Raw genomic sequence first — 72,089 nt, 5'->3', positions numbered from 1 at the left:
TCTTGACTACTAGCCTCGTTCATCTTCGTATTAACTCTTGAGTATCATCCCAATAGCTTCCATTAAGCTCTATTTAGCTCCATTAAGCACCAACACCTATAATAGTAAGGGATCTCAAAGTAACCGTGTTCGATATTTATAAATAGCTAAACACACGATATTAGACATTAAAAACATATTCTTTTACCCACTCATCAATTGCCCCAATTTGTAGCTCATTACGCATAGTCTAATGGGATATGAAATTATTATTACTAAAGCATCTAATACATGAGTCATTGTATCCCTATCCACGACTCGTTGCATTTTTCTATTGAGTTCATACCCCAACACAATGTCTTACTAGATTGTTCTTTTCTTAATTTCAATTTAGTGTAAAAGGTACGATCTCATAAATCACTAGAAGAAAGCTTTACGTTTAAGTGATACACTACCAAGCTTTTATGTATGCAGTATGCAACATAGTTTTTCTTATCTCTTGATTAGATTACATATCTTTTTTTTTTCTTTCTTTTTTTTATTTAAAATGGTGTTACAATACATTTGTTAATTTGGTAGAGTACGTGACGTGCCACAATGCGTTAATTTGATAGTAATATGACATGACATATATGCACATCTTAACTACATAGCTTATGACCTTAACTTTGGGGGTTTTTTGGGTTGCTTATTTTTACCAACTTATAATTTATTAACTTCTTGAAAAGTAATAAGGTGTTTGTGATTACTTTTGATGTAAGACGGAAAAATTAATAAGTTACACTTTTGTAACTTATTAACTTTATGAAAAATCATAAGAAGGTAAAATAAGAAATTCTAAACACCCCATTAAAAATTACACATAAAATTGACCTTGAATATCTTAGTACAATCTTGAATGAGTGATACATATAATAAATATATTTTATATAATGATAATATGTTAAGGGTCTTACTGGGGACACCCTCTATATACGGGGCGTATAAGGGTGCTTGGTGTCCCTATAAAACCCCTATGTTAGAGCATTCTCAGCTCGTCTCCCATCCTCATCTCTATATACTAAAAAACACTACATTTTACTCTCTTGTTCAATTAAATAATACTTTTTTATATCTTTATCATTACAGTTTTTTCTCTTCACCCTATAATTTACAAAAAAATCACTACATTTACTCTCTTCACCCTATAATTTACACTCACAACTACTCACAATCCCACCTTATACTTTACAAACTCTCCTCACCTAATTTATGGGGATGGGTTAGGAATGCTTATTGTTTAAATTTAAAGATCTTGAAAGTCCACAAAAGAATTTGTCGGTGTCCTTTAAGTTATAAGTATTTTGCATAAAGCGTAGACATTGTTTTGTACATCCAAGGCACCCCTTTGTTGAATTTGGGGCTCCTTTTTATTCAACTTGATTTATTGCTTTAATTATTGGGATTGGGACTATTGGCTTTTGATTTTCTTTATAATTTTACAATATGGGACGCGTTTTTAGGGTCTCGATCCGTTTTGGGATGTAGTAAAAACACTTGTGATACAAAATTGTAATGCCTAGGGCTGTAAGCGAACCAACAATTCGTTCGGCGAAAATTCGTTTATGTTCGTCCGTTTAATAAATGAATCGGACATGAACATAAAAAAGGTGTTCGGTAAGCTTAACGAGCTAATACGGAGAGAGTCCGCGTTTGTTCAATAATTTTCGTGAATGTCCGGTAACGTTCGTCCGTTAATGTGTAGTATTTTGTAATTAATATGTTTTTATACCAGATTACCCTAGTATATAAACCAAGTGAAAAATAGAACAAATCCTACTATGTTACGTGTTAAGTATTTTTTGATATAATATTGTGTAACTTCGAGTTCGTGGGTGAATTTTTGTGGATTTATGATTATTCATTTTGAATTAATATGTAATCATTTATGCTTGTTTGTTCGTTAAAGTCGTTTATGTTTGTTTGTTAATTAATATTCATTAGTGTTTGTTTGCCCATTAGTGTTCGTTCGTTCATTAATGTTCGTTTGTCCATTAGTATATATGTTAGCGCCTGTTTACAATACTAACGAACGAACACGAACAAGCTTAATTCCTTAATGAACGGACACAGACACGAATTCGTTCGGTAGAGTGTTCGTGAACAGTCGATTTGTCCGACAAAAGTTTAACTGACGAACATAGACAAGCCGACAAGGTCTCGTCCGGTCTGCTTACAGCCCTAGTAATCAATGTTTGCTTATTTGTTTTTTTTTTGTTATTAATGGATTCATACGTTTTATATATTTATGTACAACTTTTATAATTTAGAATACACTAGGTTATTGACCTGTGTGCGACACGGGTGGAAATATAGACAACGTTAATTAAACACATATATATTTGTGTGTATTATTATATTTTAGACCAATAAGAAGAAGCCATATGTCCATAAACTCAATTGATTTAATGGTATAGGAAGATTTTTATATGTTGTACCGCTTTTCATAAAGTGTAGCAAAGCTGTTTATATAACTTATATCACATGTTAAAATAAGATTTAAATTTACAAATTTTGATATAAGAAACCGATTTGTTAAATGCGGTTCTAAGAGCATTTCTAACCCATTTCTCATCCTATATCCATATATATCATATAATTACATTAAAAATCACTGTTTTCTCTCTCTCCTGTTTAATTAAATAATAGTTTTTATACCTTTATCATTGTCTTTTCTCTTTCTTCCACTCACAACCACTTTTAGAAAATATTAAAAAATTATACGCTTTGAACAGTGAAACCCCAAATTTAACTTTCCCCGAAAACATTTTCTCTCTTCTTTACTCACAACCACTCATAACCATACCATATAATTTACAAATCATCCTCACGTATTTTAAGGGAATGGGCTGAGAATGCTCTAAATACTTACATTCAAGATATTAAAGGGAAAATTCTCAAAATAAACATTTATGAAAACAAATTTCTAGTTTTAGGTATCATTTGGAAAAAAATCTAGAAATAGGTATTATAAACAAGTCGTGATGAGTAGTTTGTAGAACCAATTAAAACTTGCCGTGTGTCCTTAAACTAACCGTAACGAGCACGTTCACTAATCATTTACTCGTTATGACTAAATAAGTTTCATGCCTTGTAATCAACGTCTACGAGTAATTTATAAGCCATTTATTCTCGACGACTAGTTTACCCGGTTTACATTGCCTACATGAGTAGTTTATTAATAGTTAACTCGTCGCGACTGGTTTAACCTTATAATCTACTAGTCGCAATTAAAGGAATTATGAATTACCCGTGGGCGTTGATTACGAGGCATGCAACTTATTTAGTCGTAACGAGTAAATAATTAGTGAACGTGCTCATTACGGTTAGTTTAAGGACACGCGGCAAGTTTTAATTGGTTCTACCAACTGCTCATCACGACTAGTTTATAATACCTATTTCTAAAATTTTTTACAAATTATATCTAAAACTAGAAATTTGTTTTCATACATGCTTATTTCAGGGATTTTCCCAAATATTAAATGAAGTGTGTTAGTGTAAAATCGTAGTAAAAAATCATGTAATTTCGGTGATAGTATTTGTATGGCTAAGGCCTACAATGGTTATGCATAAAAGTGCAAATTACATCAAAACCTTTTTTTTTCTTTTCACTTAAAGCGTTCAAAGGGGTCTATATGGCCTCACGTCTTATTGAATAAGCATTTGTGTCATAATGTAGGAAATACTTGATCCTCTGAACGTAAATAACCTAACCTAATTCTTGTGTGTGTATATCTTTTACACGTATTTATATGTGTATATCTTTTACACATACTTATATATGTGCATGTTGTTGGAAAATATATTTATTATGAGAAAAATCCCAAACTAGCCCTTTTTTACAGAGAGAGAATTCAAAATAACGCAATTTTTTTAAAAATCCGGAAATAGCCCTCTAAATCTCGTCTGGGGTGTCGCATTGGGAATTGTTCCGACGAGATTTAAAATCTCGTCCGTCCAAATTTTAAATAATCCCGTCTTCCTCGGCCAAATTTTAGGAAATCCTGTCTGCTTCGTCCATTTTTAAGGAATTGTTTTAAATCTCGTCCGTCCAAATTTTAAATAATCCCGTCTTCCTCGGCCAAATTTTAGGAAATCCTGTCTGCTTCGTCCAGTTTTAAGGAATTGTTTTTTAATCCTTTTCTATAACACAATTTATCTCTCTTTTCACCTCTCTCTTCCCAATTCCTCTCCATCATCTTCATTTTCCTTAAAAAAACCTCTAACCATGTAAACTAGATTGGGCTCTGGGGACGTTTAAACTGTTTCCAGCGAGCACAAATCAAAGCCAATGAACGGAGTTATCGGGCTTTGATTTGTGCTCGCTGGATCGGTTCAAATGTCCACCGAGCCCAATTCGGTTTACATGGTTGAATTTTTTTTAAGGAAGATGATGAAGAGAAATTGGAAAGAGAGAGGTGAGAGGAGAGAAATAATGTTAAAGAAAATAACAAAATTCTTTTCCCTTAAAAATAGAAAAGGCAGACGAGATTTTTTAAAATTTGGCCTGGGAGACGAGATTACCTAAAATTTGGATGGAGTCGACGAGATTCAAAATTTCAAATTATTTTGAATCTCGTCGGATCGATTCCCAATGTGACACCCTATACGAGATTTGGAAGGCTATTTCCGAATTTTAATAAAAAAATAGGTCATTTTTTATTTCTCTCTCTTAAAAAAGGTCATTTTAAGAAATTTTCCTTTATTAAGCCGTTAGAAAAGAACAAAGCTTGCAAAAATAATTAACATATCTAAAACAGGGGGATGAAGGAGAAAAAAAGTAAAAATGTTTTTTTTTTCATTTATTAGAAACTATTTAATATGATTCATACATTTTTTTTTGTCATTTATTATCTTTTATTATTATAATTTTTAAAACACTTATTTTCTATTTTCTTAAAAATAATTTTTTATTTTCTTAAATTAACAAAAAAACATTTTTCTAATTTAAAATAAACATTTTTTTATTTAGCTTGACCCAAAGAAACAAGAGATGGGTACGTTTAACACATCCCATTTCTAACACAAGTTATAATTTTATTGATTCTCCCTTTTGAAAACAAAATTAAAACGCCATTAAAAACAAAATTGAAATTGTGTTACTTTTGCCCTCATGTCTTCTAAATAATCAAGTCCGTTGAATGTTACATCTGCCATTTATAAATCTAAGCTTACAAACTGAAAAACGATACTTTTTTCACATCTGTATTCTATTGTTTAATATAATACTATCACTTTAAGAATGCTCAATTAATTAAAAAATTAGAAAAACGTTCTAGATTCTGCATATTAGTTTTTAAAAATATATTATTTCAAAGAAAACACACTTGAAAAAGTCTTTTGTATCAAATTCAAATCTTTTCTAGTTTTCTATACATACACACATTTCAGCTGAAAATGAGATAATCTGTAGCAATTTTAGATTTAGCATTTCAAACCACATGGGGCCAAAAAGAAACACAAGTAAATGCAATAAGTCTTTGTCTATTTATTAATTATCGTGTAAATTTTATTTTATATTTTTGAATGACGAATTATCACATTTCTATTACCTAGACTTAAACTTAAAACTTTTTAATCTTTGGTGTTTTAAAGGCATTGTTTTTGTATATTTTTTCTTTTCCAGAAATAATATTTTCAACATAATAAGTATGTCAGTACAAAGATTCTTCATTTTTTTCGTCTATCACTGCATATAAATCTGATGTTTTTATAGATAAATTTAGATGTCAGATATTTGTATACAACACAAAAAATATGCATCTGTTTTTATATTTACTAAATATTTGGAATTTAAAATCTATTCTGTTTAAAAATTTATTGCAAATCCAAAACATAAATCCAAAATCCAATTACCTTTAAATTGAACCGGGACCCGTGGTCCACTGAAGAAACACTAATCGACCCCGGCAGATTACGGATAATCTGGGGGTTAAATAGATGTTTCCCACGAGGGTTAGGTCCGGCAAAGATGGTTATTCTTCTGATGACCTGCAAAACAGACACCGTGAGCTCGTCACTGAGAAGGGGGGTACCTCCTTGTGACCACCCTCCGGCGTGAGAATCAGACTAGATTGCTCTTGAATATAAGTGTATATTAAGAGAAATAGCTAGAGAGAAGATGATGATACCGTTCCAAGGTTTTGGAGTATTTATAATCAGTATTTATATTTCGAAGGTAGGTGTCCAAGAAGATACAGCCAGCTGTATTATATTCCTTTTCTACCAACTGTGGGCTACGCACGTACCGTGCTGGTGGTTGGTGGGTAGGCAGCGGCTGATAGTGACATGGCCGGCTGTGTACTATTCCTTTTCCACCAACTGCAGGCTATGCACGTGCCACGACAAGGGTTGGTGAGTATGCAGCGGCTGATAGTGACATTAAGTACTAGAGCGTGCTGCTCGTTGTACTGTTGTCAGTGAGCTGTCGTAGCTTTGGTCAGATCTTTTGTCCATACCTTGGCAGGTATAGTACAAAAGGTCCTCCAGTAGCGTACGGACTGGCTCATTTGGGCGGGAGAATTCCCGGATTTGGGCGGGAGTATTCCCGGCTTGCTCATTCCCTCTTCAGGTGACATTACTGAATTATTTGAGAGTTAGTGCCTTGTGCGTGTAGCCTTGCTGTGCGGGTAGCCTTCCCTGATGGCTAGTATCCGTAGCTGCGGGAACAGGCGGAGCACGTCACCATTGGGAGGCTTTTCCTGCAGGAACAGCTTGCGTACTGCGCGTAAGGACGTCACGTCTCTGAGCATGGTTGGTCCTGCGGATCCAGTTGGTCTTTGCGCAGACGTCCCTCTTTAAGGTGAGTCTTGCGAGTTCAACTGCGCAGACGTCCCTGTTTAAGGTGAGTCTTGCGAGGTCCAACTGCGCAGACGCCCCTGTTTAAGGTGAGTCTTGCGGGTCCAACCGCGCAGACGTTCCTGTTCAAGCCCCCCCAGTCCAATGTTCTTCTCATGAATTGTTAATAAGTGAGGTGAACTTTTGGACTTAAGCAAAGGGTTTTGAAAAGGGTTTAGTTTTAAGGTCTCCGCGGGGATTCTTCCCGCGGGTTTCCTAATGTCACGTGCAGAATTTCCCACTGTTCTGCTTGATCTTTGGGTATGATGCGGGTAGGTGTGTAACCTCCTCGCAAGTCGGGAGCGTTGAGTTTCACTTGTGTAGATTCTCCACAGGGTTTTGGTAGTTTTAAACATAGTGATCAATTATGTTAAACAACCAATTCCATCTTGGAGCTTCCAACAATCTAGTTCTCAATGTTCCCGCTATGCGGGGATGTTATTTCCCTTTCCGCAAGCATGGCCCAGAAGATCCTTCTTGGTTTCAATTCCCTGCGGAGTGCTAAGTATGTGAAGGGTTTTGCCTTGACACTATACCCGCACTCGTCTTATAGTTACTTTACTTCCAAGGTATTCCTAGCGTCAATTCCCTGCAGGTGCTAAGTATGTGAAGGGTTTTGCCTTGACACTATACCCGCACCCGTCTTATAGTTACTTGGTTGCCGAGGTATTCTTGGCTTCAATTCCCTGCAGGTGCTAAGTATGTGAAGGGCAAAGCCTTGACACTGTACCCGCACCTGTCTTATAGTTACTTGGTTGCCAAGGTAAGGGGTTAAAGTCCCGCTTACTTTTGAATCTTTTTGAATCTTTTTGAAATTCGAAGAGTTGGTGAAAGGATAAGAACAGTCCAATTGTTGAAGGGACGTCAGCGTGGTCTGACGGTTTCTTCTGACAGTTTCAGGACGTGCATGAAGTTATGGCGACGTGACAGTATATGGTCATTCCAGACGCTTTTTCAGGCGCGTGGGCGCGAGTTTACGGGCGCGTGGCCGCGAAGTTTACGGCGCGCGTCCTGTCGACAGTTGTTGCCAGCTTGCATATTCCACGTGTCATAGTTTCATTTGCACCTGCGCTTTTCCGTCTCCCCCGCATTAAATTCATCGCATTTATTGCGATGGGTATATAAAGGGGGGAGAGAATGCATCTCAACTCACAGTTTCACTTCTTCTAAGCGATTTCCGGCGAATACTCGAACTTTTGTCGAGCATTATCCTGAAATCGTTCTTCTTTCCATCTTCCAAAACATGTCTTCCATTCGTGATCCTGAGGCTATTGCCGGGGAGTCCGAAGTGCACACCGAGAATCCGATGTCCGCGTCTGATAAGGATGATAAGAGTACTGCTGGCGAGTGCCAGTGTGCTCTTTCCGTCAACCTGTACCAGTACATCGTCAAGAAGTTCATGCTCGAGCCTTTCGAGCCTGAGTTTCCTGAGTCTCACCAGACGGTGTATGATGCCCCCAAGGGCAAGATAGGGGTGTATGCTGCATTCTTCGTCTATGGGAATCTGAGGTTCCCATTGACGAAGTTTGTGTACCGTGTTTTGGAGAAACACGGTGTACACTTGACGGAGGTGCACCCGATGGCGATCGCAAAGGTTCGCCACTTTGAATGGGTGTGCCACATTCTGGGCGTTGAGCCCCGCATCGACCGCCTGATGACCTTCTACTCCTGGAGGTGCATCCAGGGCTGGTATACCTTGGTCAATCGGATCAAGGGTTTGAAGATCTGCGCTACCGAGCGCAGTCTTCGTTCTTGGAAGCGGGAGTTTTTCTATGTCTCCGCTCGCGTCGCTCCCATTGCGATGACGTTCAAGAACGGGAGGGCGCTCCCTAGCCTTCACGCCTCCAATTACCAAGAGGCGGAATGGTTCGCCAAGATATCTCAGATCCAGACTTCGGTTTACCGCTTTGCGGAGTCTGGGATGGTGATGCTTGGGATGAGCCGGGTATGGAAGGGTGCTGGGGCAGAGGCGCCACAGATTCCCATCGTCCTTGAATACGGTTTGAACTCTATCCCTTACGGTATGCTTCATATCTTTTTGCTGATTTAGGGTTTTTCTTCTAACTGCTTTTCTGTTTATTTTCAGAGGGGAACAATTTGCAGTCGCTTCTGCAACCGCGTGAGAGCGGTGGTCCCGCTCGGCTGGGTGCTCGTGCTCTCGACGAGAACGAGTTGCCCATCTTGGAACAAACGGCGGATAGGTTCGTGGAGGTCTACCCGCCGGGCCACGAGATTTTGAGCGCCACGCGGCCAGGTAAGGGTTTCTTTAACCCCCGTCCTCTCTATGCTCAAACCTCTGCTGGAATTCCTCTAATTTTGTCATCTTCTGATGAGGAATCCGCAGACGGTCCTTTCTTCGTGAGGAAGAAGAAGGCAGCTGGCGCGAAGGGCAAGGCGAAGGCTGCCTCCACCGCCGATCAGGGGAACCGGTCTGACTCGGAGACCGAAAGTGAGGAGGTGGCGGGGAACCCTGGTGGTGGTGAGACAACTGTCCCGGAGGTTGAGACAGCTGTCACCTCCGATCCGCCCAGTACGACGACGGTGACCGGCGTGAAGAGGCCGGCTCCATCGGGTTCGTCCCCGCCTGTCAGAACCTTCAAGCTCAAGAAAACTCGTAAGTGTAAATTAATCTTACCCGCAATTATTTCCGCCATTGTTTTTAATATCGTCTTCATGCAGGCGTGGATGTAACCGCATTCCAAAGTGATGCGGGAAGGAGCAGTTCTGGACCCACGACGGTAGGTTTGGTCAACCTACCCGAGGCGATGACCCAGGCAGCTGCGCCTGTTTGCAGCATTGGTTCAGTTGCTCATCCCGTTGAGGCAACTGTTCCAACTGTAACGTCCTCTCCGCCGGCTGTCAGTGCCATATTCACTGCATCATTCACTGAGCCGGTGGTGATTGTTTCTGCGGGCTCCTCCGCAGCGGCGGCCACGGTTGTGAGTTCACCTCCAGTGAGTTCATCTCCGATGGTCTCTACCACGGCGGCTTCAACCGTGCCTCCGGCACCGGCGACTACCTCGTCCCCGGCCGGTTCAGCAGGTATGTTCAGGGTTGGGGCTTCTAGCCAATCTCTGCCTCCTTCCCATCTGCCTGACCTCTTGGATGGATATCCCTTAGGTTTGGGTGATGGGTTCGGTGGCTACCAGCCTGTTGTCGACCCTACAGGTGCGTAGGGTTATTTTGGCCATTTTATTATATATATATATATATATTTTATCATCTTTTCCTAACTGCTTTTTGTTTTTGCAGTTTCGGATTCCAATGAGGTGTATGTTCCACGGTGGAACATCCGCCGGGGGAACAACCCTTCGGACGGCTGTAGATTGCGTCGAGTGGGCGCGTCACGCGGCCCCAAGTGGCGCGTTGGGGGAAGCCATGTCTAGCTACCAGGAGGGTAGGCTGACAAATGAGCTTCGGATTCTCCTTGCCCGGATGCAGCCGCGCGTCGAGTTGCTTTGTCATGAAAACGACAAGTTAAAGGCGACGCGTATCCAAGAAGTGGCTCAGGCGCGGGCCATCCGGGAGGAAAACAGGAAACTTTCCGCCGTCCCACGGATGGCGCCAATGAAGAAACACTAATCGACCCCGGCAGATTACGGATAATCTGGGGGTTAAATAGATGTTTCCCACGAGGGTTAGGTCCGGCAAAGATGGTTATTCTTCTGATGACCTGCAAAATAGACACCGTGAGCTCGTCACTGAGAAGGGGGGGGTACCTTCTTGTGACCACCCTCCGGCGTGAGAATCAGACTAGATTGCTCTTGAATATAAGTGTATATTAAGAGAAATAGCTAGAGAGAAGATGATGATACCGTTCCAAGGTGTTGGAGTATTTATAGCCGAAGGTAGGTGTCCAAGAAGGTACAGCCGGCTGTATTATATTCCTCTTCTACCAACTGTGGGCTACGCACGTGCCGTGCTAGTGGTTGGTGGGTAGGCAGCGGCTGATAGTGACATGGCCGGCTGTGTACTATTCCTTTTCCACCAACTGAAGGCTATGCACGTGCCACGACAAGGGTTGGTGAGTAGGCAGCGGCTGATAGTGACATTAAGTACTAGAGCGTGCTGCTCGTCGTACTGTTGTCAGTGAGCTGTCGCAGCTTTGGTCAGATCTTTTGTCCATACCTTGGCAGGTATAGTACAAAAGGTCCTCCAGTAGCGTACGGACTGGCTCATTTGGGCGGGAGAATTCCCGGCTTTGGGCGGGAGTATTCCCGGCTTGCTCATTCCCTCTTCAGGTGACATTACTGAATTATTTGAGAGTTAGTGCCTTGTGCGTGTAGCCTTGCTGTGCGGGTAGCCTTCCCTGATGGCTAGTATCCGTAGCTGCAGGAACAGGCGGAGTACGTCACCATTGGGAGGCTTTTCCTGCGGGAACAGCTTGCGTACTGCGCGTAAGGACGTCACGTCTCTGAGCATGGTTGGTCCTGCGGATCCAGTTGGTCTTTGCGCAGACGTCCCTCTTTAAGGTGAGTCTTGCGAGTTCAACTGCGCAGACGTCTCTCTTCGAGGTGAGTCTTGCGGGTCCAACTGCGCGGACGTCCCTGTTTAAGGTGAGTCTTGCGGGTCCAACCGCGCAGACGTCCCTGTTCAAGGTGAGTCTTGCGGGTCCAACTGGGCTCTGCTGGGACCTACCTCTTCATCAACCCACTTGATTTTGCTTCATGAGTAAACAAATTAATATACCGATGAAAAGTAGCTTTCTAGGATAAATAAGTGATTTTTTTAATCGTTATTTTTATATCTACTCCAAGCACGCTCCAATTACCACCGTTACCTTAGTTGTTTTAACATCTTCAATGAATGTTCAGTTTTGATAATTCTAGTCTCTAGTTAAGCAGACTTATAAAGACAGTTAAACAAGCGTGTAGTCAAATAAGCTAGCTTTAACTTTTGGGTTTCACATTTTGAACGACTGTATGCATATGTAAATAGATGTTTAACTTTTGGGTTTCATACTTTTAAGAGGCGATCTAACATCAAACAAGTAGTCGGTTTTGGACTCAAACCGAGCCGTAAACAAAAATTTTGAGGTTTCTTTAATATTGTTCGGGTTGGTTTTGGTTTCAAATTTTACCATGAGCTTGAAATTTTGAACCAAATGGTCCAATTAATGAATTCGAGGGCTTTTTTTTTTCTTTTTGTTAAATAATGATTAATTTACAAAAAAGGCTTTGATCTATTGGCATCAATGTGTATAAAATTGTGTTCCTTCATGTAAGGTTGATGATTTGAATCATGTGGTGGGTATTGGTATGTATATTTAGTAGTAGAATTAAAGGGTTTGCGTGCTTGAAAAAAAAAATAATAATGAATTTGATTATTACATACATGAACATAAATTTTAGTTTAAACCATTTATTAGTACTTAAAAACGGGTTTTCCACTTTGATTCAATTCCAGCCAGTTCAACGTTTGGTGGCCGCAAAATGGACACCGAACCAATAAATCATTCTAAAAACCGTCAAAACCAAACCGTAATTTATTTAATTTTATTAGGTTCAGTTATTTCGGTTTCATACCCTCAAACGTTAATATATTTAGTAGCACGATAATAAAACATTTTGTTGAGAGAGAAATAAGTCAGAAGAACATACAAGACAATAAACCAATTATTAGTTTGTCGTTACTCCCATTTCAACAAATCACACACCTGTAGTAGTGGGTGTGTCCATTACTCTTGCTACATTCCTTCAAAGTTCAAACCCTTCCCTCATTTCTTCGTCACTTTCTCAAGTACTCAAATTCTCCCAGTTTCAACTCTTACTTCTCAAAAATAAAAGCATTTATGATCTGGGGTTTCCTTATTTTGCAGATTTGAGTTAGCCGGAGATGGCCGGAGGAAAGTCCGACGAGCCGACACCACACCCACCAAAAGATCAGCTGTTTGGTGTTACTTACTGCATCACTAGTCCACCCCCTTGGCGTAAGTTTTGTTTCTTGTGACACAAGTAATTTAGATATTCTTTATATGGAATGTTGTTTGTAAGATAATGTTTAATGTACATGGTACCAGTTTATTCTGATTCTTGTACAATGGTTTCATGATTCTTGTTTCACATGTACTTTTGTTAGTTATATTATGAGGAATTAAGGTTGTTTTTGGTTGGATTGTTGTGGAATTTGATTTTGGGTTGTGACAATTTGAATTAATCTAGTTGGTATTTAATTGTTTTGGTTTAATCTTGATGATGGATATGAACTTAATTTTATGCAAAGTGTTTTTGACAAAATCAAACATTACTTTTTACCAATTTACCTTTTGAATTTTTCATGCAACTAAAAAAATCCCTTTACTTAAAAGCAACTACTTTTGTAAAGGTCCAAGATCCTAGTTGATTTGTTTTTGATATTATGAATCTATTGTAAATATATTGTATCTTGAATATTCCCATCTTTTTGTTGCATTTAAGAATAAACCCTAAAAGAAGAGTTGCTTTTCCTTTTCCAAACATACAAGTTTTCGTGGTGTTTTATAAACGTGTGAATTTATAAACGAAAGTTATGCATGTTTTAAGTTGGGCCCGTTTCTAGCCCACTTGATTTTACCCTGGTCCAAATACGAGTCTGCTGATTCTTGTAATGCATGTAAACGAAACGAACGTTCAGTGGACAGTTCGTGTACCCTTCGGCCAGAAGTTTGTCTGATTAGTAAAAGAACAAAGCATGAACAAAAAGTTTTGTTCACTTAGTTAAATGAATGAACATGAACACATGTGTCATTCATTCATTTACGTTTGTGAGTGTTCATTCATTTACTTTCGTTTATGTTCGCCCGTTTGCGTTCGTTAATGTATTTATTAAAGATCTTTTGATTACAACTTAGTCTAGCTGTAATAACTTTTTCACATTACTTTTTTTAAGTGGTTTTAGCTCAGTTGTGTTCGTTCGTTTATGTCCGTGAGCCATTCGTTTATACTGTTAACGAACGGACATAAACAAACACGGACACATGTTCATCTTCTTAACGAGCATAAACAAGAAAACCCCATTAGTTTTGTCCATGTTCAATCTTTTGTTTGGTTAAAGTTAAACGAATGTTTATTATATCAAAATTCTAGTCTTAATTTCATTAATTATTTTATTTAAAAGCTTAACTTCTCTTGCAGCCGAGGCTATTCTACTTGGTTTTCAACATTACTTGGTAATGCTCGGGACAGCGGTTATCATTCCGACCGCACTTGTACCTCAAATGGGTGGAGGAAATGTAAGACATTAAAGTTGAAACATATGTTTAAAAGATTGGGTTTTGCAATTCAAAAAGGGGTAGCGGCGCAGCTTGTTGCCCGCTTACCTTCTGTTTCGATGTAATCTAAACATTTATATGGATATGCCATTAACGGTGAATCTTTTATAAATTCTTGAAATGTGAATATAATTCTGTTTTAATGATTTTTTATAATTAGGTGGAGAAAGCAGAAGTTATTCAAACTCTACTTTTCGTGGCGGGTTGGAACACTTTGTTACAATCTTTGTTTGGTACTAGGTTACCTGCAGTGATTGGCGGTTCATATACTTTTGTTGCAGCCACAATTTCAATCATCTTGAATAATAGATGGGATGATCCGGATCCTATTATGGTTGCTCAATTTAGATATTTAATCTTTATTTTATGTTGAGTAGTTTGTGAAAAAGAAAATGAATTTTGTAAAATAATGTATTAAATTTCTGTGTTGATTTTTTTGTTGTTTTTATTAGAAATTTAAGAAGACGATGCGGGCGATCCAAGGAGCTATGATTGTTGCATCAACGCTTCAAATCGTACTAGGGTTTAGTGGTTTATGGAGAAATGTTTCAAGGTTGGTCAACTCTTAGATTAATGGGCTAAACGAGTCGTGTTCGGGTAAAACTTACTTTTCCTTTTCTTATGTTATTATAGATTCTTGAGCCCCCTTTTGGCTACTCCTTTGGTCGCTCTTGCTGGTTTTGGGCTCTATGAATTTGGATTCCCCGGGGTAAGCATAATCTTACACACACACACACACACACACACAAAAGACTAACTTATTGCAAGAACAAAAAGAAAATAATCTAATGCGTTTTGCTTTTTCTATTGATATTTTTTTTATGAATTTTTACTTCTTAAATATGTCAATTTTACTTCTTACATAATACATGTAACCTACACATGTAGATTCTATAAATAAATGAATTGTGTTTATGCATTTTTTTTATAATGCCAAAAGAGATGAATTAACATTGCATTTTAACAATTTTCTTGTATTTTAAAATTTTTTAAAATTGATAAAATGAAATGATTAATTTTGTTCTTTCGGTTTTCCCAAAAACTATATTATAAAAAATCATACATTCTCATGACTAATGTGATTTAACTTGTTATTTTAGGTTGCAAGATGCGTTGAAATTGGGCTGCCTCAGCTCATCATTGTAGTTATCTTGTCTCAGGTAATATAAATTTGTGATATATAAAAAATGTCAAATCTTATATAAATTTACATATTAATTTCAAGATTTTGGTTTCTTTGATCATCTGCAGTATGTATCCCATATGATACATTCAGGCAAACCGATTTTTGAGAAATTTTCTGTTTTGATGTCGATTGCAATCGTTTGGATTTACGCTCATTTGCTTACCGTTGGTGGAGCCTATGATCATAAGCCCCCGAAAACACAAACAAGTTGTCGTACTGATCGTGCTGGATTGGTTGAGGGTGCACCATGGTTAGTAGATCAACCTTTAATATTGGTTGATTAATATTTTTTATTACATCTGAATAATTATACTAACAAATTTTAATTCTTTTCTTTTTTAGGATAAGAGTTCCGTATCCGTTTCAATGGGGAGCGCCTTCATTTGATGCGGGTGAAGCGTTTGCAATGATGATGACATCTTTTGTTGCTCTTGTGGAGGTTCGTTTTTGTATTGGTCAACTGTTGACTAGATTAGTAAATGTTAATCTGGTTAGCCATCAAGAATTCCGTTTAATTTGTTGTTGGGTTATAAGTTTATTCTAAAATGTTTTTACATGTTTTAATTTATAATGTCAGTCAACCGGTGGCTTCATGGCGGTCTCGAGATATGCAAGTGCCACCCCCTTGCCTCCATCGGTTCTAAGCCGTGGTGTTGGTTGGCAGGTAATTAACGTTGTTTAACACTTGTATTTAAATGTAAATCGAAAATGTGGTTAATTACCGTTTTACCCTTTACTTGCTAGACCAATACATATAATTAATAAAAGTGTTTTGACTGTAGTCGAATCTCTTGTGGACCAAAGTTAATATTGTTATTATTTTGTATTACAACGGCCTAATAGGTGAAACTTAGCTTGAAATTTTGCCAGCTTAATTAAGACATCCCAAAATTAAATTGTTGCACTTATTAAATATTATATAGGGTTTACTCCATAAAATAGTAACCAAGTTTCTTTAAAACTTGGTTATTATTCAATGGAGTAAACCCTATTATATATATTCTTTTATTAGGGAATTGGCATCTTGCTGTCCGGCATGTTTGGAACTGTGAATGGATGTTCGGTGTCTATGTGAGTAACAAATTTTTACATTTTTTTGGCTTAACATTACCGATTTTTTTTTAAATAAACCTTGTTTAATATTGAGTCACTTATATATATGTTGGCAGTGAGAATGCTGGTCTTTTAGCCGTGACACGTGTCGGTAGTCGAAGAGTCGTGCAAATCTCTGCAGGGTGGATGATTTTCTTCTCGGTTCTTGGTACGTTTGTTTTTATATATTTTCTTTTTAGTTATTCTTAATACTTATCGGTATTGGTTCTCGGTCAAACGGGTTGAGTTGACCGAAAACACTTTCTAGTCCATAACGATCTCATTTCTTTTTTTTCCTTAGCTATTAGTTTTGACTTTACTCCTTTGACCCTATTGCGATATAACTATAACTTGAGTCCTGAATCGCCTCGTTTATTAACAAAGGGTTGGGTTGACCGGAAACACTTTTTTGCTCATAAGTCCATAACAATCTTATTTCTTTTCCCTCTTAGCTTTTTAGTTTTGACTTTACGCCCTTTGACCTGTTTGAGATACAACCATAAGTCCATAACTTAAACGCTGAAGCAACCCGTTTATCAAACGGGTCAAAATTGAAAATTATAATTTCAAATTTTTATGCAGGTAAATTTGGTGCGATTTTTGCTTCAATCCCTGCACCAATTGTTTCTGCTTTGTACTGTCTTTTCTTCGCTTTCGTTGGTAAGTTAGTAAATTCAGATTTGATCCGTTTGTGTTATGTAATGAATGTTTTTAGTCATTTTCTGTTTTCATAAGGACTTGATTGTTATTTCTGTAACTTCAAGGGCCATTGTGTCATTGTTCAATTGTTGCTTTTCGTTTACGTTTTATAACTGTAACAGAATTTGGGAAGGTTATGAAAAAATAGAAAATTGTCTCTCTCTCTCTCAAGTTTCTCTTATTTTTCCCTCTCTTGGTTGTACGCTCATCAGTGGTATCAGAGCCACTGACCTCGTCGGAGCTCAACCACGTACTCATGGCATCTACGCGAAATCAGGAAGTTGATAAAACAGATAAAACACTAAAGGATCATGATAAAGCAATCACTGATATCAAATCGATACTCGAAACATTAGCCAAGCAACAAGACCAAATGATTTCGAGTATAAACACTCCGGTAATCAATCAATCGGATCCTTCGAGTTCGAACGCGGATCGAGCGAATACAGTGTTTGGTGCTGATTCGAGGAATTCGTTCAGATCTACTCGAATTGGCACTGAACAGATCTGGAGGGTTGGATTTATAAGTGCGAGCATTTTTTCAGTTTGGATGAAACTCCAGAGAACTCGAAGCTCCGCTGTGCAGTCATCAATCTCGAAGGTGACGCTCTCCAGTGGCATCAATCGTACATGAAAACCAGAGGAATGACCGTTGCAGAACTACCGTGGCCGGAGTATGTCCGTGCAATCACTAATCGTTTCTCCGCTGACATGTTCGAAGATGCTATGGAAGAAATTGCTTCAATAGCTCATACTGATGAGCTGAATGACTACTGTAATAAGTTTGATAGACTGCTTAATAAGGTGAGTATCACAGAGTCACAGGCTGTTAGTCTATTTCTCAAAGGATTAAAGGAAGAGGTGAAAGGGCCGGTGAAGTTGTTTAAACCTAGAACTCTTCACGAGGCGTATAGGCTGGCAAGGACGCAAAACGTCAACAACGCTAGATTGCGGTTGACACAGAGTTCCTATAATTCTAAGGGATCTATGTTTTACTCCCGGAGTTATAATGAACCGGCTAAGGTATTGCCTCCTACTAATGCACATAAACTGCCTCTCTTACCTGCTCCACCTGTTAGGAAAGCATTACCAGCTCCTGCTCCACTTAGTTCCGTTAATATTAATCCAAAACGACTATCTAGTAAGGAACTAGAATTAAAGAGGTCTAAGGGAGAATGCTTCTGGTGTACTGAGAAGTTTGTGCCTGGTCATAAGTGTGCTAGAAACCAATTATATTTGATTGAAGTGGATGATGAAGGATTTATGGCAGATGAGTTACAAGAAGAACATGAACCTGTAATTTCAATTAATGCCTTCTTGGATTACACTCTTACTCTACCATGAAGGTACAGGGTAGTGTTGGGAGTAGGCGTTTGTATATTCTAATAGACTCTGGTTCCACTCACAACTTTGTGGATATTAGAGTGGCTAAAAAATTACAGTGTGTAGTAAAGGATGTTAAGCCTTTGACTATTAGTGTGGCTGATGGTAAGCAAATGGTCTGCAGTCAAGTTTGCTCTCACTTCCAATGGTGTATGAATGGTAAGTGGTTCACAGATGAGGTATTCCTTATTCCTTTGCAAAATTATGATATGATTTTAGGAGTACAATGGCTGATGCATTTGAATGACATTTTATGGAATTTTAAGAATATGATTATGAGTTTTACCATAGACGGAACCATTTGTGAATTAAAGGGGGTAGAGAATAATAAGGTTTCAGTTTGTTCTTTAGAGAAGATGGATACTCTTTTGCAGAAACAATCTTGTGTAATGTCATCTCAGTTGTTTAGTTTACAGCTAGCTGCAATTGATAGTGAGAGTCACTATGAATCTTAGATTCTTCATAGTGAAACTACTGTTTCACTACAGCAATTGTTGCAGGAGTATGATGATGTTTTTCAAACTCCTAAGACTTTGCCTCCCCCTAGAGTTTTTGACCATAAGATTTTTTTAAAGGAGGGTAGTGAACCTATCAATCAAAAACCTTACAAATACCCAATGGTTCAAAAGGATATTATTGAAAAAATGACCAGAGAGTTGATGGAATCAGGGTAATTCGGGAAAGTTGCAGCGATTTTGCTGCACCAGTTGTGTTAGTAAAGAAAAAAGATGGACAGTGGAGGATGTGTATGGATTACAGAAAACTTAATGATGCAACCATCAAAAATAAATTTCCTATACCTTTAATAGAGGAGTTATTGGATGAATTGGGTCAAGCTACAGTGTTTTCTAAGTTGGACTTGAGGTCCGGCTATCATCAGGTTAGGATGTGCCCGAGTGATATTCCTAAAACAGCCTTCAGAACTCACGAGGGGCACTATGAATTTTTAGTGATTCCCTTTGGGCTTACCAATGCACCAGCTACCTTCCAGGCCCTTATGAACCATGTGTTTAAGCCACTACTCAGGAAGTGCGTGTTAGTGTTTTTTGATGACATTCTTGTGTATAGTAAGGACCAGCAACAACACTTAACAGATCTGCAAATGGTGTTCACATTATTAAGGGATCATCAATTGTATATTAAACAGTCTAAGTGCACATTTGGTGGTTCAGCTGTAGAGTATTTGGGCCACATAATTTCTGGTGAGGGAGTAAGCACTGATCCAGTTAAAATTGAAGCCGTAAATAATTGCCAGTTCCTACCAATCTCAAGCAACCAAGAGGGTTTTTAGGCTTAGCGGGGTATTATAGGCGCTTCATTCGTTCATTTGGTGTTATAGCAAAGCCTTTATCAGTTTTATTGAAAAAGGATGCATTTGGCTAGAATCCTCAAGCACAGCATGCATTTGAATCTCTCAAACTAGCTTTATCTTCAGCTCCTGTGTTAGCCCTTCCAGATCATACTAAACCATTCGTCATTGAAACAGATGCTTCAGCAATGGGTTTGGGGGCCGTGTTGATGCAAGAAACACATCCTATTGCTTTCATTAGCAAGGCGTTGTCTCCTAAGCAGCAAACTCTTTCAGTTTATGAGAAGGAGCTGTTAGCCATATTGATGGCTGTCAAACAGTGGCATTATTATCTAATCATTGCCAAGTTTACTATTCGAACGGATCAACAAAGTTTGAAATATTTGTTGGGACAAAAAGTTACCACACCTTTGCAACACACCTGGTTAGCTAAACTGATGGGCTATGATTATGTTATTGAATATAAGCAGGGCAATAGTAATGTGGCTGCAGATGCTTTGTCCAGGGTATCTGCTATATCTCTGTTCACACTAACAGTCTCTTCGTTTGAACCTTCTTTGATGGTAAGGATCCAAGAGAGTTGGGACAAAGATCCTGAAGTTGCTGCAATCTGGCAGCAATTACAAGAATGGCAGCTGGCGGGTCATTTTAAGTGGAATGGAACGTTGTTAACCTGGAAAGATAGGGTGGTGGTAGGGAATTTTGGCACCTTAAGGGACGATGTAGTGACATTATGCCATGGTTCTCCAATGGGTGGCCATTCAGGCATTCATGCTACAAGACAAAGAATAAAAAGTATGTTTTATTGGAAAGGTATTTCTAAATTTGTAAGGAATATTCTTAGGAGTTGTGATGTGTGTAAAAGAGCAAAGGGAGAGAATGTGGCTTCTCCTGGTCTTTTGCAGCCTCTGCCCGTCCCTAAGTCTATTTTTTCTGATCTCTCTATGGATTTCATTGGTGGGCTACCAAAAGCTATGGGAAAAGACACTATTTTTGTGGTGGTAGATAGGTTAACAAAGTATAGTCATTTCATTTCTCTTTGCCACCCATTTTCAGCAGCCATAGTAGCACAAGCTTACCTTGATAATGTGTATAAACATCATGGTTGCCCGGTTACCATTGTGTCGGATCGAGATAGTATTTTCTTGAGCAGTTTCTGGAAAGAATTTATGGTTCTACAGGGGGTTGACTTGACTATGTCTCCTGCTTTTCATCCTCAAACCGACAGTCAAACTGAGGTAGTGAATCGTTGTTTAGAAGGGTATTTGAGGTGCATGGTCATGGAGAGACCTCATACTTGGGTAAAATGGTTGCCTTTAGCCCAATGGTGGTATAATACTTCTTATCACACTTCAATTTCTATGACTCCTTATGAGGCATTATATGGATTGGTTCCGCCTCTCCATGTTCCTTATGTTGCTAAGGATGCTATTGTGACTGAGGTGGATTTGTTTATGAGGGATAGAGAATCAACTATTCAAGTGCTCAGGTCTTCTCTTTTGAAAGCTCAGAATCGAATGAAGCAACAAGCTAATAAGAGGCGTTCTGAAAGAGTTTTTGCAGTAGGTTCTTGGGTTTATCTCAGGTTGCAACCTTATATGCAAAATACTTTGCGTATGGTGAAGCATTCTAAATTGGCACCGACGTATTTTGGACCTTTTTTGATTTTGGAAAAAATAGGGGCTGTTGCTTATCGTTTGGATCTTCCAGATGATGTTTTGATTCATGCTACTTTTCATGTTTCACTGTTAAAAGCTGCTAACGGGCCTCCTTCTAAGGTGATCCCAATTCCTAAGGACTCCCGTTTCTGTTTGCAACCGTTAGCCATCCTTGACAAGAAGTTGGTAAAGCGAGGTCACCAAGCTACTATGAAGATTCTTGTTCAATGGCAGAATCAAACTGTACAGGATGCAACATGGGAGTTCCTGGATGACTTGAAGTTGAGATTTCCTGAGTTTGAATACCTTTCTTGAGGGCAAGAAAGCTATGGGGAAGGCTTTGTTATGTAATGAATGTTTTTAGTCATTTTCTGTTTTCATAAGGACTTGATTGTTATTTCTGTAACTTCAAGGGCCATTGTGTCATTGTTCAATTGTTGCTTTTCGTTTACGTTTTATAGCTGTAACAGAATTTGGGAAGGTTATGAAAAAATAGAAAATTGTCTCTCTCTCTCTCTCAAGTTTCTCTTATTTTTCCCTCTCTTGGTTGTACGCTCATCAGTTTGGTATAATTGAAGGGCGATAACGTCTTTTCATGTTTTTGTAGGGTCTTCTGGTTTGAGTTTACTTCAATTCTGCAACCTCAACAGCTTCAGGACAAAGTTTATATTGGGCTTTTCATTCTTTTTGGGCCTGTCTATTCCCCAATATTTTAATGAGTATGAAGCTATCAATGGACGTGGTCCCGTCCACTCGTCTGGAAGATGGGTATGTGCAAGATGGGCGGGTCGGGTAACGGGTCAGAACGGGTATAAAGTGACCATGTCGGTTTGAGTCGGTTTTGGGCACAAAACTAACAAAAAACCAAAAGTTCGGTTTTTAAGTTTTTGAAAACTTTTTGGTTTCGATTTTTTCAGTTTAACCATTTGGGCTTGAAAATTTAGGGCCGGAAGAAAATGGCTCAAAATAATGAAATTAGGCCTGCGTTTTTTTTTTTAATTCATAAATAATTCATTATTACAGATTTGGATCTGAATTTTTTGCGCTACACAATTTAATTTATTATAATTTACTTAAAAGTTGGTTTTTTCATTTTCTTTTTGGTTCGGTACCAATCAGGCAATCATTGCAGTGCGGTTTTCGGTTACTAAAGTTTGGCTACGGGTTCGGTTATTTTAGTTTTGCGCACACTCTTAATTAGTTGATGCTATTTTGCAGTTCAACGATATGGTGAATATTCCATTTTCGTCTGAAGCTTTCGTGGCTGGGATTGTGGCATATTTTCTGGATAATACGCTTCATAGACGCGATAGCTCAATTAGAAAAGATAGAGGCAAACATTGGTGGGATAAGTTCCGTTCATTCCACACCGACACACGAAGTGAAGAGTTCTACTCTTTACCGTTTAATCTCAACAAATATTTCCCTGCCGTTTGAGATGATGAAGTTGCAAGAAACAAGTGGTGGTTTTAGTTTTAATTATGTATCTAATCTTGTGCTAAAGTAGTTTGAGTTTGATCATATTTCTTGAGTGATTTGTTAGACATTTGGCCATAGTTGGTATTTTTGGTGTAAATGCGATGATATTAATGAAGATTGGTTGAAGCACAAAGGATTAGTTTTGTTGCATTCAACTTATTAAAGAATATATTATTGTCTTTCCACTTTTGTAATAGAAATCTTGATTCCTGAATGTGCACTTGTTATCTCATCATTTTTTCGATCTTGTGAGCATAACTCGTTTCTCAATACATTACATACTAAAAACGTAAACATCTGAATTTGTATAGCCTGCCTCAACGACAGTCTTTGTTTTCATACAGATGAATCTTTAGCGGGCTTATGGGTTGTCACAAAGATGTTTGATGAAATGACTAAAAGAGTTTTTATTCAAAATAATATATATATCCGGAAACAAGAAGGCATTCACTCAACATTCATAGTCAAAAAGTTCAAATCTTGTGATAATTTTCTTTGAACAATACAACAAAATACTAGGCTTCAGTGACCCCATTTTCGGGTTCATGGTGCTTGTCAAATTGGCTGAAATCCCCCTTAGCCATGAAGAGTTGCACGTGATGGTGCTTACAATATAACTGGTGTTGGTGAGTCACGTAGTTTGATGAATTTATGTGACACCTGCCATAACTGCATTTAAAACAGGCCTTGTGGTATGCGTTCCCATTAACACCCACCTGAAAACCGATCATTAAAGTTTTGTGTGTTTATGTATATTTTGCGTTGGGTTGCGAATGAGCCGAGCCAGGTTGAGTTTGGGCTCCACTTGTTTATCTTAACCAGCTGAAATGTTAAGCTGAGCCCTAGCTCGTTTATTATTTAATAAATTTGATTTTATAATTTTACACATATTGATATAGTATAAAAAGAACAAAGTACTATTTTTACACACTGGCCAAAAGATTCTTGGGAACAACCCTAATTTTTTGGTGCCTGATTGTTTGGCATTAGTGATTATCTGGTTATTTAGTGATCTTCAATATTTGCCAAACTCTTAACATCTAACATTAAAACCACATCCAAACACCATCTATTTGGTTATTTATATACTGCTTAAAACTTTCAAAACGCAATGCCGAACGCCCTCTAAATTCTCGTTTATGTGGTTTACCTTTTCTAGAGGGTAGACGGTTTTCTTGCAAACAACACACTTGTCTTGGGTCCCACCAAACATGCTTGATACTTTGCTGTTAGACCGACCCTGAAATATTCCAAATATGGTAAGTAGTAAATACATTGTTACTATCATAGATTCTACAAAAATCAGAAAGCAATCTTTAGTTCATTATGAAGTTAATCGACCCGTACCTGATCATATGACCTAGCAGTTTTCGGGGCACCTAAGTGACAAATAGATAGTTAGCACTAAAGTTGCAAATGTGTTTTCCCTTTGCAATCGCAGCAGTATCTTTTTTTTTAAGTGTGTTTTTAGTTTAACAGATTAAAAAGGTGTAATTAACTGAAACGAGAATGAAACTAATGGAAGGCTAAAAAAATACTTTTGGACTAAAAGCGTATTTCTTACAAACCATAGGGACTAACAGCGTAGTTTACTCAAGAATGTATGATGCAAATAGCAAAATAGTTCCGATATATAAATGTTTATTTATTTATTTTTTAAAATTTTTAGGGTGTTAAATTGGTCGAGTTTGTGGGTTAACTTGAAAATCATGTCACGTATGAACCTGGACACTCACGCTGCACGAGTTTTCATGGGTTGATAGGCAACCTATTTAACTTGAAATTTTGTTAAATTTTATATTAATAGTACTCTAAAATTACATATTTATAACCAGAAATACTAAAGTATGTAATTTATTTACATTAAACTATTAAACTTTATGTTTATATCTTTTTTATCTTTGAAGTTTACACCTGATCAGTTTAAGTTAAAACATAAAACACATAATTAAAAAATAAGTATAAAATTATATGGGAGTTTAATGTGAAAAAGACCCATTTACAACAATATGTTTGCGGGTCCAACCCGAAAATGACTAACCTTCAAAACTCTTGTCCAAACTCCCAGTCATTTTGAAGAGTTGATCAAAGTGGGGTTGGCAGTATAACACTCCTTCAAAAGAGCTATAATTACTCAACTGCAATAAATAAATTTATTAAAAAAATCAACATAATATATGCGTCTCTGCTTGCGATGTGCGCATATAATGCATATATGCGTGGGCCCTTGGGTGGGAAAAAGTGAAATTGCACTAATTTTGACGTTATTTTACTAATTTCGTGAAAATAGCGTTAAAAATGACGGAAGATTAATCATGTATCATGTGGTGGCGTTGATAGCCAAAGACAAGGGTACATGCACCAATCGGCCTGGGTGTCGATGGTTGAGTGTTATGTGCCTTATGTCCAAGGCTTGATGCAAAACCACTATCGAGCCGGGGGTTTCACTGGAAGCAGCCTCTCTATTCCTATGTGGTAAAGATAAGGTTGTCTACATATTACCCTCCTCAGGCCCTACCATAGCTTTGTTATTGGTGGGATTTACTGAGTACGCTGATAATGATTAAAAAAATCAGCATAATATAGTTTGTTTTCAGTTTATCGATTTATTGCGGTTATTATCAAACAAAGAAACCTTCAATTTTTCAATATAAAACTACAATAACATGATTAATAAAATTAATTCTGTTGGAAGTAATTTCGGACTCTAAGTCACAAGTCAGTGAACTTGAGGGACCAATGTTGGGGAGAAGCTATCGTCGGCGCATATCGGAACCAAGTTGGGTTTCCGAATCGCAGTCTTTTTTACAGACAGGTAAGTCGAACATGTGGTGGAGTTCTTATTGTTCGGCAATAACGATCGGAAGAAAAAAAGTTCCGTTGATTGGATTTTGTAGTCGGCGAAGTTTTTTTTATCGGTTTTCTTGCTTTTGTGTTTCCTGTTGTCTTTTTGTGATTATACAAAGACATGGAATTATTATTGTTTCTTGGTGCAAAAATAAAGTCAACAGGAAGAGTAAGGAATTGAAGCAGAAAGAACTTTTATTTTGCAACGTATAAGGAATCCAGAAACCAAAAGGAGTTTTGATTTTTTTTATTACGAAGAATTTAAGAAGATAACACACAAGTGGTTTAATATAAATCTTCATTTAGTTAAACAAGTTGGTTTAACCATTCTTGTTGGGGTTTTATTTGGGTTGAATAAGACGGTTCAATTAAGAGTTCGTATTTCATTGGGTTAAACGGGTTAGGTTTTAACCAACGTTTGATTTATTTGGTGAGTAAGTGGGTTCGGTTTTGAAAAGTTGTTTGGAACTGATTAGTTTGTTCGAGTAGGGTTGCGAAGACTAAAATCGTTTGGGTTATGTGAGTCAACCGCGGAAAGGAATCGATTGGAGTGAGTCCATCGATTGAAAGTTCGGTCACATGCGATAGGTGTGGAGTTACCCGAGCGATTCGGAGTGTTACGGTGTGATACCGGTGAGGAAGAAAACTGTCAATCTGTGATAGATTGATCAAAGAGTGAGGCTGATTGTGTGAAGCAATCAAGAACAAGGTGAGAAGTCGGTTGTGTAAAGCAATCAACTTTGCTGTGAAAGCGGGTTTGAGAAGAACTGATCTATGACTGATTATAGTGAGAAATCGGGTGATCCTTAAGAAGAAATCAAAGCGAGAAGCTGACCGGTGAGAGACCGATCAAAACTTGTGTCAACAAGTTGTGGAAGAGGGAATCAACGTAGTCAAGTTCGGGAGAACTGAAATAACGCATCTATGGATCAAGAGAAGTTCCAAGTAGTCAAGATCAGGATGAAAAGGACCAAGATGGTTGTGAAAGCCGAGAAGGTCAAAATCGTGGGTCAAATCAAACAGGGCAAAAGAGACATGCTCGGAGTTAGGGGTGGCAATCTTGATCCAAACCATTTTAAATGGGTCAATTTGGGTTGTTTTAAAAATCATATGGGTTGGTTTGGGTCATAGATTTTAATAAGATGGATTAAAATGGGTCACTTAAAATTCCATCTTCTTATTTTCGGGTCAAAATGGGTCGACAAATTTAAATAAATGGGTCCATTTGGGTTAGTGTTTTAAGGAAATGTGGCAAGCTTGGGTTGAAACGGGTTTTGGATTGGAACGAGTTCGGTTTAGGTTTCGAGCCGACATGAGCTTTCGCACTGGACGGGTTGGGTTTTGGTATCCTTTGTTTCTTTTTGGTCGATTTCGGAGCATTGGACGAGTTGGGTTTCGGTTTCTTTTGTTTGTTTTTGGTCGGTTTCGGTTTCGTTTTCAGCTTTTTGTTTCATGCTTGTCTGTTATTTCAGTTTCATTTATGTTTTGTTTCAGTTTTTAGTTTCATTTAGGTCGATTTTTTTGGTTTTGATTAATTTGGTTCGTTTTTGGTTTATGTTTCGTTTCTGTCGGCTTTCGGTTTAAGTTCATTTCTTAAGATTTTTTTTTTTAAGAACGAGGACAACGGCGCAAACGTTTTAGTTTTTTTACATTTTTCGTTTTTTATTTATATTTTGAGTTATGATTTTTTTATTAATTTTTTAGAATTTTTTTAGGAGGGGTTTTTTATTAACAATAAAAACCCCTCCCAAAAAAATTAATAAAAAAATCATAACTCAAAATATAAATCAAAAACGAAAAATGTAAAAAAACTAAAACGTTTGCGTCTTTACCCTCGTTCTTAAAAAAAAGAAAAAAAGAAAAAGAAACCGATCCGACCCATTTTGACCCGTTCCGACCTTGACCCATTCCGACCTGGACCCGTTCTGACCCAGACCCGTTCTGACCTAAACCTTTTGACCCTATGTGACATCCGTGGCAAAACCGAGTACACCTTAGTACTTACAAACTCGAATAAGCGTTTAACCGCTTATTGCGTAACAAGCGAACGATTAACCGAACGGGTCGGGTTATGACCCAGATATCTCGGGGGGCCATCTATAAGTGATATACGATCTATACAAGCTAAAATATTAGAAATATGGTCTTAGTTTGATAGCAAACAAGTTAAACGAAAATATGCTCGTTTAACTACCCACGATAGATTTAAACGCGAAAGATAGTTACAAACCAAGCATTGTATCATCCGTTAAGCCGAAAAAGACTTACCAAACACTTACTTGAAATGTTTTAAGCGATCCGTGAAAATATTTTTGATTTTTACAAACATATAGTATGTTTTTATAATTTTACACAAAACTAGCCGAAAAACACTCGTTTTCGCGCTGTTTAACGCACCCGATAAGTTTTTCTCGCCAAAAACCGAACCCGAACTAAATTTGGACCGGGCTTTTCGTATTTGGGCTAGAGAAATCAGAAACTTGGGCCAAAATGGGCCCAAAAAGGGGCCCATGGACTCCGGCCGCAGCCGCCACCCCACCCCCCTTCATTTTCTTTTCACATATAAACTAGATCCAAGCCATTCTCAACATAATTTCTTGAAAACTCTGGACACAACTGCTGCTCCATCCAAAAACCTTCAAACCCTAAGGTAAGGGGCTTAAATAAGTAGCTTTTTTACTTGTTTGAACTTGTTTAATACCATAAAAACATGTCTTGGTCACTAAAAATCATTCCTAACCGTGTAAAAAATCCTAAAAATGATCCATAAACATTTTTTGATCATACACATGGTAAGGAACCTGTTTTGATAGTTTTTTTTGGCCATAAACACGGATTAAAGGGTTGAAACGGCGTTTTTACGGTTCAAAAGTTCGTTTTTGTGTACTAGCCGAAACCCTAAGTTAAGGGCTGATATGTTGATGAAAAATTGCTTGGTTTGTGATATAGGACTTGTACCTAGCTTTCTTAGAAGCACAAGAACCTGAAAACTTGATTAAAAGGTCGGAAACGAGCCAAACCCGCTAAGGTAATGCCGAAACACTCGCTTACGGGCTATTTAGGTTAAGGTTGTGATGTGCATATTTTTAGGACTTGAAATTTTTCAGGGATATCAGGGACCATGTCAATGAGTCCCTGTTAAAATTTGGTAATTTTTCGAGCATCCGAGAATATTTGGCGAATTTATTACCGAATTAGGATGTTTATTTGGGAAAAATAGCTAAAATACTTCAAAAATTATGAAATTTTTCTGGGAACTCATATTTGATGTATTTTGATTACATATGAAATTTTGGATCATTTGGAGAAGTTTAAAGGTGTTTTGTTTATTTGCGTTCGTGTGAATTTTTACAGCCGAATTTGGGCCGAAAAGAATATTGCACGAGCTTTTTACATTCTGGAATTGATACAAGTTGTTTTGGGACATGATTTGAGTATTCAGGAATTTTTGTGGAATTTTTGGAAATTGTTTGGGGTAAACGGACGATTTTCAGGCGAAATATAGCTGATAAAATGAATTTTTATAAATTAATAAATCAGTAAATAAATTCCAGAAATATTTTTATAAAAATCTACATATTTTAATTGATAAGTGGTTAAATTTTCATAATTTAATGATTAACGGTTAATTAATTATGCTAATCTGAATATTAAACAAATTCAGTTTTTATAACAACCGGCAAGTTCGCGACTAGTGAACCTGCGGGAAAATCAAAACACCAAGAGTGATCAAAAATCATATGTTTGGACTAATTAAGTGAAAATGAACTTTTCTATGAGAAACCTGGACAATCCGGGTGGATTGTGCGCGTTTATTCTCAAATTAACTGAAAAAATGGAAACGGACCCCGTGGCTAATCCGGGACCCCAGTACGTGATCCTTCTTTATAACTTAATCATTTTACTATCCAATACATTTACCCAAGCTTATTTTCCCATAACTGTTTTCTGAACGCTTAAACGAACAACTTGGCCAGCTGGGAAAACAGGAATCTGAGCCAAGTTCGGTTTTAAGTATTAGACATTGAACAACATCACAACCTAAGCCTATTGTCACTTTCTGGGCGTTCCAGCTATACCCAGATTAGTTATATAGCCCAGTTTAGTACTGAGATTATAATAATATTAAAATATTAATATTATTATAATATGGACTATAGGGACTAAGTGATAGCAAGGGAAATGAGCCCCGAGCTGACCTCGCACTGAGTGCCTACAAAACTGTGAGTTTCATGACCCCACTCTTTAAACTATTTTACGAACTTTTGGGGTGGAAAGCATGTTTATACACGTTATCTATCTGAAAACGGATCAGGATATAAAATATCTGAACATTTATATATGAAAAGTCCCTACAAATATAATGATTGACTACGTGCTGATGAAAGATGATTATTATCGTTGATTGATATATTGAGTGGAGATAATACGAATTGCAAAACATAGTGAAATTACACGTGACAGCATGTTTATACAAACACGTTATGTAATGTTAAACATAACTAATTTGGGAGACCACGTGGTCTGTAATGGCCATGGGGATAACGTGGTCTGTGATGATTATGGGGCTATTGTGGGCGGAAGGGGGCCACAATAGTACTAAACTAAAGTTGAGTATGGCCTATGAGCCAAGTTCTGCTGCAACTTATAAACTAAAGTTGAGTATGGCCTATGAGCCAAGTTCTGCTGCAACTTACTAAACTAAAGTTGAGTATGGCCTATGAGCCAAGTTCTGCTGCAACTTATAAACTAAAGTTGAGTATGGCCTATGAGCCAAGTTCTGCTGCAACTTACTAAACTAAAGTTGAGTATGGCCTATGAGCCAAGTTCTGCTGCAACTTATAAACTAAAGTTGAGTATGGCATATGAGCCAAGTTCTGCTGCAACTTATTAAACGAACTAACTTGATTATGACATGAATGTTAAGAAAATAATGTGATTATGCGTATTGTGGGCGGATGGGGAGCCACAGTATTTGGTGATACGTGATAAATACTATATGTGTATATGTGTCTATATACATGCTATGTGATTAGCCGTAGGAAATACTATGTGTAGAATATACTAATTATTTGCGTGTACACTATATAATGTTTGAGTTTACGTGGAATCATTGTGGGTGGAAGGGGGACCACAGTGGTTGATGTTAACGCGGAACCGTTGTGGGCGGAAGGGGGGCCACAGTGGTTGAGTTTATGTGAAACCGTTGTGGGAGGAAGGGGGTCCACAGTGGTTGGTTAAACACGGAAATTGGAAACAGATAGTACGAACAAACAATCACGATTTTACCGAAATTTCGAATTTATATTATAAACTTACATGTGTGCATATGCACACACAAGGATATGGCTGTACATATTTATACAAACGTAAAAACATATTTTTACATACGCGCGTACATACAAACTGTGACTGTGTGGTACGCAGAACTGATTTCGTTAAACTTATGAAACTCACCAACTATTCGTAGTTGACTTATTTTAACATGCTTTTCAGGTAATCAGATATGAGAAGTAATTTCCTGTGCGTTACGTGTCTGATTGGTGATTGATGTCATGGGCATTTGAGTTAGAAGTAAAGTAATTGAAGAACCGGTTTGATTGTATCACCTAGTTTGTAAAAGATGTTAGAACGATATAATATATTGTAAATTAGTTAGTAATGTTTCTTTATGAACAATGTATTGGATACCAGTTGTATCTGTTGCATTTCCGTTTTACGCTTCCGCAATTCGCTTAACGGGGTGTGACAGAAGTTGGTATCAGAGCCATTGGTTATAAAGAATTAGGTTATCCCATAGGATACCTATAATATAACCGTAGGCTTGATTATCACTGGGAAAGTTAAAAATGAGTAACGATAGATACTGATGGATGCCGGGATGAACTCGGGGGGCAAGTGAGTTATTATGGTCCGGAACGTAATAACCGACTTGCTTGTACGAGGGAATTCGGGGAGAAGTCACGGAACATATTGATAGGTAAAAATGGCAACATACGTGCATAAAGGTGATGTGGAGTATATATGAAATGTGTATACGTGCATATCTGAGACGAGGTATAGGGATATGTGTACGTACCATACTACCGATGATATTAAATCTTATTGTAACGAATATTATATTCGGTTATAATCAATATTAATTCCTATTATGATTAAAATTATATCGTATCAAAATTTATATTATATTTTTTTATATAATTAATATTATACTTGTTCATAACAAATAAAATATTCAATTTCGGTATTAATTAATAATATCCTTTACGATGATCTAAGCTACCGAAAAACGTTTTCTTCTGATTAACAATTGCATCGAAGGATATCGAGATCGGGTAGCCTTATGACAGCTAAAGAACTGGTGTTGCTTGTAAGTGAGAATATGAGAATGCTTCAACAAGTTCAAACTAAATCTGGTGATATGCGGAACCACTAAGGGACTTAATATGCAAGGCCCGGGAAAGAATATAGACAATGATTTCAAGAATATATATATATACATATAATACCTCTCAGCATGGGTCTAACCTTTATTTTATGTACTCGTTTCTTTGACACTAAATTAAACTATTTTCTGGTCATCCGTCGATTTCTGTTGCTTGAAAAACAAACACCATCCCTGGGGGAAATACTTAGTGATGAATCTAACTTATTGAATTATAAATATAATAACTACTTTATTGAGTCCCTAATTCTATAAACAGACCGTGACTACCAGTACATATAATGTATTAATGATATTTCAAAAAAAGAAATATTAATAATAATAATTTCCTTTACATATCACCAGTACAACGAATTCTAATGAACCTCCTTAACTAGCAAACTCTTCGAATCATCTATGTTCGACAACCTTCAACCTCTCTTATATTACGCGATTTCAATCGATTATTATAAAATGAAAACTCCATAATCACGAAATGATGACGTGCCCCGACTGGAATGGAACCTACTTACCTCCAACCAGTAAACTACTACTTTTATTAAGTCCGACATGCCTACGAATACTGAATGACCTGGCGAAAGAATATATTTTATGATATTAGTTAACAAACATTCAGAAGTCAGGTGGAATATACACGTGCATTCCCATTATAACATACTGATTAAACTCGTAACGAGCAAATATCTACCTACGGGAGAGACTGAACAAAAACAGCTTCCCAATAATGGGATCATATAGGAATAATTGTCGTAAAAGTTGTGAACTATTTGTAATTGTTATAACGCGTATTTTGATAGATAAGGATAGTACGGTATTGTCGTGTATAGCTTCTAATACTCCATACAAGCATGTGGTGGTGCGCTATGCTAATATGGAGGACGATTTGGGCATTTTTAATACAAACATTGACTCTTATTGGGTTAAAATTTCTTGTCATGAGATGACAACTTTTAATATATATGCAAACTTTGGTGGTTGCTAGGCCAATTTTACGTACTATCCTTAGTATTCAAACTCGAGAACAAACCCGTGTGATATATACGTGTTAATTGAAATACCTGATTACTTGTTATTGTAATTCCTTTTGTGATCATTAGTGTATGTGAATTTTGTTAATTGTTGGATAACTGGTTATTGTTATAGAATGGCCCTGAAGAAAGTAAACATGTTGTCTGAGGCATATATAGCCGAGATGATCGCTCGACAACTACAAATAGTACTTACCCAAACCAAAACAACCCTTTTTTTAGTTGACCCATTCCGACCCTAACCCGTTCCGACCCATGACCCGTTTCGACCCAACCCAACCCATATGCCACCCCTACTCGGAGTTGAAGAGCCACCTATTTCGAGTAAGAAATTAGAGGGTGATTGTTGGAAGTAATTTCGGACTCTAAGTCACAAGTCGGTGAACTTGAGGGACCAATGTTTACAAGCTGGTCATAGTTGGTTATGTTTCCTAGTTACAACATGTTTTCTAATTGTATTGCAATTATAATAGGTAATGTCTTGACTAGCAAGTTAGGTTAGTCTATATAAACCAAGTTATGGTTAGACATTATAGAAGATGTGTGAGATGCAACCGATCGAGTTAGGGTTCATCTAGAGACACACCAGATGTAACCGAGTTAGTGTTTGTCTAGATGCAACCAAGTTAGAGTTTATCAAGACTCAAACCAAATTAGGGTTTGAGAGTTGTAATCAGTTTTTTGAGTTAGATTTTCTGATTGATATAAACAAGAGTTATTCGTTTGTTCGTGTTTGATTATCGATCTAGGACTTGCAATTTTAGTTATCTGAAATCAATATGTTTTTGTGATCACAAGAATTGTTACCAGCAAACTCACGACCCACTTATACCCTGCTAACCAAGGAGATCAAATTCAAAATAAATTTAAAATATACACGGATCATAAATGTAAAAAAAAAAAGAAAAAAAAAACCATGAGGTGTTTGGCCTAGCATTTATTTTTTGGCTTATACTTATATTTTAAAGTAGCTTATAGCTTATTTTCTATTATTTGATAAGCTCTTTTTAAGTGTTTGGATTAACTTATTCTACAAGTTGATAATAAGTTGTTAAATCCACCATTTTTTAATTTGTTATAGTAATAAGTTGCTTTAATTTGTTATAGTAATAAGTTGCTTCAATAATACATCCTTACACAAATAAACTTCTTCAAATAAGCTAAAAAACCATATTCAAATAAGCTTCTTCAAATCTACTACTTCAATAAAAGAATACTATTTTATGCTACTTGTCACTCTGTCATCCATTCTCCTCTTTTTTAAACTATTTTCAAAATTTCAATATATATACACACACACACACTAGATTTTATCCCCCGTATTACGGGGGTTGCTTTACATTATTCGTTTTTAATATTTATATATGTATATTTGGATTTTAATTTTATTTATTGTAAAAAAGTTAATAATTAATATACTTGAGGTTTGATGATGAAATGGTTTCATAAATAAATGATATGTTATAATCCGGTTTAAAAGTTATTTGGGTTTGTTGATACCCATTACCTGTTTATTTTCTTTATTATAAAATTGTTTCTTAATTATAAATAATAACTTTTTTTTAAAATAAAATAGGATATTAATTTTTAGTATATTCCTATTTTATAGGATTTTCATATCAAATATTTGATGAGATTATTTTTTAATATAATGAGATGTTATACACCGTTTAAGAGCTATCTGGGTTTGGTGAGATCTTTTACCCGTGAATTCGGGTCAAATGCGTGAGAAGCCTTCATTTATAAATAAAGCAATCTGATGACTTGAGAGAATGGTTGTTTTATATTTTATATTTTTTAATATTTATTTTTTGGATTTTAATTTTCTTTATTGTAAGAAAGTTAATAATATACTTAGGGTTTGATGATGAAAGGGTTTGGTGACCCATGACCCGCTTTTTTTTACTATAAAATTGTTTATTAATTATAAATAATATCTTTTTCTTTTTAAATTGGATATTAAATTTTAGTATATCCTTATTTTATAGGATTTTCATATCAAATAATTAGTAAGATTAATTTTTAATTTAATGAGATGTTATAACCCGTTTAAGAGCTATTTGGTTTTGGTAAGAACCATACCCATGAATTTGGGTTAAATCAATGAGATGCCTTCATTTAAAAATCAAGAAATCTGGTGGCTTCCATAAAAGGGGGCAGCGACCACATCACGACACATAGGATTTTAGAGTTTTCGTTTATGTATATTATATATATATATATGTGTGTGTGTGTGTGTGTGTGTGCAATATATGTGTTGAAACTTATAATTTCGTGTCCCTATTTACCATACTTCCCTCAAAATTCCAAAAGATAAATTTAACACGATAAATTATAAACCATAAATTCGAAACTAAAATTTCGTTAATCAGGTCAAAAACATTTACCATATTTCCCTTAAAAATCCTTTTATGTTTGTTGTGGAAAACTGCAATCCTGGTTTATTAGGTAACATATTATTTAACACAGAATATTTTTTATTATTAAGCATTCCCAAGATGTACATGTTGTTTTCTCTTTTTATCGTTTAACTTTTTTTGTCTTTTAACTTGATGTTTATCCTTAAAAATTCATTTGTTTCATTCGGTCAAATCATTTAGCAAGCTTAATTATACGTAAACCGAATTATTTGATTATTTGGAAAGCTACAAATAGTGGGTTGGGTTCAAATAAGAAGTTTGATTTTTCTAAGAAGGCTAGGAAGGAGAGTATTTTAGTCTAATACTTTAATATCAAAACCCACTTACTTTAATCTCAAAAACCACTTAAATTAATTTCAAAAACCCACTTACATAAAACCAATTACATCTTCACTCATCTCTTACAACCACCACCACTCCACCGCCCACCGCCACCACAACCGTCACCCACCGCCACCACCTCGCCAGAAAAGTCCGAAAAACACAATGAAAAACACAATGAAAAAAACACAATGGAAAAATACACTATGAAAAAAAAACACAATGATAAAAACACAATGATAAAAACACAATTGTATGCCACAATGTAAATAACACAATGGAAAAAACACAATGAAAAATACTATTGTATCACAATTTTGTAAAACACAATTCGGTAAAACACAATTTGTAGAAAACCCACTAATTTTTTTTTAATTTTTATATTACAATATGGTACTCATATAAAAGATAAAAAGACGCTCGTTATTATGGTGAATTTGTTTTTCAAAAAAAACGTCGTAAAAAAAAGTTATGGACGTTTTAAAATGATGGGAGAATTTGGCATGTGCCTTGCATGTGAAGAGAGAAAGTCAACAAATGTGTTATTCCTTTTATGCCCTTACCTTGTGTTCACACTTGATTTCCCCTAAATTAATCTCAACCCTCCATATTCAAAATTAATTGACAAGATTACTTCTTATCCTTCCTAAAAAAATATACTTCTTATTATAACCTAACCCTATAAATACTTCTTATCAAATTAATTAAATATTGTAACAACTTCCTAAAATATTCATTAATCACACTGGATTAGTATTATTAATCACGATTATTTACACGGATTCAAGTACTAAATACAAGTAGGTGAATAATGACAAAAAAACTCAATCTCTTTCTGAAGTCAACTATTACACACCGTGAGGATTTTGGTGGTGATTTACACGGATTCAAGTTTCATGACATTGATGCCCTTATTAACAAGTTTATTGAAATAGACACCATTTTTGGTAAGTATTATCTTAAATATTAATACTTTTTATTAAATTTCTGTTACTACATTATTATTAAAAATGAGAATTTTTTAGTTGAAACTATTTGCTCATTGTATTTTTAAAACTAAAAAAGTTGTATATCTCTTTTGATATAAACTTCGGTTTAAATCATTATCCATTGTTTTTATCCTTTGTTTTGTGAGTCTTCTATTCAGTTCTACTCTCATATAACAATAACATATGAATCACTATCACATTCTTCACTGTTCAGCTACAACCAGACTGTTACAAAATTGTTAAATTTGCAAATGAACTTAACTCTTAGCATCTATGAATATATGATTAACAACTTTATTATACCTTTGTGTGATAGATTTGCTACAAATTAATGACTTGTCACTAATTTTTTCAACATCTTCGTAACTATAAATATGATATGACTATATGTTGTTTATAAGTTTGAATATCACTTTATCTTTTTTAGCCACAATTCTAGGATGACTTAAGTTTTATACTTTCAATTTTTTTCATATAAATGGTAATTTGTTAATTATTTTTTATATGATAACAGAAATATGTGACTTTTCTTGGCATCCGAGGATCAAATATGGTGCATATGAATGAGCATATATTTTCATGTATTTATTTAAACTATTGTTCCTAATGTTTTTTATGACTCTCTACAAATATGTGTGAATTTACTTTCTAGAGTTTGAACAAAGATTAATTTATATTAATTGACTTGGTCTTTAATTTAGTCTACTTTTTATTCTTTTATCATCACTTATTTATAACCATTATCACTTATTTATGATGTATTCTTGTCAATATAGATGTGATTGGAGTTGTTGCTAATTGCTCACCAATTGAGAACATTACAAAATCTAATGGAGTTCAAACCAACAAGATGTATCTAAGGTTAAAGGGTTTGAGATAACTCTATTTTTAGTTTCATTTTATGTTATATATGTTAACTTTGTAAATGATGTATCTTGCTTACATGTTTTATAAAGCAACAAAGAATTGCGTTTAACTATGTAGGGATCGTATGGGGTTGACATGCCAACTTATATTCTGTTAAATTCTGATCAATCCCTGTAATTGTTTTGTTACAATGTGACTTATTCAAGATTTATGAAGGTTTGATACATTAACTTCTTCTTATTGGTAATGTTAAAATTTAGATACCTTTAAAAATTATTATAAATTTGATTGCTTTATTATTTTTTATTCAAGGTCATCCATTTGTTTCCAATTCAATTAGTGTTGGTAAGATGTATATCAATGAAGACATGAATGAAATCGACGAATTCAAGAAGAGGTTTTGTTTTCATATATATTGCTTTCCAATTGTTTTTGTGTGCCTTATAATTTTTTAAGTTTATTTTACATTTATATATAGTATTATTTCGTGTAATTGAAAATTTATTTTTTTCAATGTAAATTTTTGTAAATTTATTTCACATTTATATCATATTTATATAAAAAAAATATTTACATTAAGTTGTTTGGTTTGCAGGCATACTTTTGCAATAATGTCATACATTGCAGAAGTGTTTATTTTCCTCTATGTTGGTATGTACCTGTTGGATGTTGAATAATGGAGTTTTATTGATGGCAGGTAGCCATTATAAACTAGCTTTTTTTTAAACCAATTTTTTTCAATTATTAATTTTTAATTTCTCATCCCAGGGAAATCAATCTGAGCAAATGTTATACTGCTTTTGTTAATTATGACTTGAAGAGAGGGGCCACATCGATTGCATTTGCATATAAGAAGGTAAACTCGGTAGAAAAATCAATAAACTTTAAAGAACCCGTCTCACACGGACAGCTATACATCGTCTTATCGAGAGTTACAAGAAGACATGGACTAAAGATTATGATTCTTGATAAATGAGGTACATTGACTAATACAACCATAAATGTGGTGTACAAAGAAATTTTTACTTATTTGTAAAATATTTGTGTAATGTCCGTTTTGTAATTAGTGTAATTTTAATATAAATTGTAATTATATTAACGATATATGATCAATGTATAGTTGATTGTATTTCGCTTAGTGTTTAAAGTTTTAAATTTTCATCAATTCCCCGTGTATTACACAGGTCTCAAACTAGTTAGTTTATATAAGCTTATAAGCATAAGCTTAAAAAGCTAAACCAAACATCAAGTTAATCTTATTTTGTAAAAAAAACTAAAAAAGCTATAAGCTTGATTAAAAAAGATAGGCCAAACACCCCCGAAAACCAAAGAAAGAACCCTCAAAATGTTAAAAAAGCTTATCATATGAAGCAAAAGTTAACAAATGCTTTATTTCAACTAGCAGAATTTGATTCAACTAGCAGCATAATTAAACAGCACATATTATATAATATATAGATATAGATGAAATAAATGAAAGTTGAATAATAACCAACCTTAAGGGTGCCTTTGCAATGATGGCATCTAAAACAAGCCCTATGATAAACCTTATTATCCACAGTGAGTTCATCCACCAAGTAAACAGTCTTCTCACAAGCCTTACACTTCTGTGTTGTCCCACCATATGAAGCCATTTTTTTAATGAATTATGATCAAATCAAGAAACCCAAATAATAAAAATAATAATCGGATTTCTTGATCGATAAAGACTTTGTATTTGTGTGTCGTAGTTGGTGAAGTATAATAAGAGGCCTGGGGTTTTACAACAAGATTGTTAATTGTGGGGTTGTTTTTGTCATTCTGTGGAGTTTGGGGGGTGGTGATTATTAGTGGAAATTTGTGTCTTTTACAGTAGTTGTTTAGGAGGGAGTTGTGTCATGTTTCCGACCAAAAGTACCGCGTTTTATGAAAGCGGATGCTCATGCGTTTGCGGTAACATAAAGATCCAGTCAGAAATAAATTGATCCAAACTAATAACTAACTCATGGTATGGTTTTGGTTATGTCTCGTTTCAAATTTAAATTGAACCAAACGGACTGAATTGCACCAACAACAAACTGAACCGAACTGTATAGCACTAAACCACACCGAACTTTTCTTTCTTTTTTTTTTTTGAACGACAGAGATTATATACCACAACGAACATTTTTATAATGTTTGTTTTGGATTTATACCTTAAACCCATTATTTGGATAATAAGTTTTGGACTCGAATTTACTATTAAATGGTTTAAGTTTCATTTGGTTAAAAGTTACTGATTCAAATTCGTTGTTTCTGACCAATTCCCCCCCCCCCCCCCTAAACCATTTGAAGCCCAGGTATAAAACTAAAATCTAATCTACAGTCAAAACGAATCCATCTGTAAAATCAAAAACATGAAAAACCGAAGTGATTGGTTTCTTAAAATCGAACCCGGATTTCGGTTTTGGGTGCACACCTAGTAATAAATGGTAACGTTGTGGTCAATCAATAAAGGGGACAAAATGGTGGTTGTTAGATTTAAATAGTTATATGCATAGTTATGCTCATTGAATAAAATGTCAAAAACATTTATGTTCTCAAATGTAGGTTATTGACTTGTTATGTCTATTCACATATACCTACTCTACACGTTTTTATTTCCCCTCTTAAAATGATATATCATCCCTCAATCATTGGGTTGATAAACATTTTTAGTACACTTCTAGTGAGGTAACATATTGTCTCGTCATTGTCAATCTTTATAAGCCTCACGATCTTCTTAAATTTTGATTTCAAAATTAGATCAGCTTAGAGTTCAGGAACATTGGTGGAGGGAGCCAGTAAATGATTCGATTTAGTTATGGGTCTAAATCGAACAAGCTTGTAACATATATTTAAGTTTCCATATTCGCTATTGGTGCAGTTAAACTCTTGGTGTTTGTTGATCAAAGCCATGATCGATAAGGAGGGATCGATTTTCGGAGAAGTCGTGATTAAGAAGGAGACCGACGACTAATAAATTGTTTCGGCAGGTTCGAAACCCATCAATGATCAAAGTCATATCCATTTCGAGCAACCAAAGCACTATCTTGGAAACATCTTAAGTTGATCGATACATTGGGAACAACTAAGGTTATCGATAAGATTTGATATCCAACTTAAAATCGAAATTTGAATCGTTTAATCGAGAAAAACAAACATTGGTCTTCGGGTTATAAATCTAACCTTAGCTTAGTGACCAAGACATTACCATAATGATACTATTGCAATTAGAAACTAAACCAACTAGATTAACTTGTCAACTTAGGTCATTCCATATTCCCTGACTTGTGAATATATGGTCCAAAATTACCAATAATCACCCCCATACTTTTGAAACCATAGCTGCAACTCGATTTTTCTTGTCCATCAGCCATTGATTATCTTCGTTTCTTAATATAGTCATTCAGATCACAGATTAGATTTGATTTCCAACTTAAAAATGAAATTTGAATCGTTTAATCGAGAAAATTGAATATTGGTCTTTTGGTCTTAACTTGGTAGCAAGTATGATTCTGCTTTTGTTCCACAGTTCCCAAAATTACAAAAACAAGATTGTACGCAACTGCTTGAAGCAATAGGTCGGCAATCTTTAGATCTTCCTTGGCATCTTTGATAGGTTGTCCTTAGATCTCTCCACGACGCAAATACGCTTCCATGTGACAGCTAGATCTTGGTTATAATCCTGGGTACATTGAGTTCGGACTGTGATTACACCATGCTCTAATGCCACTTCAAGGCACATTTTTGGTTGCTTTATTATTGTAAGTGTAAACCGACTCAAAAACTCGTTACAATAATACTGATCATTAAGAAACCCATTAAATTCAATAAACGCCCCTTAAAACTATTCTCATTCACAAATCAACTAAATCCAATCTTTATTATGAAACTAATTTCTCTCTTTAACCTACCAACCCAACTTTTGTTTTTTATCAGCAACTTTCATAACAAAAACAACCAAAATCCCTTCCTACCAAGAAAGTAACAAGGGCTGGAAGCACAAACAAACCAACATAAATTACATCACTATCGATTTCCATCCATTCCAATCTAGACTCAAACAATTTGCCCTATTTTTTATCCATAAGAAAATCAAAACCTTTATGTCTCCAAGCACTTTATCAATCTTTGCCAGTTTATTTTCGAAGATGAACTCGTTTTGTGTTTCCCATTAACACCAAATAGCAGCCATCACAATGGAGTAAACAAATTTTCTTTTATGCTCCACCTCAGGAACCTGTTTGACAGCCACAAATAACTCTTGAACATCTTTGATATAGAAAATTTGAATGTTACAACGCCTGCCAATCCAATGCCACACCATGCTCCCAACGTAGCGTGACGCAAATATATGGTCCACCAACTCCCCGCCGCTAAACTAAACTTTCTACACTTATTAGCAACCCAACATTCACTATTTTTTTATAAAATAAATATATTCTATAATTGTTAGTTTTTTAATTAAAACTGATTAGATATATAAAAAATAATTTCTTTATTTAAAATGAACAATATATATATATATATATATATATATAATTTTAATCGGTAATGAGTAATATTTATTTTATTTTAAAAATATTTTGTTTTAAACTTTGTTTTTAATAAAATTCATACCAGCGTGTTAAAAAAAAGTAAACAAGATTGTGTTTTTACACTTTTTTAAATACTTAATTATTAAAATTTATTAGCAAATATCAATATTATAAAAAAGGGGAGACGAGATTTTTCGTTTCAAATCTACGTGATAACTGTAGTAGGAAGGAGCTAGAGGAGGTTTTCAAAGAATATGGAAGAGTTGTAAGGAGTTATATCGCTAGGAAAAGAGACAAAGAAGGTAGCTGTTTTGGTTTCGTTTCCTTTAGTAATGTTAAGGACAAGGTTGAGATGGAAAGAAAGTTACAAAAGGTGAAGTTAGGGAGAAATAAACTCTCAGTGAATGTCGCCTATTTCACTGGGGGGGGGTCGGGTTATGGAGGGTCGGGTAATTGTTTTAACGGGGTTAGAAAGGAGAAGAAAAATGAAGGAGGACATAGACCAAAGGCTGCAGAGTCTCGTCAGAATGTGAACGTTTTACCGGAGCATAAAGGAGGAAAGACTTATCTTGATGCTTTAAAAAATACTACATCTAAGAGCTCAAAGGTGTTAGAAAAGGTAATAGATGTAGCCCCAAAGATCCATGGTCTTGAAGACGTTCACGACAAAGCCTTGGTGGGGTTAGTGAAGGATCTCTCGACCTTCAAGAGGAAAAATACAAAGGTTGAAATTCTGAGGATTTTGTTTTAAAACCAAAAAGGAGACAATGCAGAAAATCTTCTCAAAATCGAAAGCATGCATCTTCATCTCTTTCACGGGATTGGTCTTCAGATTCTGACTCACCAAAAAATTTCATTTTTAAAAACAAGATAAAATTTGGTGATTTTTTGGTTAATCTTCCCGAGACAACATGTCTCGGGACCCACCTCTAACTAGCCATTCATGTGTGTAGGGTCAGTCAAGAAGTCCTGTTAACAGTATTTGGTACTTAAACAGTGGCTGCACCCGACATATGATAGGAGACGAATCTCTGTTGTTAGATGTTAAACCATTCGATGGTTGACACGTTTCCTTTGCTAGTGATGTGGGAGGGAAAATAACAAAGCAAGGGAATGTTTCAAATGACACATTAACCTTTGAAGATGTGAACCTTGTGGAACAGTTGAACCACAACCTGCTCAGTGTCTCCCAGATATACGATAAGCAATACTCTACTCTTTTTTACTGAAAATAAGTGTCATATTTTGAAACATGGCTATAAAGTCCTGGAAGAATGGATCTTGATGCGTACTCCGAGGCACAATGACATGTATATGGACATGAAAAGTACTTACTCTTTACAAATTGCTTCTTGTTTGCTATCCAAAGCCTTGGAGAATGACTCATCTCTATGGCATCGACGACTGGGTCATGTCAACTTTAAAATCTTGAACATGTTGGTTAAAGGTGAACATGTGAGGGGTTTTCCTATTAATCCTTTTCCTATTAATCCTTTTCATTACCATAGATTCAATTCTTCAGCTATTACATATGGACCTCTTTGGTCCCATTCAACCAATGACAATAGACCGAAAAGCCTATTTCTAGTTATTACTGACGATTTCTCTCGTTTCAACTGGACTTTCTTGCTAGGTCACAAAGATGAGACAGCTCAATTTCTGATACGGTTTATAACACTCGTGGAGAACCAAACTAATAAAAGGGTCAAATGCATCAAAAATGACAATGGAACAGAATTTTGTAACAAATCTGTGGATGATTTTTGCCATAGCAAGGGGATACTTCGTCAGTTCAGCGCTCCATATACTCCAGAACAAAACAGGGTTGCTGAAAGATGGAACAGAACACTTATTGAAGCTGCACGAACAATGCTCTCATATTCTAAACTTCCATTGATCTTCTGGGAGAAGCTCTCAACGCAGCTAGCTTCACCCAGTGCCGTGTGTTGCTGAACAAGACTCCTTATGAAGTCTACTATGGGACGAAACCGCGAGTCAACTATTTTATAACATTTGGATGTCCATGCACTTTGCTCCAATCAAACGCCAACTCAACCTCCAAATTTGCAAAGAAGGTGGATGAGTGCTACTTTGTGGGATATGTCGTTCACAAGAGTGCTTATCGGGTTTACAATAAACGTGCCAAAGTGATTGTGGAATCTTACAAGATTGACTGGTAAGAAATGAATTAAACAGATGCACGCACAGATGCGAATTGGATGTTCGATTATGAAGGTTTGTTTCATCAGTTTCGTGGAGTATATGTCCCACATGTTGCCCCTCAAGTTGCAGCTGCACCAGTCCATATCACAGATACTCATCAATCTTAATGCAATATGTGTTAAGAAACCTGGAAGAGATCAGTCTGGCTGCTGGTCCTCCAAATAGGAATGTACCATCAATAGCACCTCAACCGGTTATAGTTAATCCAATGCCTCCTCCAGCAGACACCATTGAATTGGTCAATGTTGAAGATGCATCTATATCATATTCAGATTCATTTATGTCGGCTGACAACGTTGACAATGAGCAAACGAGCCTATGGAGAATCTTCAGGTAGATTCTATTTTGGTTGAGTCAATTCCCACACCTCCCTCTTCAAAAGACATTCAGGTTGTTGCCGAAGAGACTGCTGCAAACGACGTTCTCGTCGGTACTTCTGATAACACCGACTCCACACCAGTTCAAGCTATTGTTGTTCCGTTCTATGAGACTCTATCGGATGGACCCATTGATCAAGAACATGTGGTTGACCAACTAGAATCCGTTCAACCACCCACTGATGTTCTTATCAATGCACCTTCCGTTTTTCATCCCCTAGAAAGTTTATATGTGGAGCTACAAACTACTCCAATCGATCCAGTTGATCCGATTCCTCAACTGGCAATTCATCGGACTCACCCGACTGAGAATATCAAAGGAGATCATTCGGCTGGCGTCCAAACTCGCAGCACATTTGGTACAATTAACAGATGTCTTTTTGCTTGTTTTATTTTATAGATGAACCCAAATACTACAATATGGCAATGAGGGAGAATTCCTGGGTTGAAGCAATGCAAGAAGAGCTGTTGCAATTCAAGAAGCTGAGAGTTTGGAAGTTAGTCAAGAAGCCTATGAATAAGAAGTCGATTGGAATGAGGTGGGTGTTCAGAAATAAGAAGGATGACAGGGGGGTGATTATAAGAAATAAAGCCAGGTTGGTTGTACAAGGCTTCTCGTAGCGTGAGGGTCTTGATTATGATGAAGTTTATGCTCCTTTGGCTAGGCTTGAGGCAATTCGTCTCTTTTTGGCCTATGCTTCATACATGAACTTCAAGGTTTATCAAATGGATGTGAAGGCCGCCTTTTTGTATGGGAAAGTGAAAGAATATATTTGTGTCAAGCAACCTCCAGGTTTTGAGGATCCTGATCATCCTGAATACGTCTATCGACTTGACAAAGCTCTCTATGGCCTTCACAAGCACCCCACGCATGGTATACCACTCTTGTTGAACATCTATAAAAGCATGGCTACAGAAGAGGTTTCATTGACCATACACTCTTTGTCAAGAAGGTTGGTGATGATCTGATCATGGTCCAAGTTTATGTTGACAACATTATCTTTAGGTCAACGATTGATAAACTGTGTAAGGAGTATTATGAGGTTATGCAGTGTCGGTTTGAGATGAGTTCGTTGGGAGAGATGACATTCTTCCTGGGATTACAAATTTATCAAAATACGGACGACATTTTGATACACCAGGAAAAATATGTCCAAGACATTGTTCAAAAATTTGGGTTTAAGGATGCATCTACATTTCTAACTCTGACTGCTACTCGGCCTGTCCTAGTTCCTGATCCAGGGAAAGCCAGTCGATCAAAATCTTTACAGGTCAAACATTGGCTCCCTAATGTATCTCACTACAAGCAGACCGGACATCATGCTCCCTGTTTGTTAATGTGCAAGATATCAGTCGGATCCAAAAGAATCCAACTTAACCGCCGTCAAACATATCTTTCGATATCTCAAAGGAAAGCCTCGCTTGGTTTTGTGGTATCTAAAAGAGTCTCCTTTGGTATTGCATGCATATACCAATAGTGTTATGAAGGATGCAATCTCGATCGAAAGTCAACTTCAGGAGGATGCCAATTCCTGGGTATATGTTAATATCTTGGCAGTGCAAGAAGTAGGTTATCGTATCCACATCAACCGCTGAAGATGAGTACATTGCCGCATCCAGCTGCTGCTCTAAAGTGAATTGGATCTAGCATCAGCTATTGGATTACAGTTTGAATTTGTTTAACACCCCGATCAAATGTGATAACGAGGCTGCGGTTGCTATTGTGAAAAACCCGGTCTAGCACTCGAAGACAAAAAACATTGACATCCGAATGCACTTCATCCGTGATTTTTTTGATCATAAACTTGCTAATATCCAAAGGGTCTATATCGATTACAACTTTGCAGATCTCTTTACAGAAGCTTTTGACAGTGTCAGATTTCTATATCTTGTAATGTCGCTTGGCATGATTGCTTTTGAGTAATTTTTATCCTTTTGATTTTAAAATTGTAAATATTTTTAAATATGTCACAATTTTAGAGGGAGAAAATTGAGTTAAATTTAACTCACTAAAAAGATTTTAAATTTACTTTAAGAAAAACAAAAATAAGTCATTTGACTTTGCAAAAGATTTTTTTTATTTTATGAAAATCTGAGAATATTCTAAAAGAAATTGTCCTGCTTAGAGGGAGTTAGATATTTTAAAACTTATTCAAAATTTTGAGAAACTGATCTGACTATTGGAAAATGATAGGAGATTGATTTTTATGATCCTAGCTCATGAAAAGAGTAGATCAAAAGCCAACAAGATTATCGTTTGATGTGTAGATAAGCTTGACAAACAAGTAAGTGTCATGTGATATAAACATAAATATCAGCCTATGCTAGTGGTTATACGCTTATGAAGCGGTGCATGACTCCACCAAAGTCATATCAATGAAGGCCGAAATATAAATAACATGTCATACCCAAGCCTCTCTTTACCTGATCACATTTGTATTATGTAATCATGTATCAATTTTAATTCTGTTGAGTCAAGAAAAGAAAAAGAAATAGAGTCAAGAAATGAAAAGAAAAGAAAAACAAAAGTGAAAAGTTGTCTATCTTAGGATCTTTAACTTCTAATTTATTTCTTTATTTATTTTGATTCAAACCTTGGACTTTCTATGTTTGTAGTCATAAAAGATCTGATTGTTAGGGTCCCGAATCTTCTGCTTTGTTTTGCTTTCTTTCTTTTGTTCAAGCCATGGACTTTCTCTGCGCGATAATATGGTATTATCCAACCTGATTGTTAAGGCCCGAAACTTCTGCTTTATTTTAATCTTTCTAGATAAGTCAAGTTTGAACAGTCAAATGTTAATAAGCGTACTACGATCAAACAAGAAAGGTTTAAGTCAAGTTGAGGTGATATGTGAACACAAACTACGGCCGAGGTATGATGGAGTCGGTAACATGTCTAATTGAGTAGGGACCACACAAGCGTTGTGCCTAAATCATACCTTAAAATGGACAAATTATATCTACAATTGACTTTGGGTTCTTGGCATAATATGTCCAAATAGAAGTGTGATCTAGAACGTTAATAGATAATGTGATTCTATGTCGTGATCTTTCTCAGAAAAATAATTTAGTAAACTTTTAAGTAAATATTTTGATATGTAATATTTATTTCATCTTACTCGTATCTTTTATTTTTTATTGTTTTATTTTATGTTTCATCTTCAAAATATTATGTATATATTTTTGTAATTTTCAAATATATAAAAATGCCAAAAAAAATTTAAGTTTTATTGTGTTCGTACATATTCCATTAAACCTTGTTTTATTCAAAATCATGTTTTTGTTGTCAAGGTTGTTCATCTAAAGTTTGTTGGAAACCTAGGACTTTGTAAGGCTCCGAACCCTGGGAACCCCACAGTTGGTATTCATTCAAAACACTAGCAAAATAATTAAACTTAAAAACAATTATTTTCATTAATATAAGCATCACAGAGTATAATTCGGCGGAAAACGTAAATAAGTAAATGAGTTCCCAAAACCCGGGAATTTTGCCCAAAAGCAACATAATTATCTTTAAATAAAAACTTTCAAAAATAAATGTTTAATAATAAAACTTCAATTCACGTATGCCCTTCACCGTCCAAGTAGCTTCGTGCACGTCCAAGCGATAAGGCATCCTCTTCCTAACCTGAAACTCACACTAACATGCACACAAAGTCAGCTTGAGCTGAGTGAGTTCAAGTTTTAAGTAAATAATATCAGTAGTAATAGTTATGATAGTCATACCAAAAGTTTTAAAAAGTAAAAGGGTGCATCCATCAAATCATTATTACCGAAAACTAAACATCCTCATACATACATATATAAAATGTATATGTAAACATCCTTTTAATTACATCCCTATATATATAACAGTATATATATATAACATCCACGTATAACATCAGGGTCGAGCAAACGTACAACCCAAACACGTAACATCAGTGCATGCAAACACAAAGTAGGCATACACAACATCAGTAGTCGAAACGAGTACAACATCGCCAAATATAGGCCAAGCAATAATGTATATACATATACATATATATATATATATATATATATATTTAACATCCCAAGGCCTACCATATACTAGCAAGCCTATATAAATTCGTTTAAAAACATTTCATCATGTAAGAAAAGACTTAGGTGTGCATGCTAGCCCAAAAGTAAAAAGTGTAAAAAGGGCATCATGAACTCACCTGAAATCAATCTAACACCTGCAACGAGCTAGGAAACCCCTAAGTGCACAATCACAAGCAAGGCCTGTAAATTATACACAACGCGTTACTAAACTAGACCGTAAGAACACTCTTGCCTAATGGGCCATTCAAGCCCAACACTTTGGCCCAAGGCCCAACAACTTGACAAATCGAGTCGAATACGTGCGAAATGAACCATAGAACAGATTTTTAAACGAAACAGCCCCAAATGGGCCAAATTCCCATTTTAATCCTTTCATTCATCATAATTATGTCACCCGAGTTGATAGGGTTGACGGTTCCTTTTTACAACTCTCACTTTAACATTTAAACGAAAGTTCGCGCACCGCCGACTCGATTGACGAAGCACTAACCAAAACAGCCCCGAGCATCAAAAAAATAATTTTTCCACAGCCCTTAAACCCCCCTAGAGCTGTACAAACTGATTCGGTCGGTCATCCGATCAATTAACGCATCAAACTCAACAATTTGCAAATCTACACCCGATAAACCCTAGTTTTCGAACTAAAATCGATTGACCGACCTAAACACCTCCAATGACCACGAAATTTTAATATGATGTAAATGACATACCTGGGGATCTTTCTACACCGGAAACTCTAATTTTTATCCACGGGAAGTGGGTCAATTGCGCCTTGGCCGAAAATCTGTTCAATGAGGAGTATCGGCAAAATTAAGCATCAAAACGATTAGGGTGAGCAAAAAGAGTGTTGGGGATTGTAGTACATACCTTGAACTACTTCTAGGAGCTTGGAATCGATCAAAAAGTCAAAGCAATGAAAGGGGGGAGGGGCTGGAATCGGCCGATCGCTGCTGAACTAGGGTTTAGTTTTTTTTTGTTTAGTGTTATATCATAAAACTTTTTCATTCTAGCCCCCGGAAAATAATAATAATGCAACTTGGAAGAAATGTTAAGCGATGAGACGTACCGGGATGACGTAAAGGCTTCTGAGGAACGTCGGATAAATCCCGAGAATTATACATACTCTACAATCCTTAATTCTTGAAACCGGAATTAACGGGCGTTACAGACTTAAACAAATCACTTATAAGTTGCCTGACTGAAATTGGGAGGGTTCGTGAACAAATTCCTTTTTGATCCTCGAGAAGTTCTATGAACGAATCTTATTCGTTCTAAGTTTTGTGTAGTGGTACATGGACATGTAGATCAAGATCAAGTCTGCTTGGATGCCGAAACTAAATTTGCAGATGCTGAAGCGCTTAATAGAAAACGAGAAGGTGAAAGTTTGAGGTAGAACCTAAAAATGAACTGATTGTATCCGAAGACAAGGAAAGAAACCAGTCGGCTCAAGAAAGTCAACAAAAGAAAATTAGATGTCGAGCCTCCCGCATCTGATGTTTCTAAAATTGGTTGCTGCCGATCCTTCCACGAAAATAAGATTGAAATTCAAGTCTACAAGACCATAAAATAAAGAATTGTCCAAGATCCAATCTCGTTCAAGATACCGGATCAAGACAAGTACTAAGTTTCAAGAAATAAAAACGAAGCAAAAAACTTGATGAAGGTTCCTCGACATACTCAATCCTAGAGGGAGATTGTAGAGCCAATATTCTATATTATAATTAGGATTGTGTATGTCTTTCTAGTTTGCTTTTAGTCGGTGTAGTATGTACTCTATACATTAATTTTGTACATTTATTATGTAAATTTTTGAGAAATAGGGACCCCGTAAAAGGGTTACTTTACCCATTTCTTCAAACAACCAACACTACTACACAAATAGGCATTTGCTATGGAAAAAATCGGTAGCAATATTTGCTACGAGTTACCTACGGTTTAGCTAGGTACAAATTTTCCTACGAATATTCCGTAGCGAAAAAAATTCGTAGCAAACATGAGAAAATAAGAATTTATAAATGACTTAATAAAATCGGTAGCAAAATCCATAACAAACTTGAGACAATACGTATTATAAACATAATTTCTAGAAATTTGTAGCAAAATCCGTAGCAATAGGATTAGCGAAAAAAAAAAGAAATTTAAAACTAATTTTCCAAAATTCATAGCAGAGTTGGTAGCAAAATAATAGAGAGCTTTGTAAATAAAGATTTTTGGAAACTTGTTTGAATTTGGCTTATCTTCAAATAACCATATTAAAAAACGTAAATGCATAAACACTTAAATTTTTTGATCAGGTAAAAATATCTAAATAACTATAATTAAATATAATATACCAAAAGTTATGCGGCCATCTTCCAAGATTTATTATACATATAATTTGAATTTACAAAAAGAAGATTTATGATTATATTTGAATTTAAATTAACTAACCATATCTATATTTATATTGTTTTTTTTGGTGTGTTTGTGTTGATTTATGTTTGAATCACCCACATGTCCCCACATAAACGTGCATGAATTAGTATCATAATTATACGTATATATAATATATGCCGTCATCACAAACAATCGTATCATCTTGAATTAAAATTCATGGCCATCATTGATATTGTAGTCACTGAGAGTCAATATATTCAGGTTCTTTGTTTCCTGTTTCAATTTTTTGTTTATTTGATCACTATTAGTTTAGTTTGTTCAAGTTTATTTTTCATCACAAAATTAGCCGGTTGTTTATTTGATCATTGTTATTTTTTTGTTTTCTTACTCGCTATTACCTCTCGTAACCCAAGTTACAAATTTAGTCTCATTCGCTATTTTACTTGTGTGTGTGGTCATTGTGAATTAGACTAATGATGCTTGAATGGATGCAACTTATGATCGTATGTAAATTATTTTTTACATGACTATAGGTTTATTCATGTGTCTAGGTGTGTTTGCGGTTTGGTTTAAAACAGTTAAACCGTCCAAACCACTTATTAGTTCGGTTTCACAGTAATATTTTTTAATGCTTTCGGTCCGTCAGATTCAAAAAGTTCAAACATGAGGAAAATGTTTGGTTACGGTTTATATAAAAAATCGGCCGTATAAAACCAGCTGGCTAGGCCGTAAGATTTATTTTTATACACACACCCAAATAAGTACTTTGTACATTAAGACGGTAGGTTTTAATAGTTTTACAACTTGTAACGCATAAGGTACATATTTAAGTATGGGTAAAGTTGTCTTTTACACATATATTACTCGCATCCATTTGATTTATATAAAATTAATTACATGTATGGTACCCCAACTTTAGTCCAATTTAGTTTATTTTCGAATATACTTACAACTTTAATCCCTCGTGTTCACCCACTTTTTAATCAACTTATTTTTTTTGGTTTTCTTTTTGCATGTTCTACAAAAATATGATTCAAGAAATCCGAACATACATATTTAAACGGGCTTATATTATTTGACGTTTCAAAATAAATTTTTCTTGAAATTGTTGGACGGATACCTGACTAGTATATTATATATGTGTGTGTGTGTATATATATAAACAAATAGAATCATTATTTTGTGCCAACAATAACTATTTTGTCAACCCATTGCGGTTTCTTGTATTCATATAATTCTTCAATTAAAACTTTGATTTGTGTATAGATTTATTAATTGCACGTACTTTATAGTGAGTTCTGAAATATATTTTTTGAACTGTGATAAGTATAAGTTTATTTATATTTTTGCATGCTACTAAAGTTCTTGCAAATTTGTTTGTAATAGGTGAGAAATTTTGATCAAGGAAAAAGTTCAAGCAAATCCGATAATCATCAAATTGCGGGTATTACTATACCACCATGTCTATTTTTATGCTAAATATGATTGCTTTTTGTTACAAATATGGTTAATTGTTGGTTGCTAAGTAGAATTTTGCAATTACTTTGAATTTTAGGTCTGACATTAACTTTATTAGTCATGGAGTGGTTCACTGATTGAACATGGATGTATAAAAGGACCAATAGTGACGAATCTTCTAACTTAGAGTACTATAACAACTTGAACAAGTTGTTAGACTTTGTCTATTCTAATGAAAATGTTGTGGATCGAAGGGTGACTAAGCGTCGTAAGATAGTACTTGATATCAAATGTCCTTGTATAAGATGTCAAAACGGCATCTATATAGATAGAGAAACTGTTTAGAAACACTTGCTTACTTCATGCCTCTATACTACACATGGTGTGAACATGGTGAAACTTCAACCCACAATGTAGGACAGTCGTCTACCAGTATGGAAGTTATTAGCGATGATAATGATGGTTGTAGACAGATGGTGCTAGATAGTATGTATTCGTCTGGTTTTGATCCAACAACACACTCAAATATAGATTCAAATACTTTTGAAGGGGAAGTACCAAATTCAGAAGCAAAGGAATTCTATGACATGTTAAAAGCTGCTGATGAGCCTTTGTGGGAGGGGCAGACTGTTCAAAGTTACAATCCATCATAAGTTTTTTGAATTGGAAATCACTTTACAATGTATCTGCTACAAGTTACAACCACAACGTTTCCATGGTTAAAGCATTGTTGCCTAAAGGGAGTAAACTACCCGAAAACTTTTATGATACAAAGAAAAGTTTAGAAAAGCTTTATCTTCCTAAAGAAAGGATTGATGTATTCAAAAATCACTGCATGCTATTTTATAATGAAGACACGACATTGACACAATGTAAATGGTGGGGGGAATCTCGTTACAAGACCGGGCAAAACAAGGCACCTCATTTGGTGATGACATATATGCCGATTGGTCCTAGACTTAAGAAGTTGTATATGACTATGAAGACCGCAAAAGATATGACCTGGCACCATGATCACAGAAAAAAGGATGGTGTCCAAGTGATAGTAAGGCTTGGAAGCATTTTGACTCGAAGAATCCTGACTTTGCGAATGAGATTCGTAATGTTCTTTTTGGGTTATGTACGGATGGCTTTAACCCAAATAACACGAACTCTAGCCCTTACTCATTATGGCCTGTCTTTCTTACAATCTATAACTTACCTCCATGGATGTGTATGAAAGACTAATTTATTAAACTGTGTTTGGTTATTCTTGGGCGAAAGAGTCTGAGTCAAAACTTAGACGTGTTTCTAAGGCCGCTAATATATGAGTTGAAAGAATTGTATGAGGATGGTATTGAAGTTTATGACGCTTATCGTAAAGAGAATTTCACTATGAAAGCGATCCTTCTATGGACAGTTAGTGACTTCCCTGCATATGCAATGTTATCTGGCTGGAGCATGCATGGTCAATTGGCTTGTCCACACTGTATGGGAGACACAGAAGTCTTTCGGTTGCATGCCGGACGCAAAGCAAGTTGGTTTGACTGTCACCGGAGATTTTTACCTCAATCACACCCTTTTAGAAGAGATAAAAATGGATTTCGGGCTAATAAATCTATACCGACATCATTTGGACCTCCAGTTGAGTTAGATGGTTGGCAAATGTATGAACAAGTATGTGACCTTCCAAGTGTCTACGAGGGTGTAACGTATAATCTAAAGAAGAAACTTCCAGAATTTGGTAAAACCCATAATTGGGTAAAGAGAAGCATTTTTTGAGAGCTTGAGTATTGGCCCATGCTATTAATTCGACATAACCTTGATGTAATGCACATTGAGAAAAATGTTTTTGAGAATCTATTTCAAACAATCATGGATACTGAAAAGACAAAAGATAATATCAAGGCAAGGGTGGATTTAAAAGAATTTGCAATCGACCATCATTGCATACTTGGGAGGGGGACAATAATAAACACAAGAAACCGAAAGCATCATATACTCTAACCAAAGATCAAGTAAACGAAGTATGTAAATGGTTGAAAACAGTAAAGTTCCCTGACGGATATGCTTCAAATATTGGAAGTTGTGTAAACGTTAAACAAGGTACTCTTTACAGCTTTAAAAGTCATGACGGTCATGTGTTTATGCAACGACTATTCCCTATCATATTAAGAGGCATGCTACCAAAACAAATATTTGAACCGATAATAGAGTTGTGCACATTCTTTCGTGTAATATGTTCAAAGGTTTTGCATGCTAAGGATTTAGAAAAACAGAGAAAAAGTATTGTGATAACAATTTGTAAGTTAGAAAAAATCTTCCCACCTGGTTTATTTGACTCAATGGAACACCTTGTTATACATTTGACCAATGAAGCACTTCTTGGTGGTCCTGTGCAGTTTAGATGGATGTATCCGTATGAGAGGTAGTCATTTTAATTTAAACAAATTACTCTTTAGACATATGAAATTTTATATAATTGCTAACGTTATTTTCACTTCAACTTTTAGGAAGCTAGGGAGACTGAAAAAAAAAACGATTTGAAACAAGGCAAGGGTTGAAGGTTCTATTGTCGAGTCATATCTCGTAGATGAACTTTGTAACTTTTGCACCATGTACTTTGAGCCGACAATTAAGACATGATTGAATCATGAGCCTCGTAATTTTGCCCCTGATATACATTGTTCTTCGAGTTCCGATTCCCGATTGAGTATATTCAAACACGCATCTCGAAGATTATTTGATAAGGGTGGAAAAAACATAGTTCTTACTGATAAAGACAAACACCAGGCTCACACTTATATATTTCTTAATTGTCAAGAGCTTCATGAAACCATATTGTTATATGATGAACATTTGAGAGCTTTGTTCCTAAACTCTGTTCAAGCAACACTCGATAAAAAGAAAGAACACTCATTTGCTAAGTGGCTGCTAGATCATGTAAGCATAAAACTAAAATTATTTGATATCCTATCATAGTAGTTAACAAATTTATATCACTCCATGCATGTTAATAGATTTTTTTATGAATGTAGGTTATGAACTGTCCCGGGAAAGAACATTTGAGAGATATAGCACAAGGGCCTCTCACTTATGTTCAATCACACAAGGGCTATTTGGTTAATGGTTATAAGTTTCACACACAAACATCTTATAATGGTCGGGTTACCCATAATTCAGGTGTGTGCGTGAAAGGGGCTTCTTATGACAAAAATGAAAGTGACTACTACGGATTGTTGGATGAAATCCTAGAGGTGGAATACCACAGTAAGCTTAGAAGTTGTATTGTTGTTCTGTTCAAATGTACATGGTTTGATCCAGTGAAGGGTGTAAGGGTAGACTCAAAGACTAATATGGTTGATGTTAAACACAAAGAAGTAGGATGCGTTGACGTTCCGTTTATCCTAGCGTCACAAGCAGAACAAGTGTATTATACACCATATCCTTCAAAGGAAAAAGTATTAAAAGACCGGTGAGCTGTTGTTAAGACAACACCAAGGGGAGTTTATTCACTAGCCGAAGATGCTAGTGAAGTAGGTGATGAGGATAATGGAGACGAAGAGCATTTCTTTCAAGATAATGAAAGGTTAGTAAGCACATCAACTGATGATTTACTCCCTATTAATCATGCTTAAGGAAATATAATAGAAGAAGTCAAGGATATAAGTGATGATGATCATGAAGTTATAAATGATGATTGTGAACAAGTCGTGTTTGAAGACACTGATTTAGATGATGATGACGCAGAAGCATTTGAAGATGAAATAGTTGGTTAATTGTTTAAATCGCATATATATAAGGTATAATACAATGGTTAATGGGTTTTACTAATTTTTATCTGTAACGGTTCTTGTGAATAATAATAATAATAATAATAATAATAATAACAGGATGTGTTTATGTTGCAGAAATATGGCTCCCGACTCAACATTAGGCACATCGATTAAAGGGACACATAGAAAATCTGAACGAGATAAAGGAGAGAATCATTTATAAAATGAAGTTATGGGTATATGTTGGTATAAAAACTAGATTTGAATTTTTATTATGTTAGTGTTTGATATTTTGAGTGTTTATTGTACTACATTTGGATAGCTTGGATCTTTACAAATTATGTTACGTTTAATATTTTTAAAACTATTGTATTAAATAAATTATTTGATTCAAAACATTAAAGATTACATTGAATATTTTTATTTAAAAAGATAAACATCAAACATGATAGGATTTTTAGGTGCTTTCAGGTGGTGACCGCCTAACTAACAAAATATTTTTGACCGCCAAAAGCTATTATTTTTTACAGTGCTCAAATTCCCGCTCATTCTTCTCTAATAAAAACCCTAACCTCCCATTCTTCTTCCACTTCAATCACTCCTCAATTGCCCCACACCATCAACGATGGAAGCTCTAACCTAGCCATAGTGGAACTAAGCAGATTCTTCCCTGGCATTCTCTCCTCGATTGGACTTATAAGACCCTAATCAGACTCCTCATTCAAAGGTAATTTTTCTCATATTTATTTTATCATTTAATTGTTTATTTTTTAATATGCCTTTAATCTAAAGTACAAAAATCATTTGTGTTTGGAATAGTTGTTGATTTCATCTTCATCCTTTTGTGTAGAATTGGAATTGTTTTTAATTGTGTATTGTGCTCAATAGAAGATCGTTTGATCATGCTCAATAATGTTCCATAGAGATAGGGGTGTCCAAAAATCCCGAACCACATTAACCTAACCCGACTCGAAATCGAATAAGCTAATTAGGGTCGGGTTAAATGGGGTCAAAAGGTATTAATTGGGTTAACCCGAATAACCTGAATTGTTAATAGGGTTGGGTTTCGGGTGTGCTTTTAGGAAAAAATCGGGTTCCGGTTTTACTCGATTAACCCGATTCAGTTAACGTAAGCGGCCCGCAGTGCATGATAACCCGATTTACTTCCCCTAACATTAATGCTTATACAATTGATTGTGAATCAAAAGTTAACTACTAAGTCCAGTTCTTTGCTTGATAACTTATCAAAGGGTTAAATAAAGTTTCTTGTACATTAACTACAAAAATAGATTAAACTATTCACTTCAAATACAATTCAACATTGTTTTTGACTCGTTGCTAAACACCCCTATAGCAATCCTATTTTGAAAAAGAAACTCTTATAATCTTTCTACTATGAATTCTTATGTATAATTTTAATATAGTTTTGCACTTATAATAATGCTGCAGTTGTACATTATACGGTATATAATCTTCAATCATTTAAATGTATACTTTTTAGTGGTGCATATATTTTTTCAATCTTCATCATCGTTCAACACTCATCACCTAAATCGTGAGTTGTATATCACTGTGCTTGAGTGTTTATATTTATGGTATTTTGAGATACATATATATGCTGATGTTTTAGATGTTTGCATATTATTGAATTCTAGTTTTTAACCTATAGCTGACATATGCATGATTTATATTTATATGTAGGGTGTATACATTATGAATGGTGGTAAAAATAATCATGGTAGTGGTGGTGGACGTGGTGCTTGTAATGGTCTTCGTGGTAGAAAGACCAAACAAGTTACACGGAGACGCAGCGATCATAATATTGAGTCTCAGGAGCCTGATCCTAGTAGAGGTGCACATGATAAACCTACTATTTGGAGTCATGGGCCGTATGTGATGATACGGCCCGCAAGAGGTCCCGGAGTCGCATTGCATAGAGATGGAACCGGCAGTCGTAGCCGTGTGACCGGTGGTGATCTGATGACCAGTTTAGCTGGGTCGTCAGATACCACTACGACAATACGAGACATGTCAAAGGATATTCTTGATGACAGTGATGATGATTTCAATATGGATTTTGACGACAGTGATGATGGTGGTGATGGTGATAGTGATGATGGAAACGGTAGAGAGTTGATAGAACGCCAAGGGAAAAGGTATGCTTTTATTTTTAAACTTTTAAGTTCTGTTATTTATTCATCCTATGCCTAATAGTTCTTGTGAGTGTTAATACTTTTGTTTTGTTGTAAGAATTGTGACACGCAATGCATCAGGAGGAGGTGGAGGTGGTGGTCGAGGTAGCGAGCGAGGTAATAATGACCTATAACCTTAAGTTTATTTGTTTAATATAAATTTTATTTTATATTTAAGAATAATAATTTGATTTGTATTCTTTTTTATAAAACATGAAATGCAAAGTATAGCTCTTGTGGGTATTAATAAACCAATTCATTAATAAATACCTTTCTGTGAAAAATTAGTTATTGTCACATGCTTTTATTATATTTGTACTTCACCAGTAGCATAAAGTAGAATAAATTACTATTAGTTTTTCACACTTTTACATAGAGAGTGTCATAAATCTTAAATATAAACTGTAAGTTTAAAATGAGTTTGGTCAGGCAGAAACAACTCAAAATTATAAGCTTTTATGCAGGTATGAGTAGGGTTAATAGTTTGTTATAAATCTTAAATATAAATTGTAAGTTTAAAATGAGTTTGGTCAGGCAGAAACAACTCAAAATTATAAGCTCTTATAGATGTATGAGTAGGGTTAATTGTTGAGTAATTCCATTTTAATTGCTTAGGTTGAGGAAAAGTACCTTTTTTAATTCTATTTGTTGAACTAAAACTTAATCATTAATAAATGTTCAAATAAATGAGTAGTTATTGTTTATTAACAAAACAGACTTTTTGAGCTATGTATGAGTAGCTTTTTTTGTAAATATTATCTAATTATCGAAAGATATATATTTGATCAATGAACCATGACTTTTTAGATATAAGTTACAAGAAAAGCTACCATTTGTGCCTGATTGGTTTTTGAATTATTATTTTGTTTGAAATGATTTATTACAGATCGTTTATTCATAAAGCAAATAGAAAAGAATAATAATGATAATCCATTGACACTAATTTTATGAATGTAAATATTATCTAATTATCGGATATTAGTTAGTACTAACTATTAAAGGGATGAATTCTTCTAGTAAGGCCTTTAAACTAGTTCATAACTTAGTTCTACATTTCTTTTAATTTTAACATACCTGTTTTTTTTAGAAATGATGGCACGCAGTTCAAAAGGAGATGGTGGTCGAGGTAGCAAGCAAGTTAACAGTCATGGTAGTACAGACTATAGTGGACAGCCAGCTACAGATGCATATCAACCTCTTTATAAACCTAGTGATGACGAGGATGAGCCGGTAGTTATAGGTCAGGGACCAGTTGTCCCACCTTCGATACCTACACTTGAAAATCGCATTTGGATTTGGGTTGAAAATGATGAGTAAGTGTGATAAATACGTGTGTGAATATATTGATATTCTGTTTTTAGGTGCCTAAAATAGTATTATTATTATTATTGATTGATTGTGGTGCATTGTTTCTGTTTCCTAGATTTAATATTCAAAATCCGGTTTCCCAAATTATTGGTAGCATTTTGAAGTTGATGTGGTCGGGCGGGTGGCAAGGATGGAAAGATGTTCCTATCCATCATCGCGAACGCATGTTTAAGCGTTTTTAGGTATGTTATGACACATTTGCACATATTATAATAATGCATATATTATTAATTTTATTAAAAAATGCATATAAACTTGTTAGGTTGCATTTTTGGTTTATGCTTGTAGTTTTCGGTTCTAGTTTTGGGTTGATTTGGGCTTTGATTGTAAATCGAGATATGTTGATCTCGGTGGGATTTTGGGTAGTATTGGGCTTATTTAGTTAAATATATATAGAACATATGTTAACAGTTTAGGGTTGTTCGTCCATTGTATTTTCAACCGTGTAAGTGATTAAGGGCTTAAGCACCCGACGTATAATATACGTGTATTTTGAAGCATCTTTACTGTGTTTATTGTGTTCTCCTATTGGTTTTACTTGAGGTATTGTGCATTGCATAGAATCGGCTTGTGATTAGTTTCCGCCTAATCCTCAAGTATACTGATATCACATTGAAAGATCCGTTGTGGGACTTACAATTGGTATCAGAGCCTATAGACCTATTCTAGGCTCGATTATTGGTGATATCAAGGATTCTATTGAGTTACGGGGTATTGTCCAGTTGAAGATTTCTGGAGATTGAAGAAGGTTGTTCTTTGTGTTCTTCGGGTGAGGAAGGCTGAATTCAGAATAGATTTTGGTATATCTTGCATTTAATTTGAATCCCATCTTTCTCGGGATTTAGTTAAATATTCAAGATTTACCATATCTTTGTCTGTTTTTAGTTCTCGGGTTGAATTTGAAGTTTTCGTGATACTTTCAAGGTTCACGGTCTGCATTGAAGGTTTTCCTGGGTATTCTCAAGTTCTCTGGCTGAATTTGTAGTTCTCGGGTTCAATTCGTCGTTCTCGGGCAGATTTCTTCGTTCTCGGTCAATTTCCTGAGTTCTCGGCAGAATTTTGTAGTTTTCGGCCATTACATCAAGTTTCCGGTTAAGAACGTTATGGATCAATCAGATGCTATTATGTCCTCAAATGCCACTCTTCATCAAGATCTTGATTCTATCATGGGGACAACCACTCATGTACCTTGACTATTGAAAACTGAAGGTTTTGCTAAATGGAAATTTAGATTTGAGAAATACTTGAAGGCGAAAGATGCAAAATTATGGAGGTGCATAGTTAGAGGTCCCCAAGTCATAGTCATTACCTTGACTATGGCTCTTTCTCCTGAAATTGCCCTAGGTTTTAGAGAATTAACTTCTGCCAAAGCTCTCTAGGAGGCCCTTATTGAGATATTTGAGGGAAATGAGGACATGAGGAGAAGTAGGCAAGATCTCCTATGACAACATTTAACATGTTCAATCATGTGTTAGGAGAATTTTTGGAGAAACAGCTTCACTGGTTCATCTCGTTGATCACAGAAATTAGGTCTGCAAATATAAATCTCACATCTGCCGAGATCAACAACAAGCTGGTTAACTCACTGCCTTAGAGCTAGGACTTGAATGTGGCTGTCATTAAAAAGACCAAGGATCTGTCTAGATTGACTCTGTTGGAGGTTATGGCAATCATCAAGGCTTGTGACATGGATGACAAGCAACGTGCCATTAATCATGCTAGTACTTACAACACTGCAGGTTATGACACTCCGGCTAATAATGCACTGGTCTCTCAAGAAAACTTCTCTCTATTCAAGAGTCAGCCGCCTCAACCACAACAACCTCAACAGACCTTCTCCATGTTTAGATCTTCACAAAGTCAATCCATTCCTCATTCTACACCAGCTACTCTTGTTTTCTTTACGCAACAAACTACTCCACCGAAATTACAAGCCTCTATGGCCACCTCTAGCCAGTCTCACACTCAAAATCCCATTATTTCAAAGGAGACTCAAGAGAAGATAGCCCCTGATGGCAGGTTTTATGAACTGCTATAATGCTTTTCTTGCTGGAGACTTGGTGCAACCTGTGGTAGCTGCTGAGCTGAATCAGATACATCCTGACGATGTGGAGGAGATGGATATTTCATAGCAAATAGCCATGGCTGTTTTAAGGGCCAAGAAATTCACTAAAAGGACAGGCAGGAACAATTGGAATGTGCCTGCAAATCAGAAAGTGGGTTTCAACAAGAATTCTCTAAGGTGATACAACTGTCATGAGCCGGGTCATTTTGCTCGTGAATGCATAAACCCGGCTAAAGAAGGAAACAGAGAAAGAGCAATGGTCCCGGTGAATGGTGAAAGAGAAGAGAATGTGACTAGTTTGAGTACGGGTGAGCGGGGTTTGGTGGTTCAGAACTTCTCCTGGGAGGATTAGATGGCAGCACTAAGTTTGAGTAATGAAGTTGCCAATTTTGTTGAGATGGATGCTGATGAAGATGAGAATGAAGCTGAGGAGCAGGTGATGGATCTTCAGCATGCTTTCATGGCTTTCACCTCCATCAAACAAACTGAGGTAAGTTCTGTACTCTGTTCTCAATCGTGCATTGATAAGAGAGGCATGTACAAAATACATAATAGTAATCTAATGAGAGAAATTGAAAATACTAAACATGAAAACTCAACACTAAAGAAACTAGAAAAGGCATTAAATGATAAAATAGAGGCACAAAAACAAGATTTCTCTAAACTTCAATCAAATTTTAGCATAAAGTGCTGTCACCATTTAGATGCCAAAAAATTAAATAGCTGAACTAACTGCCAAGTTAGAACCATCTAGACTAGAGATAGTCAAATTGACAAATAAATTCGAAAATGCTGAATTCAATTTGATGTCTCTAGTGCTGTTGTTGAGTCAACGATAGAGAAACAGTTGAAATGGAAAGAACATAAAGGTGTAGGTCTAGGCTATAACATGGTACCACCCCCGTATAATAATAACTACACAAGCTTCCTCTTTCCAAGGAAGAGGAAGAAAAGGAGAAAAGTATGCAGTATGGTAAGCCAACTGCAACTGGTAAAGTTGATACAGATTCGACAACTGAATCAACCTCAGGGGTGAACGATTCTAATGTGTTTAGTTCGTGTGCAGATGAAGTTATAATTGAGGACTGGACTGAGGAAGATGATGAATCACCCATTGACTCATCTGTTTCTTTAAATTTACCTGTTTTGTCTGTTTCAAATAACAATACTACTAATGAGTGTGTGGGCTCTGTTTTCAAGAGCAAAAACAATCGTTTGGTTTCTTTTTCTAGAACTTCAGAAGGCAGTGATCTGTCCTTAAATAAAAGTGGTGAACTGGAAAACAAAAATAAACATTTGTCACCTACGTTTGTGAAAGAAAAGGGATCTTGTGATGTTAAATGTGAAGTTCTTAATGATAAATCCAGAAATGGAAAAACAAGCTCACACAGCAGAGCGAGACCGGGAATCGGCCACAATGATTTTTATGTTAAAAAAACAAACCTGTTTCAACTGTGGCATTCCCGGTCACATTGTAAGAAACAGTTCTCGTCTCCCGTACATTCCATATAATAGATGCAATCAGAGAACCATGTCTCATAATGCCTACAAAAGCTTTCATTCAAATAATTCAAGGCATTATGATACAAGGCACTTTGAAGCAAATGGGAGAAGAGTCAAGGCTGACAGGTTAAGTTATCATTATACCAAGCCCATTGTGACATAGAAGCGGAAAGAAAACACGGTCTCGATTCCTAGACCAAAGTGGGTGTATGAGCCGAGAAAATTAAACAGGGTAAAGTCAAACGTGTCTTCTATCCGCAGACAAGAGACCAAGTCAACCACCTGTATAAATCAAAAAGTTTTAAAGCCAAAATACATGTGGTTGCCAAAGTCCCCAGTAACAAAGTTCGTATCATTGCATAATTCCATGTTTGATAACAATGATGATGTGACATGGCAGCCTGTAACACGTCTAAATAAGTCAGGCATACCCAGAATTACTATGGACTGGGTACCCAAAACTAACTAATCTCGCACTTGTGTAGGAACAGCTATGGAAGAATATTATCAGACCATGGTTTGTTGATAGTGGCTGTTCCAGGCACATGATGGGAGACATATCTCAGCTGAGTGACAATCAAATTTTTAACAACGGATATGTTTCTTTTGCGGGAGGAGAGAAAGGGAAGATTACTCAAAAGGGTACCGTGGGTAATGGGGTTCTGAAGTTCGAAAACGTTAACTATGTTTCAGAGTTAAAGCACAGTCTGCTCAGTGTGTCGCAGATTTGTGATAAGGGATTTTCTACTCATTTTACCAACAAGGAATGCTTAATTCTATAGCCTGGTATTGTCATACCAGAAGAATGGGTACTGGTCAGATCTTAGAGGAAAGATAATGCCTATTTGATTTATATGAACAAGAGTTTCCTATGTTGAGTGTGGAACCGTCTGAACCCTCAGAAACCACTCAGCCGTCATCAGAAAACTTGGAAGAAAACGTGATTGATCCCTCTACTGAAGAGACTTTACCGGTTGAGGGGGAGAGTGCCATTCGACGGATCTTTGGTAGCACTCCATTCCCCGATGTCATTCTAAACAAGTACATCACCAGTATTTCGTACTCATACAGCACCGCTGCATCGGGATGGAGAAACCCTCTCACTGAGGTTCTCGAAGAACCAACTAATTTACCAGCAAACTGCTCTGTTCCTGATCCATCTGTTCCTTCAAGAATTCAATGGGATCACCCAATTGACAGTATCATTGTTCCCCTTGAAGCTGGCATTTCAACCAGAAGTCAGACTGGAACGATCAACAATTGTCTGTATTCTTGCTTCATTTCTCAAATTGAGCCTAAGCCGATTGACATGGTTCTACAAGAACCAAGTTGGGTTGAAGCCATGCACGAGGAACTCAATAAGTTTGAAAAACTGAAGGTGTGGAAGTTGGTCGAGCTACCTGAAGGGAAGAAGTCACTCACCACCAGATGGGTCTATGGAAACAAACAGGATGACACTGGGTTATTGTTAGAAATAAGGCAAGGCTTGTGGTTCTTGGGTTTAAGCAAGTTGAGGGTCTAGATTATACTGAAGTGTATGCTCCGGTGGTTCGTCTTGAGGCCATTCGGATCTTCTTGGCATATGCGTCGTACATGGGTTTCACAGTTTATCAGATGGATGTCAAGACGGCATTCTTATACGAGGAGGTCAAGGAAGAAATCTATGTGGATCAGCCACTAGGTTTTGTGGATCCAATGCGTCCGTCACATGTCTACAAGCTGGACAAGGCTCTGTATGGTCTTCATCAGGCTCCTCGAGCCTGGTATGCGACGTTGGCAGCACATCTTCTGGAACTACAGGGGTGGGGCATACAAATAAGTTCTAAACACCCTGAATGTAAGGCATGTAAGTCCGGATGGCATTTAAGTCCAACGTTTAACCTTAAATCTTAAAAAAAAATTTGTACATAAAGAAATTCTTTTGATCAAGCATTAGGGGGTTGGAGTCAAATTAGGGTGATCTGAGGAAACCCAAATAAGCTTTGAGAAGAGATAGGAGGCATCAGAGGTCCATAAGTGACGTTCATATAAGTCTTATGCCTAATTGAATCTAAGCATGTCACTGGCGCAATGAAAGTCATGCTAAGTTCTAATTACCTGCCATCAACCTTTTCATTATGTCATAATAATGCTGAAAATAAATCATTGTGAAAGTATCCTAATCAATATGATCTCATGTTTGGATCTTTTCTTAAAGAGGCCGGTTGTTTTCAAATAGCTGAAATTTGATCCCAATACATTCTAATTTTCTGAAGGTTATTTATTTTATTTTATTTTATTTTATTTTATTTTTGTTTTTTTTGTTTTTTACCTCATATTTACTCATATTAAAACAAATGTCTTCAAGAAATCGATTTTTGATCGGGGTTATTTTTTTAAATGAGTGGGTCAGTTTTTTGGTTCAACTGGTGTTTTGGTTCTCGGGATGGTTAGATGGGTCCCATGGATTTCCTAGTTCTCGGCCAGATCATTTTGGCCCAGCGAACTCAGTCTTGTGAGTTCTCAACTTTTAATAAATGGTTCTCGGCCAAGTTTGATGTGACCAGGTAGCTTAAAAGGCACTCATTATTACTTATTGATCATTCTTGAAACTCACAACTTCTATTATCTTCCAAAATCTTCTCTCATTATAACCATCAAATCCTTCACCTACTCGCCGCCATACATCTATTCTTGTCTCCTTGTACTTTCAAGTAGACTTCTTTAAAGGTAAAGAAATCTATTATGGTTGAAAGGTTTTCAGTGGTCATTGGATTTACTTGATTTATTATTCAGAAGGTTTGTTTGTTCTCTATTGAAGTTACTGATTATCGGTTTAGTCATTGGTTGTAGTTACAGGTTTGGTCATAAATAGTGATTGGTGGTATGATGAAGATGATGAGTAGTGCTCTGAGGTTCTCGGCGTGGACTGACTAGATTCTTTTGATCAATCAGAGAGATCTTCGTTTTGAAGAGGTTTTGAAGCATTCTCGGTCAAATTTTGACCGAGGACTTGTTGGTTCTAGCAAAGATACATCGTGTTTGATTTTTCCGAGTCAATCAAGCCTAATACATGCTGCTGTTCATGATAGCAAAGGTCATGTTCATCTACTTAAGGGAAGTAGCATGACCTGTGCTGGATTACTAGCCAGGTTTAGTAAAGGCCCTAAATAAGACACTCAACTTCCAAGTGTCTATTTAGGAGCCAGAGTATATACACCGAAAGGTCTAAATGAAGGTATAGAAGCACGTTGAATGTCTACGGCTGAAACATTTGTGATCAAGCAATAAACCAAGGGGGAGAATGTTAGGTTGTATTTTTGGTTTATGCTTGTAGTTTTCGGTTCTAGTTTTGGGCTGATTTGGGCTTTGATTGTAAACTGAGATCTGTTGATCTCGGTGGGCTTTTGGGTAGTATTGGACTTATTTAGTTAAATATATATAGAACATATGTTAACATTTTAGGGTTGTTCGTCCATTGTATTTTCAACCGTGTAATTGATTAAGGGCTTAAGCACCGGACGTATAATATACGTGTGTTTTGAAGCATCTTTACTGTGTTTATTGTGTTCTCCTATTAGTTTCCGCCTAATCCTCAAGTATACTGATATCACATTGAAAGATTCGTCGTGGGACTTACAAAACTAATTAAAAGAGTATAAACATTATTGATCAGTTTTTTTTAATCTTTTTAGAAATACTACCAATGGGAAGATGAGGAAAAAGAATCAATTCACTCTTGTTAGGAGCGGTGCATTAAAGGAAAGTTTCCTAATCTGTTGGATAAGGCTCGGAAATTTGCCAAGACCTATGCGCTTAAGAAGGGTATAAAAGTGGGGAATGATTGGAGTGTCACTATTCTGGTTAAGCCACAATGGATTAGTCAAGATTCTTGGAAAGAACTAATAAAGGTTTGGAATACCAGCTCATGGCAAGACAAGTCTTCTCAAAATAGCAAAAACAGAGAGAAGGCAACTGGTGGTAGACATACTGTTGGCTCAAAGAGCTTTGTTACGGTTAGAAAAGAGATGGTAAGAAATGTTAATTATAAATCTATAATATTAGGTATGTTTATGGTCTGCTAGTAATGGTTTTTAAACATCAAAAACCGAAATTGAACTATTACTAACAATTTTGTTTAGCATGTTAGAGTTTGAAATATATACACACACACGCTTATTTAATACATCACCAATACTATTTTCTTACTAACTTATAAATGCGTACTTCTTAGGACAACACATTGAAGCGACGTGCTAAGTTTTGGTGAATTTTGATTACAAACACATGCAAAGAAAGGGTCAAGACCCCTGGATAAGTTGCCGGTTTGTAGTGAGTTAGTAGATGCGGATTTGGAAGAAGCTGATGACATGGAAGATATTATTCAAGAGAAAAATGTGGATTGGGTTGACCCAAGGGCTGGTGAAGCTTTAAGTCTCATTACTTTGTAAATGTATGTTCTAACTGCTTGATTTTTATGATGTTGATATACTAATTTTTAATGTTTTCGTTGCAGGAATCATACAAGAAACTGGTTGTAAAGAAGTATGGAAAAGACACTATCTTACACCCAGAATTTGATATGGAATTATGGTCAAAGTATTGCACGGGGAAAGAAAAAGCATCGGCTATACGGGACTAGCAACATCACCGATCCGTATGTTGTGTTGACGGGTGCACCATCAATGCCGAGTACTGGTGGCTCCTTTCCATTTGGGAGAAATAATAAGGTTCGCATTCTCTATTGAAAACAATACATAGATTTTGGTCTTCTTTCGTTCTAATCAGGAGCGTCATCGGGTGCAATTCGGAACCAGACCAAATGCACATGTGCTGGTCCAGGTTTTGAAACACATTTTACGGGACAAGTTCATGGGTTTCACTAGGGGTTAAAAACTTTAAACCGTGATGAACTGTTTTGTTTGCGGTTTATATTGGAAACCGGTCGTAAAATCAGACCACAACATAGAGTATTATATAACTTATGTCAGGTTTAATTGAAATTGCTTACTTTAAAACAGGTTGCACACATTTACAAAGTAGTAAATTTTTTATGTATAAGAAGCTTTTTTTATGTTGTATAAAACATTGAATATTTATGTGTTCTTATGAATGATCCATGGATTTAATACAATTACATGTGCAACAGTTGGAGGAAAAAATAGCCGAGTTAGAACGGGAAACAGTAGCGGAGCTAGAACGAGGAAAAGTAGAAAAACAAGCAATGTTGGAGAAAATTGAAGAAAATGCGAGATTGTTTGCTGAAATGAACAAGAAACTTCAGCTATTGTCACGAAATCAGCTTTAAAACACTCCACCAAGTTAAGATATGGAAATTTTAGTTTTTATTGTTTTTACTTTTTGGATGATTTTAGATTGTTCTTGTATTACATTTGGATATTTTATGTTATTTGGTTTGGATATTTAACTTTGTTTTGATATTTTATAAATTTTGAATATCATTTTTTACATGGAAAAAGTAGGAAAAAAATAAAAAACTTTTTAAAAAAATATACAAAATGTATATCTAAATATGTAACCAAAACCGTATATAATCCGTAGCGAAATTTGAGAATTTTTCTAGCTACATTTGTCGCAAAAAAATCTAAAATTGGAGCTAAATTTCATAGCAAAAACCATAGCAAATCTTTGGATGAAATTCGTAGCTAAAGTTGTAGCTAAAACATGGTAACAAACTCCGTAACTAAAAATCTGTAGCAAAATTACACAGTTATAAAATCGTAGCAAAATTATGTAGCTAAAAGTCTGTAGCTAAAACACGTAGCAAAATTCCGTACCTATCAATTCGTAGCTAAAAATCCGTAGCCAAAAATTCTGTAGCAAAATCCGTGGCTAATCTAACTAAAATAGCGACCTCTCTTTTGGTAGCTAAAATCGTAGCAAACCTCGGATTCCGTAGTAAAAATCCACAGCAAATAAGTTAGCTACAAGACTTGTACCTACAGACCTAATCCGTAGCAAATCGGTAGCAAACACCTAGTTAGCTACGAATTTGCTACGGATTTGGCCGTAACAAATACCTATTTTTGTAGTAGTATAAGACACACAACTCTTTGGAAATAAAACATCTTCTCTCCACACTTCATCTTTTCTCTCATTTATATTAACAAAACTAAGATCCGAGATCCCGCTATCCAACAACACGGATTGATCCGAGTAAATTTGTGAGATCCATCTAGAGGACCTACACCTCCGAGAAGGTCATATACTCTTCAAAATCAAAGAGGAAGACACTTGACACTCCTCATGTGAGTGCTTCCACTCTATCTGCTAGTGATCGTTTGGAACAATCCCTTAACAGAATAAGAAGAGTAGGTGATCCATCCAGGCCTACAAAAATAAAGTTCAATGTGAAAACAAATAACATCTGCCAAGTATCAAAGACATCTGAAACCTATCTCCTCATCAAACATCACTACCTCCCTTTACCTCTACCACACTTCCATATCCTTACGCTTGCTTCTCCCATATAAATGAAGCGCCATCTTGGTGAGATGCAGAAGAAAATTAAACCCAACAAAACCTCAACCAAACCTACCCTTCATGATCTACCATTAAACATACCTCCAACGCCACCTTTTAATACCTATCTCACCACTTACCCAAACCACTACACCACCTACCCAAACCACTACGCAACTTACAATAACCACCTCCCAGCCTATCATAACTGTATCCCAGCCTACCATAACTACTACTCAAACTGACCAAATCATTACCCTACATATCCAAACCACAACCCAACCTACCAAATCTGACACTCCACATCTGTGCACCCGCCTAGAAATCTTTAAACCAAAACCTTTGTCTATGAGCATTATAATCAAATATCAATGAATTATAGATCCTTTGATGTAAAGAATTGTAGCTCTTAAGGAACCAAATGGAAAGAGGGATAAAAGAGATTTGAAAATGATAGAGCATGCCATGACTCAAAAATAAATGATAGACTGTAACACCTCCGGCCCGGTTAGGGCTGACGTGTCACACCTATACGGTCAATCAGATTCATTAATAACTATTTAATTAGAGTCTCAAAACCTTAAAACGTATTTAAACCTTACAACGATCTAAAATATTCAATGCTCGGGTATCTTTTACTCCATTTTCTCCATACACTAAACTTGTATTATCTCTCTTCACACATTTACCCCAATTTGCATGAGTACCTGCTTAAAACAAATAAGAGCAAGCACCAAATAGAAATATGGGTGAGCCAAAAAGTTGCTCAGTAATGGAAGAGCAGTAGCAATAACAATGGAAAAAATAATATAACACTACGAACGATGCCATACTCTGAAACAGTCAATAACCCAATAACGATAAGATGATACCATACGGCGAACGATCAATGATGAATCAATAACTGTGTGACGATACAACGATGCCATGCGTTGAACAATCAAACACGTATCGATAACTAACGATAGGAAAATACCATGCACTAACAATGTAACTATAAGACGATACAATATGATGAACGATCAAATGAGAAAACAATAAAATATGCGAGCCGTTACAGTAACAATAGGCTGAACAATCAGTTACGAGTCAGTACAACAACAATCTATCTATGAAAATACCCATATGAGCCAGTAACAATAACATAAACAATACCAATGTAGTATGCACATTAGCTGTAGATTAATGCACCAATAATTAAGTGAGACAGGAATGTGGGCACACACACCTAACCATCTCACTCCAATAATAAACCTAAGCTTGATTCACATGCCGTAAAGTCCTGCAATATTATAATCACTTATATTATAACTTTGCTTGAGTAATCTGGTATTCATGTTTCATTTTTGGTGTTAGTGTATTCCCGTGGGGTTTTCATTATCTGACTATATCATAATTTGTTGGTTCGTTTATACATCCTCATCAATGATTAAGGGAAAAAAAGTGCCTTATTGTTTCTTAGGTTTTCATTATTACACCCAATATATATATAAGTTTAACGTGCAACTCTCCTTTAAAATAATCTACAAAAAAAATCAGGTTGGATATCAACCTAACTCATGTGACCTTATAAACTTTCAAAAAACAACATAATTTGAAATCATGGTTTACCCATGTCTCCTTGTGAAACCCATTCACTAAAATATACATTCACATATCTATTAAAATATACATGCACATATTTATTTGGGCACAGTAGTAAGTCTATTATTTTTTCATTGATTAAAAATCCAGAATGTAATTTTACGAGCTTGTTTTTAAAATTTAACATCCGTTCTCTTTTAGCCCATTAACCATAAGTTTTGGTAAATCCACTATTTATAATTGATAGAACAAAACATATAGCAGAGATAAGTATTAGGTTGTTACCTACAATTGTA

General features: G+C 35.9%; 3 protein-coding genes across 3 annotated transcripts; 2 read left to right on the top strand and 1 right to left on the bottom strand.

Annotated features, from left to right (window-relative positions):
- The first annotated feature begins 14,032 nt into the window (after window positions 1-14,032).
- Window positions 14,033-23,091, top strand: LOC143633017 (nucleobase-ascorbate transporter 6-like). Its single transcript, XM_077101397.1, has 13 exons — window positions 14,033-14,065; window positions 14,265-14,438; window positions 14,557-14,657; window positions 14,738-14,813; window positions 15,205-15,264; window positions 15,356-15,540; window positions 15,633-15,729; window positions 15,868-15,954; window positions 16,303-16,361; window positions 16,460-16,551; window positions 16,965-17,042; window positions 22,039-22,199; window positions 22,650-23,091. Exons 1-13 carry the CDS (start codon window positions 14,051-14,053, stop codon window positions 22,866-22,868), a joined length of 1,404 nt encoding a protein of 467 aa, XP_076957512.1. The 5' UTR covers window positions 14,033-14,050; the 3' UTR covers window positions 22,869-23,091.
- Window positions 23,092-23,425: 334 nt separating this feature from the next.
- LOC143633029 (LIM domain-containing protein WLIM1-like) lies at window positions 23,426-39,461 on the bottom strand. The gene is made up of 5 exons (XM_077101408.1): window positions 39,324-39,461; window positions 24,952-25,048; window positions 24,258-24,289; window positions 24,061-24,150; window positions 23,426-23,626 (listed from the first exon to the last, which is right to left on the bottom strand). Exons 1-5 carry the CDS (start codon window positions 39,459-39,461, stop codon window positions 23,426-23,428), a joined length of 558 nt encoding a protein of 185 aa, XP_076957523.1.
- Window positions 39,462-53,579: 14,118 nt separating this feature from the next.
- On the top strand, window positions 53,580-56,322 carry LOC143633028 (uncharacterized). The gene is made up of 4 exons (XM_077101407.1): window positions 53,580-53,903; window positions 54,128-54,604; window positions 55,637-55,786; window positions 55,882-56,322. Exons 1-4 carry the CDS (start codon window positions 53,580-53,582, stop codon window positions 56,320-56,322), a joined length of 1,392 nt encoding a protein of 463 aa, XP_076957522.1.
- The last annotated feature ends 15,767 nt before the right edge of the window (window positions 56,323-72,089 follow it).

Source organism: Bidens hawaiensis, unplaced genomic scaffold, assembly GCF_021521415.1.
Source record: "Bidens hawaiensis isolate Kalapana, Puna unplaced genomic scaffold, B.hawaiensis_p1.1 tig00006604_1, whole genome shotgun sequence".
NCBI classification, from domain to species: domain Eukaryota; kingdom Viridiplantae; phylum Streptophyta; class Magnoliopsida; order Asterales; family Asteraceae; genus Bidens; species Bidens hawaiensis.
Note: the sequence above shows the minus strand (reverse complement) of the source record. Positions and strands in the feature narration are given on the sequence as shown.

What these genes read in the sequence shown, in the direction of transcription:
- LOC143633017 (XM_077101397.1), top strand. An exon ending in TTATGGAGAAATGTTTCAAG is followed by an intron (nt 14,658 to 14,737) that starts GTTGGTCAACTC and finishes ATGTTATTATAG; the next exon opens with ATTCTTGAGCCCCCTTTTGG. An exon ending in GATTTTCTTCTCGGTTCTTG is followed by an intron (nt 16,552 to 16,964) that starts GTACGTTTGTTT and finishes ATTTTTATGCAG; the next exon opens with GTAAATTTGGTGCGATTTTT.
- LOC143633029 (XM_077101408.1), bottom strand. Translation starts at nt 39,461, where the DNA reads ATGGCTTCATATGGTGGGACAACACAGAAGTGTAAGGCTTGTGAGAAG. An exon ending in TTTGGACAAGAGTTTTGAAG is followed by an intron (nt 24,290 to 24,951) that starts GTTAGTCATTTT and finishes TTTGTCACTTAG; the next exon opens with GTGCCCCGAAAACTGCTAGG. An exon ending in CCGTCTACCCTCTAGAAAAG is followed by an intron (nt 23,627 to 24,060) that starts GTAAACCACATA and finishes ATCGGTTTTCAG; the next exon opens with GTGGGTGTTAATGGGAACGC.
- LOC143633028 (XM_077101407.1), top strand. Translation starts at nt 53,580, where the DNA reads ATGGTTAAAGCATTGTTGCCTAAAGGGAGTAAACTACCCGAAAACTTT. An exon ending in TTGGTAAAACCCATAATTGG is followed by an intron (nt 54,605 to 55,636) that starts GTAAAGAGAAGC and finishes GACAAACACCAG; the next exon opens with GCTCACACTTATATATTTCT. An exon ending in CTAAGTGGCTGCTAGATCAT is followed by an intron (nt 55,787 to 55,881) that starts GTAAGCATAAAA and finishes TTATGAATGTAG; the next exon opens with GTTATGAACTGTCCCGGGAA.